Raw genomic sequence first — 63,331 nt, 5'->3', positions numbered from 1 at the left:
GAATACTCTCAGTGGTATTTCTATAAACAATAACTTAATCAACTTTAAAACATGGTAATTCAAACACATTATTGTTGTTATTCAATATCAATCATCATTTCAATAACAGTCAATCAATCAGTACATTAATAATCTTTACTTTATTTACCCTTATTAACATAACTCGGACACTGACGGATACACGGATCCAACCCACACTCCGGGATAAGCACATAGTGCTTCATCGGAACAAATCCGGAACTTTAACATTATAGTACACAAAGTACTTCATCGGAACAAATCCGGAACTTTAACATTAGTCGACACATAGTGTCTCATCGACTCAATGTCGGAATATCCCAATACTTCCAATTCCTATGACATGTCAACTATATCCGACTAGCCCGACACTGTTAATAGGGTATTCAAAATCACATTCATTTCAATATAGTAAGAATACTTACCTCATTCACATTTTCATATAATATAAATATCAAATATAGCAATAACGATTAAGCTCAGTTTATAGAAATACAAACCGATATTTATCGAATTTAATCGATATCTTCGTTCACTTTCTCTTTTCCCTTCTTTGATGACGTATCCGGTGCTACGTTTGCTACTAACAATCATACAATTAAAAATCATCAATATATTAATTCATAAAACACATTTTCACTTTCTACCAAACTTTTACAAAAATTCCAATTTCGTCCTTTTTCTATTACTAATCTTTTTTCTTTAACTTAAGCTTCATATTCTCTTTTAATCAACTCATTAACAATTTCTAACTCATAAAATTCATTATAAAACATAAATTTTGAACTCTATTCAACTTAGTCCCTATTTAAACCTAACTTAGAAATTCCTTTAACTAATCACTTCTAACTTCAATTTCTATCAATTTAACCCATAAAACCTCAATTTATTCAACTAAATCAATATCTGAAAATTCTCTATTTTTCTTCATTTTAACCTCATACATGTAGAACTTTGAATTAGGCATCTACAAATATAAAAATCATAGGAAAATGAGCTAAAACAACTTACCAATCAAACTTTAGGGCCTTAATCCTCAAATTTCCCTTTTTTATTTCTTTCTTTCTTTCCTTCTTTCTTTCTCACGTTTGCTCTCTGTTAGTCTTTCTATCTTTCTTTCTTTCTCTCGTTTGCTCTCTATAACTTTTCTATTCTTTACTCATTATACTATATTATACTATTATTAACCTATAATAAATATAAAACTAACATGTGTAATAGCTATAACATAAAATATCTTATAGCTATTACACATATATACCAACTATTACACACGTTATTCAATATTAACACACACATGGCACTTAGGGTCTAATTACTAGATTAGTCCCTTTTACTTCTTTAATCTATAATTAAACTTTTATTCCTTATGCAATTTAGCCCATTAAACTAAATTTGTAACACCCCCTAACCCCAAACCGTCGCCAGAACAAGGCTACAAGGCATTACCGGATATATCAGACAACTTATGGATATTTTATAATTATTATAACATTCATAGTATAATTGAAAAATTATGTCCCTATAGTGGACTTTCGAAGCCCAACACAAGTATTAAAGTGGAATGGGACGGGACTTGTTCGAGTATTCAGAGATTTTTTTTTTACGAAAATTTTTGATAGCATTTCTTCTTAATTTTTACATAAAACCCCCTGCAAATTCAAACCAAAAACCAACTAATCCAAAACCAATGGCACAATAAAAAACAATTTAAACCTAAATATATCTAAATCATAACCAATTCATTAACATAGTCATTTAATAACTAAACATTCATAATATTAATCCAAATTAACTAATAACTTCATTCATTTTTCATTCCAACTTATACCAAATTATATAATATAATATTTACCATTTTATCAAACGAATAGCAAAATATGGTATACCATTCTTATAACCAACTTTACAAGTATATCTATATAACTTATACAACACCTAGTACATGCCACTTTCAATTAAGAAAGAAAACATCACCCAAAATTTGTTTGAGTCGGGATCGTTCAGATGCTGGACCGGGGTACTAGACTCCTATTAACTTGCGCACGGAAACAACCGCACGCTGAGTATTCCATACTCAGTGGTATTACCATAATTCAAATTATAATAGCAATAAAGAATTTTAATTACCAAACATGTAACTATCTAATTTCACAAATATCAATTCATTCTTAAACTTTTATTAATTAATAATAACAATACAATTTTTATCTATTCTTCAGTTTCCATCACATATTACATGTAACAATTTCAATCACTACATGAACATTAAGTTCATGCCTTTGATTTTCAATCTCAATTTCAATCCACTATTCAACTTTTTCGTTTCTTTCAATATTTCAATAATATAATCAATCAATTTATTTTAAATTTCTCATCTTAGATATTCACCCTATTAACAAATCCGAACTTTGACGGATACACGGATTCCAACCCAACACACCATTACGGCACATTGTGCCTAAAACGGTACATAGTACCTGATCAATATACGACACATAAAGTGCCTAAAACGACACACGAGGTGCCTGATACGACACACGAGGTGCCTGAAATACGACACATAAAGTGTCTGATCAGTAAAGCCGGCAAATCCCGTACACTTCCATATCCTATGGCATGCCAATTATATCCGACTCAGCCCGACTAGTTAATAGGGTATTTCTATTCTCAATTCACTTTCATTTCCATTCCAAGATTACTTTTCAATTAAAACTTTCACATTCAAATCAATTTACAATTCAATTATACATACACATTCACCATTCAATTCAATTCTCATTCAACTCAAATATCAATACTTACCTTATAATTCACTTATTAAATATAGAATTGATATAAAACATTTAATAAAAAGTAATTTGAATTATAGTAATACAAACCGTGAATTTCTCGTTTTAATCCTCAATAGTTTTCTCCTTTCCTTTGTGCGCCGATGTCTTGGGTTCTTTGTTAACTACGAAAATAATAATAATTTATAATCATCAATATAACACAATTCAATTTAATCCATGAGCCTAAACATGCAAATTTAACCATTTTTAATGTATATATATAATTTCACCATTAAGCTGTCTACTTGAGTCATTGTTACTAAATTATTTATATCTTGAGATACGAAACTCCAAATTAATATCCATAAATTTTCCTTAAAACTAGACTCATATATCTTCTCACCATAAGATTTTCAGAATTTTTGGTCTAGCCAATTAGTACAGTTTTCCATTAAATACTCCCCTGTTATTTCATTTGACAGTTCTGACCTCTCTCTACTAAAAATAAATTATCTCATTGTACAGAACTCAAATAAGGTTCTTGTTTACTTATTTTGAAACTAGATTCGTTAAGGAGTTCACACATATAAATTACACTCCATAATAATTTTTGTACAATTTATAATGATTTTCCAAAGTTAAAACAGGGCATCTCGAAATCACCCCAAACTAGTCTTACAAAATTTCAAATTTCTCTTGATTCATCAATTCATTGCTTACAATATTTATACTATAAGAAACTAGACTCAATAAGCTTTAATTACATATTTTTTTCATCCTCTAGTTCAATTTATACAATTTTTAGTGAATTTTCAAAGTCAGACCATTGTTACTTCCCAAAACTGTTTTGATGTAAAATGTTAATAACAAAATTTATAACACCAATTCACACCTTATGTCTATTCAAATTTCATTTAAACTTAAATTTAACTATTAAATTTTCAACATATTTTCTTAATTCCTAAATTTTCCTCAATTTAGTCCCTAAAACACAAAACTTATAGCTTACTTTGCAATTCAATCCTTATATCTATTTTAACTTGAATTTCATTCAATTAAACCCCTATTTCATTTTTTTATTCAACATGAACAATATTTAGAATTCTAATAACTTTCAAAATATTAATTTAATTTCATCAAAACTTTGTTCTAAAACTTTTAAAACATTAAAATTAAGTAAAAAGGGCTAAATTAACTTACCTATTAAACTTTCAAACCTTCAAACCCTAATTCTCCCTTTTTCTTTTCTTTCTTCTTTCTTTCTTTCCTTCCCCTGCTTTTCGTTTGCCTATTCTGTTTCTTTTCTTTGTTCTTTACTTTATTTTCTTTCTTTTATTTGTTTTAGTTGCTAATAATATATTATAATTTATTTATTTATTTATTTACCATCCACTTGTCAAAATTCTACTATATAACCAAGTAAAAATCTTAGATTTTTACTCCTTTTGCCGCCTCATCTTCCCAAATAGGCTTAATTCCCTATTTGGTCCTTATTATTTCCTACTAATTTATAATTAAACTTTTACTCCTTATTCAATTTAGTCATTTTTACTAATTACTCTAAATTAAGCTAAATTCACCTAATTTAAACCTAATTAAACACATCGCTAAACTCATAAATATTTCTAGTAATTATTTCGAACTCGATTTACTAAGACGGAGGCCTGTTAATGTACTTTTCCGATGCCCGTAAATTTTGGGTAATTACAAAATTCAAGCTACTTCACTTAATTAAACACTAAATAACCATTCAACTATAATTCATAAATATTTCTATTAAATATTCATGAATAAATTTCACGGAAACAGTACTCAAGACTCAATTTCCGATACCGTAACTTTCGGTTAATTACAATTCTCTCCCCCTTAATAAATTTTGTCCTCGAAATTTACCTGAAAAGAGATGGGGGTATTGAGATCTCATCGTTTCTTCCGGTTCCCACGTAGCTTCTTCAACACTGTGACTTCGCCATAGCAGTTTTACTAAAGGAATACGTTTATTACGTAATTCTTTTACCTCTCGTGCTAGAATCTCAACTGGTTCTTCTTCATACGATAAGTTAGGTCGAATCTCTACATTCTCGGTCGTAATAACATGTGAAGGATCCGATCGATATCTTCTTAGCATAAAACATGGAAGACATCGTGCATTTTCTGTAGTTCAGGAGGTAAGGCCAATCGATACGCTACTGGTCCAATTCTCTCAATAACTTCGTAAGGCCCAATAAAACGAGGACTTAATTTTCCTTTTTGACCAAATCTTAGAATTTTCTTCCAAGGTGAAACCTTTAAAAATACTTTATCCCCGATTGAGTATTCAATATCCCGTCGTTTCAAATCTGCATGCGATTTTTGTCTACCAAAAGCAGTTTTCAATCTTTCTCGAATTTTCTTAACTGTACTTTCCGTTTCTTGAACCAATTCAGGTCCAATCATCTTCTTCTCATTCAGTTCTGTCCAACATACGGGTGATCGGCATCTTCGTCCATACAAAGCCTCATACGGTGCCATCTGTATACTTGACTGGAAACTATTATTATACACAAATTCTGCTAATGACAAATAATATTCCCAGTTAGACTCAAAATCAATCATACAGGCTCGAAGCATATCTTCTAAAATTTGTATTACCCGTTCAGATTGACCATCAGTCTGTGGATGAAAAGTTGTACTAAAGTGAAGTCGAGTACCGAAAGATTCATGTAATTGCTTCCAAAACCTTGACGTAAACCTTGGATCTCTGTCAGAAATTATTGATTTTGGAATACCATGTAATCTAATGATTTCCCGAACATAAACCTCAGCAAGTTTCTTTAACGACCAATCGGTTCTCACAGCTAAGAAATGAGTTGACTTCGTAAGTCGATCAACTATTACCCAAATAGCATTCTTTTTACTTGTAGACGTCGATAATCCCGTCACAAAGTCCATCCTTATTCGGTCCCATTTTCATTCAGGAATATTGATGGGTTGAAGTAATCTCGATGGAACTTGATGTTTTTCCTTCACTCGTTGACAAGTCAAACACTTTGCCACATATTCAGTTATATCCTTTTCCATTCCCGACCACCAATACAATTCACGCAAATCACGATACATTTCCATACCTCCAGGATGAAATGCAAATGGACTATTATGAGCTTCTCGAAGAATTAACTCTTTCAACTTAGAATTATTCGGAATGCGAAGTCGATTCTGAAATCTTAGACAACCATTTCCATCAATGCTAAAATTTTATGTTGTACCATTCCGAATCATCTCTCTTTTCTTTAACAACTTATCATCTTCTAACTGTGCTGATCTAATTCAATCAAACATTACTGGCTTTATTCTTAATTCAGCCAAAAGGCTTCCATCTTCAGTGATACTAAGTTGTGCAAACATTGCTCGTAATTCAATCGCAACTTTTCTACTCAGTGCGTCGGCTACTACATTAGCCTTCCCTGGATGATAGTCTATGACACAATCATAGTCTTTTAGAAGCTCTATCCAACGCCTTTGTCTCAGATTCAATTTTTTTTGCGAAAGCAGATACCTCAAACTTTTATGATCTGTATAAACATAACACTTTTCACCATAAAGATAGTGCCTCCAAATCTTCAAGGCAAAAATTACAGCTGCTAATTCTAAATCATGAGTTGGATAGTTACGTTCATGCAGTTTCAGTTGCCGTGAAGCATAAGCAATGACTTTCCCGTTCTGCATCAGTACACATCCCAGTCCACTCAATGAAGCATCACTGTACACTACAAAATCTCTTTCTGATTCTGGTAAAGTCAACACCGGTGCCTCTGTTAACATTCGTTTTAATGCTTCAAAACTTTTCTGACATTGCTCATTCCAAACAAATGGAATATTCTTCTGTAGTAGCTTGGTCATCGATAAGGCTATCTTTGAAAATCCGTTGACGAATCTTCGATAGTAACCAGCCAATCCGAGAAAACTTCGTACCTCTGATACATTCTTAGGAACTTTCCACTGAATAATTGTTTCAATCTTCTTTGGATCCACTCTAATTCCATCCGCTGATACGACATGACCAAGAAACACAACTTCTGATAACCAGAATTTACACTTGCTCAATTTTTCGTACAATTGCTTTTCTCGTAGTATTTGCAAAATAATCTGGAGATATTGCTCATGATCTTTTTCTGACTTGGAATACACCAAAATATCGTCGATAAAAACTACTACGAGCTGATCCAAGTATGGCTGAAAAATCTGATTCATAAGATCCATAAAAGCAGCAGGGGCATTTGTCAGTCCAAATGGCATCACTAAAAATTCATAATGCCCATACCTCGTACGGAATGCCGTCTTCAATATGTCGCACTCTTTTACTTTCAACTGATAGTATCCCGACCTCAGATCAATCTTTGAAAATACGGAAGCTCCTTTCAGTTGATCAAACAAATCATCTATTCGGGAAAGTGGATACTTGTTCTTGACAGTCACTTTGTTGAGTTGTCGATAATCAATGCACAACCGCATCGACCCATCTTTCTTCTTAACAAATAACATTGGAGCTCCCCTTGGGGATGTACTATGTCGTATAAAACCTCTGTCCAATAAGTCTTGCAACTGTACTTTTAATTCCTTTAGCTCAGTAGGTGCCATACGGTACGGAGGTATCGATACCGGATCTGTACCTGGGTAGACTTCAATCACAAATTCTACCTCTCGATCAGGGGGTAATCCAGGTAATTCCTCAGGGAATACATCAGAAAATTCACATATAGTCTGAATTTTACTACACTGACTTTCAACTGAATCCGAATTAATCACATATGCTAAGAAAGCATTACAACCTCGATGAACAAGCTTGCTAGCTTTAATGGCCGAAACAATACGAATTGATCCACTAGTCCGAATACCATTTACTTCAATTCTATCTTTACTTTTATTCTAAACAATAAACTTCTTCTTATAACAGTCTAAAATCACTCCATGTTCTGATAACCAGTCCATTCCCAAAATAACATCAAAGTCGCCAAATAGCATAATCAACAGATCAACAGGGAATATTCTATCTTGAATCATTAACGAACATCTTCAACATATATGGTTCACTAAAGTAGTTTGTCCCAGTGGACTAGACACTTCTACCATAACTTTAGACAATTCAGACTCTAATTTTTTTGTCTCAACTACTTTCGTATTAACATATGAATGTGATGACCCAGGGTCTATTAAAGCATAAACGGGTGCTGAATTCAATAAGAATATACCTGTCACCACATCGTGAGCATCTTTCTCTTCTCGAGTCCTCACAACATACGCTCGAGCTGGAGCACTAGCTTCAGATTGTTGTGTAGCACCCTCACTAGTTCTTCTAGTACCACCTCTAGCAAACGAACTACTTCGGCTGATCCCCGGCCTCTGGAAGCAAATTCAGATCTTTGCACTACTGTCGGTGTTGTTCCAGATATCTTTGGGCAATCTTTAATAAAGTGATTGGTAGCTCCACAACAGAAACAACCTCTAGTCAACTTTCTACACTCCTCTTTGTGTCGGTTTCCACAATGCTCACATATTGGAATTTCACTATTCTGAACTGGACTTCGGATACTGCCAGTAGACACAGTAGTCTGTCTTTTCGGATCTCGATCACTCCTTTCCGATCGAGAACTAAATCTCTAATTACCTCGTGATTCCTTTGACCGCTTAGGCTGCGGACTTGAACTAACCATTTCGGGACGTTTTTCAGTCAAACGAGCAACTTCAGACTTTTTATCCCTTCTGAGAATTTGTTCAATCATCTTAGCTCTTTCCATTAAATCCGCAAACTCAGTGATTCTAAGAGGCATCAACTGTAGTCTAAATTCATCACGTAATCCTCTTAAAAATCTTTTACATCGGTCGGCTTCAGTCGGTACAAACTCAGTGGCATATCTGCTCAATCTCAAAAATTCTCGTTCATAATCCACTATGAGCATCTCACCTTGTTTCAGTGTTAAGAACTCTTGTCTTTTGTCCTCTATGTAAATTTTTCTCAAATACTTCTTTTGAAACTCTTTTTGAAAGAAGTCCCAACTTATCTGTTCCTCAAGTACATTATGAATCACTGATTCCCACCATACGAAAGCTTCATCTTGCAGTAATGAGACAACACACACTAAGCTTTCTTGTGGTGTACATTCAAGTTACTTCAGAACTCTCTTTGTAGTCTTTAACCAATTTTCAGCAATAGTCGAATCAATTCCCTTCGCACCCAAAAATTCTGTAGCTCCATATTTTCTCAATTCTTTAATTGGAGCTCTTCGGGTAATAGGGATAGAGGACGTAGCAGGCATAGTTCTTACCGCTTTTTGAAGGGCATCAGCGATTATTTAAAGACTTCAGTATTATCACTTCCAACATTCGGCTGATTTCCTACTGGATTCACACTTGGAGTTGCAGACTCCGATTCATTCACATTATACGGTTCATCATCCTTACTATACATCTCTTGATCAGTATCCTCAATGCTTTTATCAAACATTCTTAATGCTACAAAACAAAAATATTCAATAAACATATCAGCATCCAATCCCAACTCAAATTTGACTCAGTAATGGCATGTACCTCTAGATTCACATTGACATTTGATTAGCCCTAGAACCGACTAAACCTAATTAGATCTGATACCAATCAAGCTTGTAACGTCCCCCTAACCGAGACCGTCGCCGGAGTCGAGCAGGAGACATTACAAAACTTATCTTAGCACTTAAACAGTTTTTGTAGTAAACTATCCATCTGCGTCATGGTCACTAAAAAAATCATATCTCGAGTTACAAAACTCGAAATCTAATTCCGTAAATTTTCCCTGAAACTATACTCATATATATACTTACTAAATATTTTCTAGAATTTTTAGTTAGGTCAATTAGTACAGTTTATTAGAAAAAGTTTCCCCTATTTCAGGGTTCGGCTACTCTAACCCTTGTGCACTACGAATCAAATTTATTCCTGTACAGAAATCCAATGACTATGTCATTTGTTTCAATTAAAAATAGACTCAATAAGGAATCCATACATATAAAGTTTGAGTCCTAATTGTTAATACACAATTTATGGTGAATTTCTAAAGTCAGAACAGGGAATCCAAAAATTGTTCTAACCCTGTTTCACCAAAACGTAAATATCTCATAAAATACAACTCTTTTACCTATTTTATTTCTTCCATATAAAAATAGATTCATTAAGCTTCAATTAAATATTTTATTCATGATCTAATTCACTTTCTACTATTTTTGGTATATTTTCAAAGTTGGACTACCGCTACTGTCCAAATCTGTTTTAGTACAAAATGTTGATAACTAAGTTTATAACATCTTCATTTCTTCTCTCTACAATATTTACCAACACTTCCTCTTATTACTCTTCACTAACATATCAAAACATACCATACTTAAGGTTTTGGTAACATTTACAAAACATACCAAAATATCACTTAACAACTTAGATACTTTCAAAATGACCAAAAGACATCTTAGGTACAATGCCATTCTCCAATAAGATAGAAACTTCACCAATTTGAGTTTGGGTATCGGCTTGTATGCTGAGTCCTTATACTTTCGTACCTAGCCTGCGCACGGAAACAAACCATACGCTGAGAATACTCTCAGTGGTATTTCTATAAACAATAGCTTAATCAACTTTAAAACATGGTAATTCAAACACATTATTGCTATTATTCAATATCAATCATCATTTCAATAACAGTCAATCAATCAGTACATTAATAATCTTTACTTTATTTACCCTTATTAACATAACTCGGACACTGACGGATACACGGATCCAACCCACACTCCGGGATAAGCACATAGTGCTTCACCGGAACAAATCCGGAACTTTAACATTATAGTACACAAAGTACTTCATCGGAACAAATCCGGAACTTTAACATTAGTCGACACATAGTGTCTCATCGACTCAATGTCGGAATATCCCAATACTTCCAATTCCAATGACATGTCAACTATATCCGACTAGCCCGACACTGTTAATAGGGTATTCAAAATCACATTCATTTCAATATGGGAAGAATACTTACCTCATTCACATTTTCATATAATATAAATTTCAAATATAGCAATAACGATTAAGCTCAGTTTATAGAAATACAAATCACTATTTATCGAATTTAATCGATATCTTCGTTCACTTTCTCTTTTCCCTTCTTTGATGACATATCCGGTGCTACGTTTGCTACTAACAGTCATACAATTAAAAATCATCAATATATTAATTCATAAAACACATTTTCACTTTCTACCAAACTTTTACAAAAATTCCAATTTCGTCATTTTTCTATTACTAATCTTTTTTTCTTTAACTTAAGCTTCATATTCTCTTTTAATCAACTCATTAACAATTTCTAACTCATAAAATTCATTATAAACATAAATTTTGAACTCTATTCAACTTAGTCCCTATTTAAACCTAACTTAGAAATTCCTTTAACTAATCACTTCTAACTTCAATTTCTATCAATTTAACCCATAAAACCTCAATTTATTCAACTAAATCAATATCTAAAAATTCTCTATTTTTCTTCATTTTAACCTCATACATGTAGAACTTTGAATTAGGTATCCATAAACATAAAAATCATAGGAAAATGAGCTAAAACAACTTACCAATCAAACTTTAGGGCCTTAATCCTCAAATTTCCCTTTTTTATTTCTTTCTTTCTTTCCTTCTTTCTTTCTCACGTTTGCTCTCTGTTAGTCTTTCTATCTTTCTTTCTTTCTCACGTTTGCTCTCTGTAACTTTTCTATTCTTTACTCATTATACTATATTATACTATTATTAACCTATAATAAATATAAAACTAACATGTGTAATAGCTATAACATAAAATATCTTATAGCTATTACACATATATACCAACTATTACACCCATTATTCAATATTAACACACACATGGCACTTAAGGTTTAATTACTAGATTAGTCCCTTTTACTTCTTTAATCTATAATTAAACTTTTATTCCTTATGCAATTTAGCCCTTTAAACTAAATTCAAGCTACTTCACTTAATTAAACACTAAATAACCATTCAACTATAATTCATAAATATTTCTATTAAATATTCATGAATAAATTTCACAGAAACAGTACTCAAGACTCAATTTTCGATACCGTAACTTTCGGTTCATTACATATCTGCTCAGTGTCAGAAATTCCCGTTCATATTCCATTACGGACATATCTCTCTGTTTAAGCATCAAAAACTCTTGTTTCTGGTCTTCCATATATGCCTCTCCCAAATACTTTTTCTGAAATTCTCGTTGAACGAATTCCCAGTTTACCTGTTCTTCTGGTATATTCTGAATCACTGATTCCCACTATATATAAGCCTCCTCTTGTAACAGAGAAACAACACATACCAAACTCTCCTGGGGCGTGCATTCTAATTGCTTCAAAATTTTCTTGGTAGTCTCTAACCAATTTTCAGCTATTGTTGAATCAGTTCCCTTGAATCCCAAAAATTCTATAGCTCTATACTTTCGCAGTTCTTTAATAGGGGCTCTTCGGGTAGCAGGGCTAGAAGTAGTAGCATGCATACTTCCTACCGCTCTTTGAAGAGCTTTGGTAATCATTCTAAATACTTCTGTATTATCCCTTCCAGTATTCTGTGGTTGGTTACCTACCGAATTTACACTTGGGGTTGCAGATTTAGATTTGTTTACATCATATGGTTCATCTCTACTGTACATTTCTTGATCGGTACCCTCGATACTTTCGTCAGACATCTTTTATTCACTATAAAACATAATTAATTTATCAGTATATAAATCAACATCTAATCCCGACTCAAAGTTAACATAATAATGGCATGTACCTCTAGACTCTATTTCATTCTCGATTTAATCCTAGAATCGACTAAACTCGGTTAGCTCTGATACCACTAAATGTAACATCCCCTAACCCCAAGCCGTTACCGGAATAGGGATGCGAGGTATTACCGGACTTATACACTAACGTTTATACAAAACTGAGTTATAAACTTTACATTCCAAATCAATATTCAACAAATTTCATCATAAAGTCCCTAATATGGGCCTACAGGGCCTAATATATGTTTTAGAAGTGATTTGGGACTAAACCGACAACTTTGAAAAATTTTCCTTAAAGATAGGGGCACACGCCCGTGTGGCCTAGAACATGCCCGTGTGGCCTGCCCGTGGGGCTCAACATGGCCGTGGGGCTAGGCCATGGGCAGATTCTGACTTATTCACACGGCCTGGGCACACGCCCATGTGACTTGGCCGTGTGAAAACATGATTTTTGACCATTTTTAAGCTATTTTTACATGCTAAACACATCTATTTCATGCCCAAACTTATACTAATAGTTCTTAAATCAAATATCATTCATTATGCCATTCAAACTTAACAAATATTCATTCATTCACTTAAATACCTCTTAAGAATTATGTACCACAATTCATATCAAAATTGTACAACATTAAAATACTAGTCTAACTCATGCAAGTTTAACTTCCAAAATATGCATATTTTATACCATGCTTCAATAACTTTCATTTTTATACACTATCATATACAAAATAACACCTTAACAACCTAGGTACATGCCATTTTACCAAAAGAAAAGTATTCACCACTTTGAGTCCTGGATCGGCTTGGAAGCTGAGTCCTTAGCTTTCTTTCGTACCTAGCCTGGCACGGAAACAAACCGTACACTGAATATGCACTCAGTGGTATTTCTATAAACTAATACTTAAAATAATAATAAGCTATGTATATATATTGTAACATAACTTTTTTTTTAACTTCATAATCTTATTAGCTTCATCACTTACCTTTAACTTATAGCTCTTAAAAGTATTTAAACAATTCTTTTATACTTTTCTTATCATTCAATATCATTCAATATTTGTATAACAGTTACAGTCACATAATCAATAGCAGTCAGTCTTTGTCTTTAGTACTTTCATTTACCCCTATTAACATAACTCGAACCTGGACGGATACACGAATCCAACCCATACACTGGGATAGCATACAATGTTTCATCGGTCGGAGCCAAAATACACCGTAACGGTAACGGTAACAGTAACAGTAACAGTCACAGTCAGGTATAGAGTACCTCTTCAGAACGAATCCGGAACAGTCACAGTAGTCGACACATATAGTGTCTCATCGACACACAGTCGGAATATCCCTGAACACTTCCAATCCTATGACATGCCAACTATATCCGACTAGCCCAATACAGTTGATAGGGATTTCAAAACTTTCAAATTTTTAGTTTCATTTCAATACACTTTTCCACATCAATGGACATGCAATTCAATTTCAATACAATATACTTTTTTTTTTAATTTTCATTCAATATTCACATACTATTCACATATTCAATTCAATATCAATAATCACTAATAATTCATGAATTTTTATTCAATTCAATACCATAATAATAATACTTACCATTCATATTAAATAATAAATTCAACAAATAATTATTAAATTTAGTTTATAGAAATACAAACCGAATTTCTCGAATTTACTCAATATCCTCGTTCACTTTCTCCTTTCCCTTTTTCGATAATGTTTCCGGTGCTACGTTGGCTACATAAAATTTAACATTTAAAATTATCAATATATATTATTTAACAACACATTCTTTAATTTCCATGTAACTTTTACTAAAATTCCAATTTAGTCCTTCCACCATAACCATTCTTTTTCTTCAAAATAAATCCTATATTTTCATTCAGTTATCATTTTAAACTATCCCAACTCTTAAATTTCAACATAAAACACTAATTATAACATCTTCTCAATTCAATCCCTATTATTGCAAGACCTATATTTTCTTTCACAATTTAATCATTCTCCCACTTCTAACTTGAATTTCCATCAAATTAACACTTAATTCTTCCATTTATTCAACTTAGTTAACATCTAAAAATTCAATAACTTTCTAAATTTCAATATAACTCAAGTAGTATTCTTTCCTAGGATTCCATAGACATCAAAATTACAAAAAAAGGAATCAAATTAACTTACCAATCAAGCTTGAAACTCTAAAACCCTAAATATTCATTTTCTTTTTCTTTCCCTTTTCCTTTCTTTCTTTCCCTGCTCTGTTTCGTTTTTCATTATTTCTTTCATTTTATTTAATTACTTTATTATATTATATTATTATAATATACTTTAATTATTATTATTATTTTCTTATAATATAAGTAAATACACTTGTTTATTACATGTGTACCATTTATATTTTTACACATTTTATTTATTTTTACCATACATTTGTCACCTTATGGCTTAATTGCTAATTTAATTCCTTGAATTTTCTCTATTCTACAATTAAACTTTTACACTATATTCAATATAGTCCTTTCACTAAATTAACCTTAATTCAAGCTAATTCACTTAACCAAAGTCTAATTAACTACACTACTAGCTTCGTAAATATTTTTAATAAATATTTACGAATTTATTTTACGGAAATTATAACCCGAAATTTCAATTTTTCGATGATCTTAAAATTTGGGTCGTTACATTATATCCTTATACACATATCAGTTTTCAACTATCAACTAAATTTTACTAAACAATTTTAAATAAACAGTTAATAGAATCAATTAATTAAATCAGTTAATGGAATTAATTAATCAAATCAACAACCACAATCATCAAATAGATCCAAATTGTAATTCTGTTATATAAATCAAATCAAATATTTAAAAATAAAATAAATATAATTTCGTACAATAGGAGACAGCCATTCAAGATTTTTCAAAAGCTTTAGAAATTGCGTAGCCATAGATGTTTCCGAGTTTGTGGACAAACTTAAAAAGGGGTTTTGCCTATTTGTGAAATGAAAATAATAATAATAATAATAATAATAATAATGAATTTTTTCACTTCAACTTTGTAATTTTTTAAATTTTTAAATTTTTTTTATTTTTTAGTTATTAAATCTACATTTTTTTCAAATCATTTTAAAAATTATATTTGTTAATTTTACTAACGCGATGTGTTGAAATACAAAAGAGTAGGGTTTTTCTATTATACATTCATTGAATTACACATGCAACTGATACACGTATTTATAGCAGAGTGAGACTGCTATAACTTCTTTAACAAACTAACTGCTACTTTACTTAACAACTAACTTTCTTTAACAGTAACTCTAACATTCTCCTGGTCCTTTTATCTTTTGAAAATTAGTAATTGGATCTGTTGTCGTGACCCTAAGAGCATTGCGGAGCATTGTAAACTGCTTGGAAGCGAGAGGTTTAGTAAGCACATCAGCAACTTTACTAGCTGATGGTACAAAGTTAACCTGCAGGGTGCCATCAAGTACTTTTTCTCTAACAAAATGGTGATCAATCTCAACATGCTTGACTCGTGCATAATGAGTTGGATTGGCGGACATAGAAACCGTGGAGGTGTTATCACACCAGACCACTGGAATTTGCTTCATGGATATACCAACTTCTTCTAGCATCTGTTTGACCCATAGCAGTTCAGATACACAATTTGCCAAGCTGTGGTATTCAGCTTTTGAGGATGACCTGGAAACCACTGCTTGCTTCTTGGAACATCAAGCAATCGAATTCGAGCCTAAATAGACAACATACCCTGTGGTGGATTGCCTGTCTTCAACTGAAGAAGCCCGTTCTGCATCAGAGTAGCAGACCAACTTGAACTGACCATGAGTGAACCACAGACCATACTCCATAGTCCCAATTAGATAGCGTAGGACATGTTTAACAGCCCGCCAATGAGTGTCACTCGGTGCGTTCATATACTGACTGAGTTCATTGACACAGTACGATAGATCAGGCCTTGCAATACAGAGATACTGAAGCATGCCAATAGTACTTCGATAGAGATGACTATCTGTAAAGGCTGGACTATCATCAACAGTCATCAATTTAGGCGAGCTTACCATAGGAGTAGGTGTAGCAGTTACGCCTTCCATTCCTGTTTTTCGTAACATTTCCTGAACATACTTCTTTTAATTGAGGAACAACCCTCGAGGAATAGACTGAACTTCAATACTTAGAAAGTAGCTAAGTTGACCTATATCTTTAAGGGCAAATTGACTATGAAGCTGGCGCACCATACTATCAATATCCTGGCTTGAGCTGCCAGTGATTACTATGTCGTCTACATATGCATAAGCAGTAAGTGACTAGCTGAAGATGTGCGAATGAATAAAGACGGATCGGCCTTCGAAGCATGAAACTCAAGCTTGCTAATCAAAGAATGCTTGAGTGTGTGAAACCACGCACGAGGGGCCTGGCGCAGACCATACAGGGCTTTGTTCAACTTATATACTAGCTTCTGACCATTGGAGCCTGGTACCTCAAACCCAGGTGGCTGGTCCATAAAAATCTCTTCAGTCAGTTTCCCGTTTAAAAACACATTATTGACATAAGCTTAGCGCAATGGCCATCCCTGCATAATAGCAACCGCTAGAATAATCCTGATGGTAACCGCAAGAACCACTAGACTGAAGCTATCTTGAAAATCAGTTCTTACATGTTGGAAGAACCCGTTCGCCACTAGCCGAGCTTTGTACTATTCTATAGTGCCATTAGCTTTCTGTTTGACTTTAAACAACCATTTATGACCAATTGTTCTACGATGTGGTGGTAGGGAGCAAAGAGTCCAGGTGTTGTTGCGTACGAGAGCATTCAGCTCATCATCTACTGCATCTTGCCAACAAGGATGGGTCACGGCTGTATGAATGTCGACTGGAGTTGGACATAGGATGCCGCTCAGATAGGCTTTTTGTTTAAATATACCAGCTTTACTGCGGATGGTCATAGCATGTGTCTTGTGTGGGACAGTATTGAGAGGTTGAATATGGATAGGGATGGGGAGGGTGGGTTGGCTGACTTTCGAGAGTAGTAGAAGGTGGAGGGGAAAATGATGATATAGGGGAAATGAATATTGAGTGTGTTGGTGCGGGTGAGCTGGGTGGAGAGTTGGTGGGTAAGGATAATGGAGGATTGGTAGGCATAATAACTGATGATGGACGTTCGTTGGGCTGATGAGATAGGACGAGTAATTTGGAACTGGTTTGAATTGGAGGTTTAGATGAGATAGGCTTGGTGATGACATTTTCGAATGAGAAGATGGTTTCATAGAAAGTAACATGTTGAGAGACGTGTATTCGGCCATCACTGGCTTGACATCGATACCCTTTATAGAAGGATGAGTATCCTAAGAAGGTACAGGGAGTGGACTGAAAATGAAGCTTATGGCTATTATATGGCCTGAGATTTGGGAAGCAAAGACAGCTAAAGGTTCTAAGGAATGAGTAGTTGGGTTTAATTTGAAAAAGTTTCTCATTTGGGGAAATATGGTTTAAGGGAAATGAATGTAGTCTATTTATGAGGTATATGGCACTACTAAAGGCATCATGCCAGTAGGTTATAGTCATGGAAGCATGGGCTAACATGGAGAGGCCTGTTTCCACTATTTGACGATGCTTGCGTTCAACCAGACCATTTTGTGCTGATGTATAAGGACATGTGAACCGGTGTGTGATCCCATGCTAAGTTAGATAAGGTTTGAGCATTTGAAACTCTCCCCCACCATCGGTTTGTAAAGTGCAAAGTTGTAGATTAAGAGCTCTCTCGACTTGCCTGTGGAACAGTGTGAACACGTTGAGCACATCAGATTTCTTATGCAGAAAATAAAGGCATGTATACCTACTGTATGCGTTAGTAAAGGCCGCATAATACCGAAATCCATTGGACAGAACAGGGGCTAGCCCCCAAACATTAGCTATCACTAGTTGTAGAGGAGCACTGTACTGTGACATGGACTGAGGAAACGGTAGCTTACATTCATTTCCTAGATGACAAGCAACACAATTAAAAAACTTTTTATTGTCATCAACAGACACAGTACAATGTAACAACGCCTTGAGCAATATGTTTTTACAAGGATGCCCTAGTCTAGAGTGCTACACACTTAGAGGAACTGGTGTACTGGCAGTAAGATAACGAGCTTTGCGGATAGCCTGGCCATTTGTGAGCGCATCTTGTAAATGAAGCTTGTACAGTCCATGGTATACTGAGCCTTGAAGAAGCACTTCCTTGGTCCGTAAGTCACGCACTTGGCACTCTGTAAGAAAAAACTCAAACATTACTTGATTATCTCTTGTGAATTTTAACACAGAGAGAAGTTTTTGGTTATTCTAGGTGTAAATAAATGTGACAGTCCTAATTCGACCCTAGTCGGAATGTGGTTTCGAGGCCACAAGACCGAGTCCCAAAATTTATTTAAAAATTTGGTTGCATATCCTCTTTGTGTATTAGTGCATGTGTGAAAATTTGATGTTTTAATTTAGACTTATAAATGTGAATTTCATGTGATTGACTTAGTTGGGAACTTAAGAAAATATGATAGGGGATATGTAAGGACCAAATAATAACAAAGTGAGGAAACTTGGGTTTGCATGTCAAATTGCCCAAAAACCCAAGTAGTGGCCGGCCAAGCCATGATGCCCATCCACTAGGTTGAATTTCAATGCAATTCTTTTATTAGTTAGCAATTAAAATAAATTAAAAAAAGGAATTAAAAAGAAAAGATGAATAAAATAAGGAAGGAAGAGGGAGTATTCATCTTCTTTCTTTTCTTGCAATTGCCGTGAGTTAGGAGAAGGAAAGAAGAAATGCTCTAGACATTCGGCCAACTCAAAAGGGGTTGATTAAGGTAGGATTTATGTTACTTTTACTAAATTCTTGTGAAAATCTAGTTAGTAGCCAATGTCTTATTACAACCCATATGTTAATTTTCTACCTAAAACGGGACTTACATGGCATATGGTTAGGAAGAGGTAAATGCTAAGTGTATGGTGCTTTTGATGTTGTGAATGGAAGTAGTGGAAAAGTAAAAGAAAATTTATGTAGAAATGTGGTATATGTGGATTTATAGGATGTTACAAATAGATGTGAAGCCATGCTAGATTAGGAAAAATTCGGTCAAGTGTTCATGAGATGAAATTTTGTGTTTAGGTGAATTAAAGATGATAGTATAGTTGATATCATATATATATGTATGCATATTCGGCCATCAAATTAAGAGCATAGGTGATGTTGAGTCTAAGCTTTGCACATTCGGCCATATATATATATGCATGTGTGATTGGATTATTGATAGTAGGGTGATAGCATATGGTTATTAGCCGAATAGCTCAAAAACATATGGTAGGAAGATAAGAATTAGTCATGTATCTCCTATGATACGAAATCATTAATATTTTGATATAAATATTTAGCAAGACGGTTAAACTAGTTAATTTATTGATTAAGCTCAAAAAGTTAAAGAAGGAGAATCAAGCAAAGGCAAAGGAAAGAACATCGAGTAGCCGAGTTGGAACCGTTTTACCCAACACAAGGTAAGTTATTAAGCATATATTTCGTATTGATTTAAATAATCATAATACTTATGTACTTATGCCGAATGGGATGATATATAAATGCATGTAGTGAGAACATTATCGATTGTAAAAAAAGAAAAGAAAAGAAGTGAGATGTATTGAGTTGTTGATTTCGGCACTAAGTGTGCGGGTATAAACATTTACGATAATGAGATTGGCACTAAGTGTGCAAGTTTAATTGTATAGCACTAAGTGTGCGAGTTTGACTATTAAGCACTAAGTGTGCGGACTTACTATATATTTTCGAATAATTATTAACGTTAAGTGTGCGAATTTATCGAGTAAATCATGGACAGCGGAATGAGTAGATATTTTGAGTTCATAAGGAATAGACGTTATGTTTATATTTGGAACTGAGCTTTGTAAGTCTTGAATCTATGTGGTGATTATATTTGAAGTTAGGAACATAAGATTATTGTGGAATAGATGAAAGGCTATTATTAGTATAATCTAAACGAAAATAAAATGATGTGAGGAAATGCATCAAATATCATATCGAATATCATACGAGATGTCAATGGAGGCTTGGCTAGTTGAGAGCATGTAATGATAAACGTGCGTGAAATTGTAGCATAGTCGGTATGGATGGAGTACCTAATCTTGCATTATTTGTTTTCTTTTATGATATTTTATAAATGGACAGCAGTGTAATGCTTATGACTTACTGAGTTATATAATCATTCGGTGTGTTTATTTGTCACTTATTTAGGTTCCTTTGATCCATTTTTGTGTGCTCGGGACCATCGTTGAAGTCATCACACCAGCTTGCAACTTTTTGGTATTTTCTTCTTAGTTGGTCTAAGAGAACATTTCGGCATGTATAGGCTATTATGTTGTGTTTGAACTTTGGTATGTATACTTTTAGCTATGCGAAAATGGCATAAATGTTAAGTTGGATTTGGTCTTATGGTACTTAGTTATAAGCAATAGTTAAAGTCTATTTGATTATTATGCTGTTTGTCATGGCTAATCATTTCCGGTGTTACACTCATGATATGGTTATTGAGTAGTAAGGAAATGCTTGGTAATGATTAGCCCTTGGCATGGCTAGTCATGATCGTACTTGGTGATATGTTTGTTAAATTACTCTAATAGGTAAAATTTACTCTAATAATAGATGCAGACAGTAGTAGTGATGTGAAATTTAAAAATCACTAAAAATAGTAGAAATGGAATTAAATAATGGATAAATTATGGAATCAAAGCTTGATGAGTCTATTTTCACATGGAAGAAGTAAAACAAGAATATGAGCTATATTGTATGAGATATTTAAAATCTCGTGAAACAGGGTCAGAACGATTTCTGGATCCCCTGTTCCGAATTTGGAAATTTACCATAATTTCTACACAGATAATTAGAAGTCATACCTTATATGTAAAGATTCCTTATTGAGTCTAGTTTTATTAGGGACAAACGACATAGTCATTGAATCTCTTTACAGAGAGATATCTGATTAGTAATACACAGAGGTCAGAGTAGTCAAACCCTGAAATAGGGGAGAATTTAACTAATAAATTGTACTAATTGGATGGACCAAAAATTGTGGAAAAATTTTAGTAGATAGATATATGAGTCTAGTTTCAGGAAAAAAATGTGGAATTAAATTTCGAGTTTCAGAACTCAATATACGAATTTTTAAGTGACTATAACGCAGACTGACAGTTTGTCTGGGAGTTTTAAAATAAATTGTTTGAGTTGTATAAGTGATGAATTAAGCCAGATTACACCTCGTGTTCGATCCAGGTGACGGCCACGGTTTTGGGGTGTTACAATAGAGATTTCAAGTGGAGTGGTCTCGTTTTAGTAAGCAGAGAAGATTGACCAGAACATAACACAGGGAGAGCATTACCGTTTCCGACATAAACATTACCTGGCTCACTGTGTTATTATCATCAAGAGAAGTAGCTGAGTGTGTAAGGTGGTGTGTAGCGCCGAGCCGGGATACCAGGTGTTGTCTCCTACAGTTTCAGGTGTAGTCAGAAATGCATGAGGCTGTGTTACTGTGGGTGCAGGAGTATGAGCAGACTGTACGAAGGTGCCTAGAAACGGATTTGTCTAATTTGGCATAGGGACAGTCGGATAGGACCAGCCTGATGAGGAAGTCAGAGGCATAGGAGGCATAGAGTGCACAGGAGTCGAAGGCATAGGAGGCATAGAGTGCACAATAAACGTTGCCCAGGGAGACAAGCCAGGCGTATACAAACACATATTTGCTTGGAAAGAAGGTCGGTAGCCAGTGCTTTTGTAAGAGGCATCAAACCTGTGATAACATCGATCAACCAGGTGTCTCGTTTTGCCACACAACTGACACTGAACACGGGCTCCAAAAGAATGACCACGGCCACGTCCACGAGAGTTGGAGGGATGATAGGCTGGTGTAGAATTGTCAGAAACAGATTTTGGTTGGTGTTGAGGCACAAAATTGACAGAGCTAGAAATCTCAGCCACTGTAATGTGTGGTCGAGCTTCGGCATCAATTAGCATGGTCGTGACAGCTTGAACGCTGTAAGAAATTTGACTAGCAACAATGATTGAGACGATGGACTCATATTCTGAGGGTAGTCCATTGAGAATCGCAGTGACATGTTCATGGTCACGTATGACTTCCCCGCAGCTGGCAAGATTATCACAGTAGGACTTGACTTTCATTAAAAACTTCTTCATAGACAGATCACCCTTGAGTTGTGAGCAGGGATTTAAATTGCGGTCGCGGTTGCGTTTTCGGTCGCGTCGCGTTTGTCGCGGTCGCGGACATAACGGACGCTATTGCGGTCACTGCGGGTATCGCGGTCGTGAATTTTACATTACTTATTGTGTATTGCGGGTATAGCGGGTTTCGGCAATAACGGTTTCGGACGGTGCCGTTACCGCTATATAACGGCCGCTATTTCGGTAACGGACTGCTATTTAAATCCCTGGTTGTGAGTGCAAGGCACGACAATAGAACATCAGTTGAGAGGCAGTTTGACTGCCATATAAAGAAACAATAGCATTCCAAATTTGGGCACTTGTATCCATACCAATTAGATGATGAAGCACACCCGGACTCACTGAGGACAAGAGCCAGGAGGCAATGACACTATCTTGTTGTTCGAACCTGGCGAACTCAACATTTTCTTGAAGTTCACCATCATCTCCAGTAACTATCTGAGAGGGTGGAACAATGTAGAGATCAAGAAAGCTTTGAAGCTTATAGGTTTTAACTGCCAAAAGCACCTGTTGTCACCATAAAAGGTAATTGGAATCATCAAGAAGGATACTAGCTTTCTTGGTAGAAAACAATCTGCTATTTACAGTGTTATCTGCAGCACTGGACGCCATTATGGAAGTAGCAGGATGAAGAACGAACGGACTGGATGGTAGAGCCACGAAAGCAGTCAGAACCACCTTAGGAACAAATGGACTTCTGATAACATGTTGAAATACAAAAGAGTAGGGTTTTTCTATTATACATTCATTGAATTACACATGCAGCTGATACACGTATTTATAGCAGAGTGAGACTGTTGTAACTTCTTTAACAAACTAACTGCTACTTTACTTAACAACTAACTTTCTTTAACAGTAACTCTAACACGATGTATATGTGAATTATCACGTGAATAATATATTAATATTTAATTAATTTTTTAAAATTTTAAAATTTTTCATTTTAAAAATATGTTTACTTATTTATTTGAAATTTAAAAATTTTAAAAATAATTAAATACTGGCACATGGATATCACATAAACAAAGCTAAAAAATAATAATTTATTCATCTATTTTAAGGTTATTTAATAAAACTTAAATTTAAAAATTAAAAATAAGAAAAATTTTAAATAAAAAATTAAAACAATTTAAAAAAAATTGGATTGTCAAAATTATACTTCTCCATCAAACCAAGGAATGATGTGATAATTGTTGTGCATGAAAAAATGGATGATGTGACTGTTGAAGTGAAAATTTATAAAAAATATAAAATATTTTAAATTCTAAAAAGAATTAGAAAAAAATTAAAAATTACTAAAAGTTATTAATAATTATTAAAATATTAAAATAATACAAAAATGAAAAAAATACTATAAAAATAAGAATATCATAGAAAATTTATGAAACTTGTACGAAATTGTAAAAAAGCACATGAATTTTTCAAATAAAATGAAGGAACTAATTCAGTTTAAAGTTCAACTAGGATGCTGAAGAATATCTATCTTATTAAAGTCAGTTAATAATATTTTGAAGTTTTTTTTGTATTTTTAATAATTTATATTATTTAAAAATACTTTAGTTTTTTTTTATGTTTTAAATAAAATAATATGTATGTAATGAAATTTGAACTCAAGCTAATTATATTGAAATTTGAACTCAAGCTAATTATATTAGTAAAGTTTTAAATTTATCACATAAATAAAACTTTGTTTTAACATTTTTTATACATTTTAATTTTATTATGCAATTTTTATTATCTCCATAGTTATATATATATATATATTTATTTATACTATTTATTAAATATTTTACTGAAGTGAGAAATGTCCTATTATATTATTTGAGGGTAATTTAAAATTTTTTATTAAAAAATTAATAAAAACATGAATATAATAAAATTTGAACACAAATAAATTATAGGGTAAATTACACCAACAGTTACCCAACTTTGGGGTAACTGACAAAACAGTCACCTAGGTTTCATTTCAGTCACTTAACTTTCAAAAAGTAACAAAACGGTCACCAACGTTATTAGAAAGTGACAAAATAGTCACCGGTTAACGATTGTCGTTAGGGTTTTAACGGGATTGCTGACATGGCAAGTTAACCAGCTGATGTGGCAAGTTAACTTGCCACGTTCATGAAACGGCTGATTGGGGTGGGTTTAGGAGAAAAAATGGGTAAAAGGTTATGAGTTAATGTAATGTTTTAGGGTTAGAAACAAATTAGGGAAGGGGATTTGGAGAGGAGAAAAAGGAAATCGATTTGGGAAATTTTGATCCTGATTTAGGGTTTTTTAGGGTTTAAACTGAATTGGAAATCGATTAAGAAGGGTTTAGGGTTAGAAATTCGTTCAATAATCCATTAATAGGGTATAAGGTTTAGGGTACAATTGTTTATTTTGTTTGGGGAGAAAAGAATACGAACCAGAAACCATTCAATTTTTTTATTGCTAGCGACAATGGCAATAGAAAAGAAGCTACCAGTGGTGTTACACCCACTTTAACGGGTAAGTTGTTGCATTTAGTTTTAAATTTTTTGGATTTCAATGCTGCTATTTCGATTTAGGGTTATTTTTATTTCAATTTTAATTTTGATTCTGATTTCAATTTTGATTTCGATTTTGATTTCAATTTTAAACACTCATTGATTTTGATTTTGATTTTGATTCCAATTTTGATCTCAAATTAGATTTAGAACTTGATTTTGATTTCGATCTGGATTTCAATTTAGGGTTATTTCAATTTTGTATTGTATGCAATGTGCATGATGTTTATTGTTTGTTTCTGCCATTGTATGAATGCCATTATCAAATTGATGTGTATTGTGTATATCTGCCATTGTATGAATGCATTATCAAACTGATGTTTATTGTGTATATCTGTCATGATGTTTATTGTGTATATTGTGTATATCTACCATTATCAAACTAGTTATTGCCTGTTATTGCCTTCTATATACATGACAAAAATGGTTGTGTTTGTTGTCTGCCATTATTAAATTATTTTTTGTATTGGTTGTTGTCTGCCATGTGCATGACAGAAGTGTTTGTATTAAATTATTGGGCATTTTGTATTGGTTATTCTTTGACATAAATGGTTAAAGTGTTTGCCTATATTGTCTGCCTTTATTGATGAGTACTTTTTTTGGCAGGTTTAATTGATGAAAATTTTAATGAGAATGAAGAAAACATGTCTGGTAGTGATGTCTGGTAGTGATAGTGATGCATCTGAAAGAGTTAGTTTAGTTGGTTTAGACATGGATGGTATAGAAGTAGATGAACTGTGTGATAGTGATGATTCTGTATGGTTGATAGTGCACAAGAATCTGACTCAGATGGCCAAAATTGGCCCGAGTTTAACTTAGAGAGTGACATGAGTAATCCTAGACTTAATGTTGGAATGTTATTTAAGTCTAAAGATAGTCTAAAAGAAGCTGCCAATTAGTATGGTAGGTTGAATAGTTATTTTATTAAGTTTCCAAAAAATGATTTAAGAAGGTTAAAGGCAGTTTGTAATGAAAAATGTTCTTGGTTCATATGGGCTTTTAGGCTAAACCCTAATGACCCTACTGACCAGACTTGGCAAATTAGGAGTTCAAACCCTAACCATACTTGTTCTAAAGTCTATAAAATAGGAATGTAACCTCATATTGGATAGGTGAACAGTATAAAGAAAAATTTATTGCTGATTCTGATTATTCTCTGAAATCATTACAGCAAGATGTCAAAAGAGATTTTTGTTGCTTGGTCTCATTAACCAAATGTAGGAAGGCTAAACTTAGGGCATTTGAATTAATTGAAGAAGCTCATAAGGCTCAATATGAGAAGAATTATGAGTACTTGTTGGAGGTTGGGACCTAAAATGAGGGAACAACAACAATCTGTTATTTGGATAACAGATTGTTTTAAAGGATGTATGTCTGTTTGCAGGCATACAAAGATAGCTATAGGGCTGGTTGTAGGAGGATAATAAGTTTAGATGGATGTTTCTTAAAGGGCTACCATGGTGGCTACTTGCTTGCAGCTGTTGGGATATATGTAAATAATGGCATCTATCCACTTGCATATACTGCTATCGAAAGTGAAAACCAAGCATCATGGCTTTGGTTATTGGAGTTGCTTGCAATAGACTTGGAAATTGTGCTCGTACCAGATATCTTTCATGTCTGACAAACAAAAGGTAAAACTCTATTTATATATATATTTTTATGTTGTTTCTATTTAGGGTTTGTCAAAGAATTAAACTATTTTTTTCCTAATTGCTAGGACTTTTGGAAGCAATATGTATGTTGTTTCCTAATGCAGAAACAAGACACTGTGTTAGACACCTACATTCCAATTTCAAGAATGCTGGTTTCCAAACGAAGGAGTTGAAAGATTTGCTTTGGAAAGCTACCAGAGCAAGCACTACAAGGGAGTTCGATGATACCATGGATAAACTGAGAAAAACCAATCAGCATGCTTATGACTGGTTGAAGAAGAAGAACCCTACTCACTGGTCAAGGTCTCACTTCTCAATTAGGAGCCATTCTGACATGTTGGTGAATAATCTATCTGAATCATTTAACAAGGTAAATCCCTATGTTTTATGTTTCTTACTGATCATCAGCAATTCACTAATTATTTATGTGGTTTATGGACAGATGATACTGGAAGCAAGAGGTAAACCTATTCTGACCGTGATGAAAACAGTAAGGACCAAGATTATGTTACTTATTGCCAAGAAGAAAGAAGAAGGTGACAAATAGAAAGGAATTTTGTGCCCAAAGATCAAGAAAAATGTGGATGAAAATATAAAAAATTCATTAAGGTAAACATTCTTTCTAATGCCTATATTCTGACTTAATGTTGCTGATCACATGCACTAATTGTTGGAAAGCTATTAACTTTTTTTAATATGTAGTGACGACTTTTTTAGGGGGGTTGTGTGTCATTGTATGTTTTCACCAAGCATGCTCACTATTTTTTACGTGTGTTCCATCACATGCTGGTGGGGACAAGTATCAGATTGAATGTGGTCAGGCAGCCAGCATGTGGTGGACTTAGTTCAGAATTCCTGCTCCTGCAGGATTTGGGATCTCACTGGCATCCCTTGCATGCATGCATTAGCTGTCATTCATTTAAAAAATGAGTTCCCAGAGACCTATGTACAAACCTGGTACACCAAGCAAACCTAGCTTCAAATTTACTCCAACTTTGTAAGTCCAGTCTCATTGTCAAACATGTTACCAATACTACTTCCTCCACTAAGAAGGCCACCTGGCAGACCTATTAAAGTGGGGAGGAAAGAACCTGATGAACCACAAACAACAGAAAGGTTGAGTAAGAGAGGGGTAGAGATGAGGTGCAGTAAATGCAAAATAATAGGCCACGATAAGAGGAGTTGTAAAGGGGAAGTTGGCCAAAACATTCCAGTAAGTAATTTGCCTTAACTTATAGTATACTTCTATCTATGAATTTGTTTATTTTTTACATTTCTTTTATTCTTGTAGGTTAAAAGACATCAAGTTGGTGTCCGAACCCAGCAACAGGCTACCCCAAGTTAGCAAGAGGGTTCCCCAACTCAACAAGGTGCCCCAACTCAGTTACGTACTACCCCAACTCATCAAGAAGCTGCCCTAAGACAAAAGCTCCCATTAAAGAGAAAATCAACCACAACCACTGTTAGATGGATGCCTTCTACTCAAGAGTCATCCATGACAGACCATTTATGATGATGTGAACAGACTGCATTTTGTTAACCTTTTAAAACTGTGTAAATTTGCCTGCTACTGATTATTAACTTAGGTAGATAATTTTTTGAGAAATTTGCCTATGATTTCTACTGTTGATAAACTTAGGCATCATCACTAAATTTTTTTTGTAAATTTTCCTACAATTCACATTTGTTCAATTGTAATGAATTGTAGGAAAATTTGGCAATATTTTGCCCCTCATTCCTTTTGTAAACAGTTTGACATTTTGGCCTTAATATATGAGTAATTTATCCATGCTAATTGTTGTCCAACTGTTAAGCAATTTGTATATCAACTGTTATCTTTTCTAACTAGCAGTTATGTATACCAACTGTTAAGCAATTTGTATATCAATTGTTATCTTTTCGAACCAGCAGCCATGTATACCAAGTGTTAAGCAATTTGTAAACAGCAACATGAGCTGGTTAACTATGTATACCAGCAGCTATTTTTAACACATGTTAAGCAACAAAAATATTCCAACACAATTTGTCATCAACAAAAATTTTCCATTTCATTCAAGTGTTTGTAAACAACATGAGATGGTTAGCCATGTATAACAGCAGCCATCTATACCAACATAAGTAACAAGTTACCAGCAACAAAATTACAAAACATAAGCTGGTTTTCAATTAACATAAAATAATTTTTAGGGTTTTGAAAACAACAAAACGGTAACAATTACAAGCACCAAAAACCAGGTTCTTCTCTCCTTCCTTTCATCCTCTAATGTCTTCACTTTTTTCAGCAGACCCAACACACAACTCTTAAACGGGGCGTCAATGGTGGATCAAACCAGCTGAAAAACCGACATGGTTTTCGAAATCCACTGCTGAATTTCTTACACCCAAAAAACCTCCTACCTGGGCTGTCATTGGACCAAGACGTGTTTAATTTGGCTGGGTTTACACAATAGCACACCGGAAACACTTCAGGCATATCCGTTTTTCCTCTTCTCCTTCTTCTTCTTCTCCTCCTCGTTCTTTTCTTCTTTTTCTTTTTCTCAAACCCTAAAATGGTGCTGGTACTATTATTAAAGTGTTAGTAACCGGCCAGCTAAACTTAAGGTTGACAACAAGGACTTCGTCACCTGCTACGTCATTTTACTGTGACGTCTGTGACGAAAAACGACAAAAAGGACCGTTTTGTTACTTTTTGAAAGTTAAGTGACTGAAATGAAACCTAGGTGACTGTTTTGTCAGTTACCCCAAATTTGGGTGATAGTTGGTGTAATTTACCCTAAATTATATTAGTAAAACTTTTAATTTACCATTTAACTAAAGTTTCATTTTAATTTTTTATACATTTCAAAATTTATTATACACACTTTATTATCTCTAGTAATTGTAAATATATATTTTAATGTATATTAATGTATTCTATTGAGTTTGTATTACAAGTTAACTCGACAATAACTCAAGATTAATCACAACACTATGATAAACAATTTTAATATAATATTTTCATTTTAACATCGTATATATTTCACGTGTTATTATTAATTAGCTTCAAATCATATGTTTTATTATTTATTATATGTTATTTATAAACAAACATTTGAGTTAAATTCATAGTTTTCACAAGCATGCACGTGTGATAAAATTTATAGTATTAATAATCTTGTCGATTTAGTTGGTATCATAAGTTAAATCAGCACCAACTCAAAATTGATGACAATACCATAATAAAAATTGTATTCCTTTAATATTCTTAATTTAATGTATATACGCATTTAAATTTTATTTTACTCACAATTAAATTAAATTTCTTTTTATTTTAACATCATACATTTTTTAATTTATTGTTATTATTAATTAATTTCAAAATATATATTAAACATACCTTTATATTTAATTAAATTTAAAGGGTCTTTTAAATAAAATGTTTCATTTCAAAGTCTCAAATAGACTTACTCATGGACTGAGTCACTTGGCTTGCCTGAAAAGTGGAAGGAGTTGGATAAAAATATATATATGAAAAATGGGGTTAGACAAAAAAATAATGCCCATTTTTTAAATAGGCCAAGTCTCGGGTAAGAATTTTTCTCCTAGCTTCGGCTCGAATTTACAAAATGACAAAAAATTATTTATTTTTGTTGTTTTTTCCTTATTTTACTACAATTTCACAATTACGTTCCTACCATTTTGTTGTTATTATTTAAATATTATATAACATTTATTTTATTGTTAGTTTTGTTATTATTTTAAAGACATCTGTTTGTTAAGTTGCATCTATTTTAGTATTATTTAAGTATACATAAATTTTTTATTTTTTCTAATTTGTTGAGAAATATTTATTTTAATATTTTTTAGTATTTTATGTGTTATATATATTTAAAAATTATATAAAAAATAAAAAAATTAATTCAAGCGAGTTGGATCCCAATTTTAATATTTTTTTTGAACCGGACTTAGATAAAATTTTAAACTAAATTTTTAGGCTAAACCAAACATGCCTAAATTTTTAGTTAGACCTGATTCAAACCCTGCTGATAAACACTTCTAATCTCAAATAAACAAAGGCTTGCCAAGTAAAAATAACAGACGAAGACTTTATTTCCGTACAAGACAAATATGAATTTCTAATGAGAGAATTGGGAAAATTATCACTTAGCCTACCCATAAAATGTCTATTTTAAGAGACTTTTTCGTAATTAAAAGAAGTACAAAGGGTATTTACGTCATATCATGTTAAACAAATGAAAATCCCACAATATCGCTTCCGATCTTGAATATTTGCTTTGAAGTTTCAATAACTCTGATTCTTTATTCGTTTATTGTGCAGATTTGCGATCAAAATTCTTCTATTCTCCTCTGTAAGTCCTTTCTTTCTCCATCTATTTTGTATCGTCTGTAATTCCTTTCTTTCTCCATCTATTTTGTATCGTTAATTTTCCTATATTTTCATTTCGTTATCAATTTTTTAGAAATGATAAGATATGTTTGCAACTGGGTTTATTGAGAATTGAACTACACGCGGATATTAGTTTCTGGGTCATTTAAATTTCTATTTTTATTGTATTTAATAGTTACCCAATTTAATCCATAGCTCAAAGATATGATCTTTACTGCTGGAAAAAATTGAAAAAAGGAGAAAATTTTTGGTTGTTAATTGATTTTATTTTATCTGCTAAATCATCCATAAAGAAGAACTGCAACTTTGATGTTAATTATTCTGGATTTTATTGAATTAATTAGTACCTACTGCTAGATTTTATGTTTCTTAAGCTTGGTTATTTGGATTTGGATGTTCAGTGGTGATCCGATTGTTTGGTTACTAAACAATAATATATAGTAGAAAATACTATTTTTTCATGCATTTGGAGGCTCTTTGTAGGTCATATCCCTATATTCACGTGTCAGAAATAAGTGTCAGACACAATTATTTCAAGAAGAATGAAGAGTTCGAGCAATATATTTTCTTTAATAACTTATTTATTTAACATCTGAGATTAGCAAATTTGTCTTTCTTTTTGTGTGTTTAGACGAATCTGGTTTATCCGCAAAGGATCCTCTAGGAGACAGTTGACTGTTTAACTATTATGTCGTCTAGGCGTCATGTTCGTTACAGTCCTTTAGCTGTTGATGAAGATGATGATTATCATGGTGGAAGGCGTTTCGACCCAAGGTTTGATTATTCACCAAAAGCCTTTGATAGAGTCCCATGGAAATCCATTGTCCTTGCAGTCTTTCTGCTTTGTCTGGGGTGCTTGCTTCTTTTTCTTTCGTTTTTCATCTTCTCGGGGCATATGGGAGGAGAGAAGTCGCAGGCATATGGCCTTCTAGTCCTCGGAATTCTTACTTTCCTTCCAGGTACGCAACTGATTCGACAAAATGTGTTTTTAACTGGATGGTGTTGAAAGTATGTCTAACTGTTGAATTGGTGATTGGGTTTAACAATTTAAATCATTTTTCAGAGTTATGCTTAACTTGTTTCCTTAGTACCTGATGGTTAATGATATTTTATTATGTAATGGTGAAATTAGTCTGGGTTCTCAGGGAGGGAAGTTGTTTATCATCCTTGGATAATTATTGAATACTAGTATAGAGCTTGCTGTGAAATCATTGTTTTAATTGTTTCATGTATGCTGTTCACGTGTCTGGACCTGGGTGGATCTAGTTATGATATTGCTAAAGCATATGACCCTTGCATTTATGGTTATAGAGCCATAGGGCATTCCATTTCTTGTTTTTCATGTATTACTGACTTGGGGATGACCTCTAAGTTATTGGGATGGGGGTGTGAGTGTTGGATACGGGCATGTATCTGTTCTAGGTATCTTTTTTTTTGTTGTTGAAGTTTTCCATATATTCGGAGCGTACTTAGAGGGTCATATACCAACCATTTCTAGGTATGCATTGGACATGGGTGTGGAACATTAATATTTTAAAAGAAAAAGAAAGAGTTGAGCAGCATTAGATGATTTTAGCCCCTTTGTTTGGATGGAGGGAAATGGTATGAGAAATTTTCTTTTATTTCCTTGAAGTTGAGGGAATTTGAGTGGGAGAAAATAAATTCTTCCTTCTATGGAACTTCCAAATTTTGATTTCCTTTAAAATTAATTTCGTCACGACCATTTATTCGGGAAGCAATAATAGGAAAACTATATGCATTAGATCAGACGCACTTATATTTATTTCAGTATGATTCCATTTGCAACGGACATTACTGTGAGAGGCATTACATACCAAAAAGTGCATGACAAATACAACTGTGGCATTGTGGCATTCCAGGCGAAGTTTTTATTGAATAACTTAAAAAACCATCATTCTGATGTCTCTTTGAAAGCCTCTTAACGATCTGCTTCGATGCTATCTTTAGCTATTGTCAAACTTCAAAAGAGTTTGACTGATATTGTTTTTATTGATCGGAACTTTTATGCTGCAGGTTTTTACGAGACTCGGATAGCATATTATTCTTGGAGGGGTGCTGAAGGATACAGCTTTGCTTCCATTCCAGATTATTAAGACTTGAGGTTTGTCAAGGGATGCATCCCCCTTCCCTCCGCCGCCTCCTCTTGTATTGAACTAAATCGTAACATTATAGTTAAAGAGATTGTTTAAAGCAACCTTACAATGCTGTAAATTCATGAATTTTGAGTGCAATCTATTCGTTACTTTAATCGTAAACAGGCAGAAAACATCCTTTAGTTCAAGTTTCTTTCCTCTTATAGAGACAGGTTCAGCCATGTGTAAAGGGCCATGAATTTTGTTATTTAAGTCGAATTTTATTTTAAACAGTAATATAGGTTATCGGGCGTGGTCAAGAAAAATTAAAAGTTCATACTGTTGTCCGACCTGACTCATAGGGTCCGAAGGTATGTTTTTCTTTTTCTTCTTTGGATATAAAGAGGTAATGGAAATTGCTGTGTGTCTAAATACTGTGGAAATGAACTCAGTGTTTGGTTTCCTTTAAATATACATTTTATTTAAATTTAAATGTAAAAAATAGTTATTTAATATTTTAATGTTTTTGAATAATAAAACAGGCCAAGAAAGTTAAAACTGCGATGATCCAGCTGTTCTCTGGTAAAAAAGTTAAATTTGTTTTATTTGGATATTTTTATATTTATTTTCATTATAAGTTGTGTAATTATAAATTAGAATTAATTATTGAAAATTTATGTATAAATAGAATATATATATTAAATATATGGCGTTTGGACTATGAACATGTCATATTGATTTTATATTATTTCAATCAAGACAAACTACAATGGACAGATTGTGCGTGAATGTGTCACATCATTTAAATATTTTTCTCCCTTTGACATAGTAATTTCAAAAAATAAAATAAAAGAATATATTGTTTAACCGTAATATATTTATTTATCCTAATTATTTACTTGACCCTTTTTTAAATAAAATAATTGAGATCTTCATTTCTTTTCGCTTCTTGTATATAAAAAGTTTTCCCTCGATGAATACAACATTCGAAAAAAAAAAAAAAGGTCATAGCTTCGCTTGTTTGGTCTTCTCCGATCGAATTCTCCATTAACAAAGAAAGCCGAAGCGGAGGCAGTTTTGATCCGATCATGTGATTTTTACACTTACATTCCATGATTTTTTAACTGCTTTGATTCGATTGATTTTGAATTTTTTTTTCTTGGTTTCGAATTTAAGGAAGAGAAAAATGGATGGATCAGTAAGAAGTGGAGTGGAAAGTGTATTATCACCTACTTACAAGCTCGGAAAAAGGATCGGAATCGGCACGTTTGGAAAAGTGAAAATAGCTGAACATGTATTGACTGGCCATAAAGTTGCTATTAAGATTCTTAAACTCACAAAAATTAAGAATATGGGAATGGAGGAAACAGGTATGTTTTTTTTTTTTGAATGAATATATTTTCGTCACTTTTGTGTTTACTATTTGTTAATTAGATTGATCACGTTATTTATAAATTTCTGAAGATTTTTTTTATTATATTTTTTAAAGTTTGATTTACTGTTATTTTCGAAACATAAATTTGCAAATACAATTTTCTATGTAAATTTTGAGAATGGAATTGCATAAATTATATTTATAAATTAGGTAAGATATAATATTTGAAAGCTTTAAAACCATGAATTTTAAATCTACGATTTCAAGTTAATCCAAAAATTAATCATATGAAAAGTATCCAAATTACAGAAATCTAAGTTTTCAAATGCAACACAAATATCGTTTTTTTCTTGCTATAAGATAATAACAAAATTTATTCCTATACTTCAATAAAATTGTTAATGTGATATCTATACTTTTAAATTGTTTGATTTAGTACTTATACTTTAATATTCTATTTTAATTATATTAAATTTTTACACATATTACCACGTGGGTCATTTCAAAGGTGCCACAAATGACATGGTGGGCCAAAGGAAAAGCTGAATAGAATGGAAGGAGGACTTGCATTAAATTTTCCCTTTTTCTTTTACATCATTTTCTTTTTTAAGCTAAAAATTAAATAAAACATAAATAAAATAAAAACATTTTAATCAAATTCAATGACATTGTGACGTGTACTAAAAAAGTTAATTTCCTTCTGATATGAATTCCTTTTTTTTTTATTTCATAACTAAAATACATTAAAAACAAAAAAAAAATTAATTACTTACCTTTTCATTTTAACCTTTAATTAAACAAAAACTACTTCTCTTCTACCTTTTTTTGTTAATACCCTAGTTGCCCTTTGTCACCATAGTCAGTTGTCGGGCCGGCGATCAGGGACCTCCTACAGATAACCCAAAAGTCTCTTCTTATACGACTTATTTTTTCAAAATAAACACCAAAACTTTCCATTATGTTGTTGTTAGGGTCAGGTACCAGAATGATTAACAAAGATAAAGTATAGGTACCAAATTGGACAAATTGAAATTATAAGTACCAAATTGACAATTTTGTTAAAGTACAGGGTAAATCTTGCCATTATCTCAATAAATAAAAGAGAAGTTTTGGTAGCTTTGTCGACCAGTGTTTGGCATGAGTTTAGGGGGGGGGGCACATGGATGGATTCTTGCGTAAGGTAGTCACAGTATCGACTGAGAGAAGCATAATATTTGGTGCAGTTAGAAGAGAGATTAAAATATCGAGATTATTTATGCACCCTCACATCATACGACTGTATAAGGTCATCGAGACCACAACAAAAATATTTATAGTTTCAGAATATGCGGAATCTGGGGACCTCTTTGATTACATTGTACAGAAAAGAAGGCTTAAGGAGGATGAGGCTCGCAAACTTTTTCAGCAGGTCTTGTTGGATATATCTATATGTTTTATTGATCATTAGTCTACTTTATGTTCTTTTTTCCTTGGAAACTATAGGCATGAAATCTTGGTTTGGGAGCAGATAATTTCTGGGGTGGAGTACTGCCACAGATATATGGTGGTTCATCGAGACCTTAAGCCTGAAAATTTGCTTCTGGATTCCAATTTTAATGTGAAGATTGCTGATTTTGGGTTTAGCAACATAATGAGAGATGGTCATTTCCTTAAAACAAGTTGTGGCAGCCCAAACTATGCTGCCCCCGAGGTAGGAGTTTGTGAATTAAAAATTAATGGTTGATTTCATACATTTTTATTGTTTATTTAATATCAAACCTTTTTTCACGTTATGATGGAATTTTGTAATGTATGTGGATCTTCATTTGCTATAGATTGTTTCCGGTAAACTATACGCTGGGCCTGAAGTGGATGCATGGAGTTGTGGAGTTATATTGTATGCCCTTCTGTGTGGCACACTTCCTTTTGAGGACGAAAGCTTTCATAACCTATATAAGAAAATAAAGGCAAGTAATATCAAGACAAATAGGTCTTGATTTGCATATTTATGCTCATTTGATCTTCTGTTTGTTGCTTCTCTCTATCCTGTCTATGGTTTCCAAATTGGATTTTCACGTTTTGATGATGTTTCTTACCTACCCGCTTAAATCCTGAAAGTACTGACTACCGAGTTGAAATTTGCTTCTCTTTTTTTTTTTTTTTGGGGGGGGGGGGTGTTGTTCCTTCAGGCCGGATGCTACACTCTTCCAAGGCATTTATCTGCTGGTGCTAGAGACTTGATCTCACGGATTATTGTAGTTGATCCAATGAAGAGACTGACCATTCCTGAGATCCGCCAGCACCCCTGGTTTCAAGCGCATCTTCCCATATATTTAGCTGTTCCCCGGCCAGATACAACGCAACAAGCAAAAAAGGTTCTTTTTTTTCTCTACTGTACTGCTATATTAGATATTTTAATACTGTACTTGTTATGTAACATGAAACCTCCTGATTGAAACATAAATTTCAGGTTGATGAGGAGATCCTTCAGGAAGTGGTTAGGATGGGGTTTGAAAAGAACCAATTAGTCGAGTCCCTTCGGAACAGAGTTCAAAATGAGGTTTGGACTTAACCTCCTTTTTTTTTCCTTCCTTGATGGGTTTGAGTAGTTTCTTATTGCGTTATCTTCCAGGGAACTGTTGCTTACTACTTACTATTGGACAACCGTTTCGGAGTCCCCAGCGGCTATCTTGGAGCTGAGTTTCAAGAAACTATGGTGCATCCATTTATACCTTCTTATAACACTTAAGTTACAAACAAATATAGAATGATATACAAGTGGCAGTTCACACCGAATAAAATGCGAAAAGACAATGTAACAAGCATGATTCACACTATAAATGGTGCAAAGAGTTAATAAAATTGATGGTTTGAGAATGTTGAGTACATATTTGAGCAAAGTGTGAATGCTATTGTTTTATTTGTTCCTCTTCTCTTAGAAGAGGGAGTATTTTATAGATGATGATTTGTAGTTGGTCTTTCATCCCATAATTAGCTCTTTCGTAAGGTCTAACTTACACTCCAATTATAATATGGTTTGGATGTGATCATTTTCAAGGTTGGTAGACTTAGAAAATTGAAAAGATCAATAAAATTGAATCTGATATAATAGTTGTTTTGGATGATGTCGCATCTATGAGGCATAGAGGTGTAACATACCTTTTTGTCCATTTTATCGCTAAGCATAACGCAAACCTACCTGTGTCATGAAAAAAAAAATAAGAGTTTGGATTCATGATTTAATATAGTCCGCCAGTGGAAAACCATTTTTGTTAGTCTAGTTGTCATTTCTTCTGACCTTTGGAGACTTCCATATAGAGTCGGAATTCTTATACGTTTTTTTAATCCATATTTAGGAAACTACTAGCTTCAATCCCCCCAATCCAATTGAAGCTGCAGCCCCATGTGTTGGACACAGCCTTCCAGGATATACTGATAATCAAGCAATGGATTTAAGAAGCCCTGAGAGAAAATGGGCACTCGGACTTCAGGTTGGGTTTGCGATTTCCAATTGGTTTTCCTACTGATAGCAGTTTTCACAAAATGAAGTACAATTCTAAATGTGGTTGACAGTTTTATTTACTAGTTAAGAAGTTTGGACAAGTAAGTCCAGCTTTAAGTATGTAGGCATGTAATTGACATTGCAGGGTTATTTGTTTATACAGTTAGAAGGCCAGCCTTTCCAAATCATGATTGAAGTTCTCAAAGCTCTGCAAGCAATCAACGTCCGATGGAAGAATATAGGGCATTATAACATGAAGTGTAGGTGGCTTCCCAGCTTTATTCCTGGTCTTAACAACAATCACTACTTTGGGGATGATGAATCCGCCGTCATCGAAAACAGTGGTGTTACCAAGTCCCCAAATGTTGTCAAGTTCCAATTGCAGGTAATGTATTTCTTTGTTTGTTTGAGAAAATCAGGTGTTTTTGGCTTAAAATGTATGATTGATGATGGGCAGCTTTACAAAACTGAAGAGGAGAAGTATGTGGTGGATGTTCAGAGGCTTGAGGGGCCGCAGTTTCTGTTCTTGGATGTTTGTGCTGCATTCCTTCAACACCTCCGGGCCCTTTAGCTGGAATTAAGTGTAGGTTTGGTTAAGGGGTTTTATTGGGACTCTTGTAAAATTATTTAGTATACAATCCATAATAGTAATGTTAGTATTAAAAGAAATATTGATATCTGTACCAAAAAATGTAATATTAGTATCTTTATTCATAATTTTCTATGTATTAATAGATACATAATAATCTTAAAATTTATTTTGAAAACACTCCAAACATCTCTAACTGGTATCTATTATATTCTACAGGCATCCTCTACGGAGTCCTTGTATTTACATATAACATTTTTACATTACTATACAAAAATATTTCTAAATATTCGTTATATCAAGCTCTTCCCTCACTCACTGTCACTGAAATGAGTTACACCATAATAAGTGGCATGAATTAACTGGCTAATTTGAGTGATATCTACTACTACAAGGAGGCTGCCTTTATCAGCGGAAAATTCTATAGTTAGTCCCTGAATTTAATAACTCTTTTCATTTTGATATTTGAATATTTTTGTCCACATTAAAGTTCCCCTCAATCAAATGAGTTCTATGAAGAAAAAAGAAACAACATTATTTTGTGCAAGTGGATTTGTTTACGAGATTTGTGATAATTTGGGTAATTGAATAATATCTTATTAATTATATAATTATATAAAATATTACAAAATTATAATAATTTATATAATTAAAACTTAAAAAAACAAAAAACTAACCTTATTTCTCTTTTATCATCACTTCCTCCCGCCTCCCGCCTCCCCCCTCCCCCACCCCACCCAAAAAAAAAACATCCACAGGAACGAAAACGATAACAATAGTAAAAAGCTGAAACGCTGTCGTTGGTCTACTTTTTATTATTAAAAGGTGAAGGAAATAATATTCGAAGCCCGCGAGCCACGACGATTGCCATCTCAGGTTCTCTCGCATTCTCTCCAATTTCATCATTTTTATAATTTTTGAAAATTTTCGAATTTCGACATGATTTTAAAATTTAATTTCCTGATTTTAATTGATCTTGAATAGAACCATTGTTAGATAATAAAGAAGCTAAAAGATGAGTGAAGTTTTCGAAGGATATGAACGGCAATATTGCGAGCTATCGGCGAATCTTTCCAAGAAGTGTACGGCGGCGGCTGCACTTGGTGGAGGTTATAATCCAAAATTTTCATTTGAGCGAGTCTTTTCTTTTATGTTAATTTCTTCATTTCCGTGCTCCTGATTGCGTATACTTGATGGCATAATAGATTCTTATTTCCTTCTAATTTAGCGGAATAAAGTATTCTCAGGTTAATTTGTGCTTTTTTGTTTTTATTTATGCTGAGTATCAATTAGGGTTTTATTAAAAATAAAATAAAATAAAATGCTTAATTTGGAGGTGTGAAGATGAAGAAAAGGAGATCAGATCTTCTTTATCTCCTTTGGTTTTTAGACTTTTATCTAAGTTGATTAATACTCATGATTTTCATGGTGCTTTTTTGCAGCTTACAGTATTTGATTTTTATTAGTTTTTTGGAATTCGCTAAAGTTTTGCTACTTGAGGTGGGAACTTTAAGTTAAATATATCTAAGGGATGAATTTGAAATGCCTGAATTTTAAGCGATAAACATGGAATTTATAAACTAATTCTGATGTATAAAGTAGAATATATGTTATGAATGGAATTGGTTTGCAGTGATTTAATGTTAAACTACTATGACTGAATTCTAGTTTTGGAATTAACTTGCATTGCTTTATCATGTGCAATGGGTTTGCTTTTGTTCTTTACTTGGGATCTTTAAATCGGTGTATTATTACTTGCAAGTAGAAACAGAAGAGGAAAGTTATACGTAACAGTCAGGTAGATGGATGATTATTTTGTTACTTGGACTCAGATGTGAGTATTGGACGCGGATATATATCTGACATGGGTATGTTAAATTTTTTTTGAAGTTTTTTTCTATGTATTTGGAGTGTCACGTTCCCATACTCATGTCTTAATATGCATCTGACATGAGTGTCGGACATGGGCACTTCAAGAAAATTAAAGGGTTGGAGTAACATAGGATGATTGAGATATATGAATCTTAAAAGATGACAATAAAGAAAAAAGAAGAGATAGAAAAAGTTAGAATCAAATTCAGCACTATTCGAAAGTTTTTGGCCTGTAGATAATGGCATCAAGCTGATATGAATACCCCATTTAAGGAGGGCAAAAGGATTTTGATTTGCTGCATTCTGGGAAAAGCTTGTTTGTCTGTGGTTACCATTGCATCCACTGCTTGAATCATTGAGTTAGTGAAGGAATGTGATGGTGAAGAGTTTGCTAGAGACACAATTAAGGCTTGAATCTTAACAATTTGTGTTTCCTTTTATCAAGTAATGCAGTAGGTTTGATTTTTAAGTCATTGGAGGTGTTGATGAGAAATGTTTTCAAAGTTTTTCAAGCATCCTCCTTTATAGTTAGCCAATTGTTCTTGTTTCAAGTAATTGATTGTTTTCTTATTTTCAGAGCAGAAAAAACAAAAAGTTTCTGATATAAGAGTTGGATTGGAGAATGCAGAAGATCTGGTAACTGGTCATTTCATGTTTTGATTCTCCTATGTGGTTTTTCCTTTCCCTTGACTATTTAACTTGTTGCTTTTTTGGTTATCAGATTCGGAAAATGGACATTGAGGCAAGAAGTTTGCAGCCAAATGTCAAGACTATGCTTCTTGCTAAGTTAAGGGAATATAAATCGGACCTTAACAATCTGAAAAGCGAAGTTAAAAGAATTGCATCTGGCAATATAAATCCAGATGCTCGAGATCAGTTGTTAGAGTCTGGAATGGCTGATGCACTCACGGTACGGTTTTGGTTCTTCTAACTTCCTTTTAACATGCCGTGGTTCGATCAGTTGTTACCATTTGCTTTCCTTACATTTAACTTTTGATTACTTATAGATGAATATGTAATAGGCATCAACTAATCAAAGATCAAGACTAATGATGACTACAGAGCGGTTGAATCAGAGCAGTGACAGAATTAGGGATAGTAGAAGAACCATGCTCGAAACAGAAGAGCTTGGTGTTTCCATTCTTCAGGATTTGCATTCGCAGCGACAGGCTCTCTTGCATGCCAATAACGCGGTATCTCTTTTATTCACTGAGGTTTTATCCTCTGTTTATTGCATTTGACCTCCAATTCTCTACCATAAGTAGTATGCTTTTTTCAACTTTGGTTTTCTCGTATTTGAGTTATATAACTTCATTCAAGCCCTATTTGTCGACTGTGGAATAGTAGCTATTTTGTTTGATTATTATGATGTTAGTATTCTCATCTCGTAGCCTTCAAGCATATTATTCTTTTGCTTCTTCCTCCCTCTTTTCTGCTGACTATTGCATGAGCAGGTTATGTCAAAATGCTTATACAATAATCCTAAAATATCTCACATTAAGCTATAATTTTCGACTGTAAACCAGTTTGGATATCTATTTAAAAGTTGGGGTTTTTGTTACGATTGCAGCTTCATGGAGTGGATGACAACATTGGCAAGAGCAAGAGAATTTTGACAGCCATGTCAAGGAGGATGAACCGGAACAAGTGGATCATTGGCATCATTATTGCAGTTCTTATCATCACTATTGCCGCTGTTTTATACTTCAAACTTGTTAAATAGGTAGTGGCATTCTGCATCTTCACCATCTTGGCTCTGGGTGTTTCTGAGAGTGATAAGTTTATTTTGTCCTTGCAATGTGCTTCATTAATCCACAGACTCGGTTTTATTCATTCATTCATTTCAGTTCTATGTGGTGAACGTTAAGAAAGAGTTTCAGTCCTTGGATTTGGGACTTCCTTTTAAAGATTTTATCATTTATTTGGAGGATAATGTGGTGTCAGACATACAAAGAAATAAATTTTGTTTATATACAATATTGGGGTGAGGGTAAATGGGTTGAATTTATGTCAAACAAGTGTTTGACAAAAAATTTAATTATTGTTCTATACAAGTCAAAACATAAATATATATTATCATGGTTTTAGCATTTTATATAAAATGGTAATTTATATACACGATCTTTGCATTTTCCATTGGATCTTCTTTTGTGATGGATATCCATGATTATTTTAGAACAACTGCAAACTAATGCTAAAAATAAATAAATAAAAAATCGAACTCTATTCTTTGAATAATAGAGATATGCACATCAACTATTGAGTCAAATGCTAAAATCCACGATAATTGAAAATTAACGATGGACACATGGATGGAGTTAATTTTTTTGGGAGTTAAGATAAAATTGAAAATATTTATAAATTTTAAGGGTTAATTTTTTAAAAATTATGATTAAATTGATATAATATGTAAAATTTGATAGCTAAATTTATTATTATACCGATTTTTTAATTGTCACGTCTGTTTACCTTTTGTGATTTTAATAGGAGTTAATAGGAGCGAACTATGTAAAGTTGGTGCTTAAATTTTAAACCTTTTATTGTGAGTGCCTAAAATAATTTTTTTTTGTATTTGGGTGAATATTTACGTAATTTACCCTGAAATATATTTAAAAAATTAAATTAATATTGTTATAATTATAATTAAAAATCATTTCTAACTAAATAAAAAAATTCCAAAGTTGAATTGGGTGGATTAGAAATTTATATGCACCATAATGACAATTATATTGGTTAGATTATCAAAATATTAATCACACAAAAAATTATAAAAGCATATATAAATAAAAGTGGATCTTTTCAATAAAAAATTATAAAAAATAAAATTATTCAAAAATTAAATCTACAATTGGTGTAAATTAAAGAATTATCCACAAAAATGTTATTGCTACAGTTATGGTTCAAGCTACGGCTAGAAGTGATACCTAAAGCAACATCATGTGTTACTAGCATTGGATGAATTTATCAAAAAGAAAGGGAATACCATTCTTTATGTGCTGATTTCATTACAGCTTGTGCTATCCATTCTAATCGAATTTAGTAATAGTTGAATTTTGTTATTAGCTTTTATACTTTATAAAAATTATACATTTAGTTCTTAATACTCTTATTTAATCGATTTTAATTTTTATATTTTTCGAATCGATCAATTTTAAACTCTATGCTTTTCGAATTGTTCGATTTCAATCCTGATCCAAACAATAATAATTAAATTCAGTTGATTAAATTCAATTACTATCATACATATAATCTATTTTCTCCAATTAAAAATTCTTTTTATGAGAAAACTAAGATATCACACTATTGCATTATTCTACTAGCAATAACTTGCCCCTCAATATCCTTTTTTCTACCTTCTGCAATAATATCAACACCCCCAAGGAAGATACCTGGATCTTCCTGTTATGTTTGCCGTGTATAATCATCCAGTTGAATCATTTTAAGTTTTTATATTTTTTAAAATTTGAAATTTGATATAATAAGTAACATTAGGTATTATTAATTTAGGATAAATTTATTGAAAAAAACATGGGAATAATATAGCTTGTGTAATCCGTTGAAATTGAGTTTAGTAATAGTTTTTTTAATAAATTTAATTTTCTGATTCTTTGTAAATAATATTTTAATTTTGATAAAAACAACTTTTTAAATACTTTCAAGGCAGCCCAGGGAATGATATTTTGTCAACCGTCCCAACTACTTTACGGAGACTGGCCTTGAACCGAAATGATTTAATATTATTTATAAATTTAACTTAACAGCATTAAACAGCAGGGGATGTAGCTCAAATGGTAGAGCGCTCGCTTTGCATGCGAGAGGCACGGGGTTCGATCCCCCGCATCTCCAATTGAACCAATTTTAGTCCGACTTTGTTTTGGCAACCTATTATTTGTAGAGGTTCAAAACAGTTACAAATTTAATGACAGTGTTCTTGTTATTTTCTTACTGCAATCTTGCTACTTATTTTCGCTTGTATAAAATTTTATAATTAGTAACTAAATCTCGTTTTGCTTATTAAATTAAAAATGAATTACAATTTAGTAACTAAATTCGAAAGTAACTAAATTATTAACGAAATTGTATAAAAGTGTTATTCCAAGCTTGAATGGAATTCGAAAGTGCTCTGTGGATGGAACTTGATGATAGAAGTTGTTTCCGCAAGTCTATCGGTAATAACATGTCCTTTGTTCACCAAACAATTTATTAACGAGAAATTTATCGTCAATGTGCTCGGATCAACATTGGTACTGGCGTTGAAGCGGCAGTGATGTGGCAGTTAAAGGATAAGTTTGGGTTGTCGATGAAACGAGAATGGAGAGGAATTTGCTGTTGAGGAGACTGTGGTTGATAGTGCTGTTAGTGGAAAAACGAAAATTTTAACAGCACGTGATTTTTTTTAATTAAAGTGACTAAATTAAGAAAAAAAATCAAAATAAGATAAATTCTATTTTAAGGTGACCATAAACATAATTTACTCTAATATTTATATAATAGAAAATTTATTGAATTTAGAGATTGAAAATGATTAAATTTTGAAGGTTGAAACTAAACTATTTTATAATTTAATATATTTGCTCAAACATAAATTTATTTGATAAGTTTAATATATTTATTCAAACTCTATAAATATTGACAAATTTTCAAACATAAGTTGGCATGATAAAAGATTTTAAATTGATTTAAAAATTTACATGTATGATAAATATAATTATATTGATAAATTTAACGGTTAAATTATTAAAATATTAATCATATAAAAAATATGATTTTATACTAATATAAATAAATCGTTTTTCATATATTTATAAAGAATAAAATCGTCCAGAATTTCCCTTTGTTAGCAAAAGAAAAACTCCAGAGTTTAAATCTGAAATTGAAGTGTACAAATATATTTTATTGTTATAGTTATGGTTCAATCCACTGCTGGAAGTTAAAGCAACATCAAGTACTACCATATTTGCTAAGAATTATACTATTAAGCAAAGCCGCAGGGAATGTAGCTCAAATGGTAGAGCGCTCGCTTTGCATGCGAGAGGCACGGGGTTCGATCCCCCGCATCTCCATTTTTTTATACGTTGTTTTTAAATTTTGGTGAAGTAGTTCCGGCGGTTATCTGATCTCTCTTTTCTGAAATTTCTGTAATCTGCAAGCAAGCTATCATCAGCACCCACCTTTATCCTTTCACCTATCTCTGCCATTACCTTTCAATACCACATTTCTCTGAAATTAGCCATTGTTGAGCATTTGTGAACTAAAAAGCCACCAACATATGTATATGTATATGATACGGTGAAATGAGAATATTAAAATAAGATAAGAGAATAAATAGTTGGCAATTAACTAACTATCACCATGCAGGTTAGTTTTCAAGTACATTAAAAAGTTATTCATGAATTTAAAAACTTTCATAACCAATCGTACTTACTGACTTACCCCTTTGACAAGAATGTCGCGAATGGCGCCACCCGGTATGAAAGTGAAAGTGGGCGGAAAAACAAGGCTAATGTTGATCTCACAGTCACCCCTAATCCGGCTTTTGTTGCCTCTTCTATCAGGGTATAATCTTGCTTTCACACCAAGTGCGAAATGCGATGATGAGTCAATTACTTTGTCAAGCCCTTGTAGTTCACATCTTGTCTGCAACAGCACTTCACCTTTGGATTACATATATATATATAAGGGATGAAGAAATGATGTACATGCAAAGTGTAATGATCACTTGGAGTGATTGATGACCCATGCATATTAATATGGAAGTTAATCAAGCTTTGCTAATTCACAGTGAATATTAATATGGTTTACATGAAAAAGTGTTATGATTAGGTTTCAAGATTTTTCCATCCAATGGTGCATCTCCCTCATTTCAAAGCAAAAACAATATTAGTTCAATTGGTAGTTGTGAGTGAAGGTAAAAAGACTCTCGGTAAAGGAAATGCTATGGTTTGAAACCCAAGGAGGTAAAGCTTTGAAAAGTGGATTAGATGCTGAAAAACATGAATACCTTGGCTATAAGTAGACACACAGTGACAACCTGGTTTGATTGTGGGATTATACAAAAGCTAATTTGTTTGATTCACATATTTGCTTACCAACTGAACCTCAAGAAGTTTTGTGATATCATGGAACTTGGAGTGGGTATTTGCATTTCAACCTAAAGTCAATTACTTGCCACACCTTTAGGGCCACCACCTTTAAGGGCATCATCTTAATCCTCCATTCATCCTGCACTATATGTTCAACCCAAATTATACCAAACTGATTTCTAGCTGTTTCAATATCTGAAATCTCTATAATTGTTGATGGTGTAGGTAGATGATGATACAATTGAAATCTTCTGTACTCCTCAACTCAACAACTGCAAGCATTTAGAATTTAATCAACTAAACTAAACTAAACTCAAATTAGAAAAAAAAGAAAAAAAGAAGCAAATTACCTCATAAAGCTGTTGGATACTATGTTTGTGAGGAAACATGGAATTGAAAACTCTGGGTTTGTCCTCCAAATACTCGTCAAACAAATCCTGTACAAACCCCATCTAGGTAAGAAATGAGTCAACCTATATTGACTCTGTGATTCTCAATAAGTTTAATATCGGAATCTCAAGAAAAGAAAAGAGGAAGTGGGCATACCCAAGGAGTCTCATAAAGGGGAATATCAGTGACTATTTTTGCAGAATAAATAGCTGCCTTTACTGAAAACTATTCCTCACCAAATATTTGTGGGATTTTGGTTTCATATTCTTTAAATGCCATTCAAGTTGTGGTTTTTTCTTCTTCAGCTTCACTTCCCTTTTCCCATTCCTCAAATTCTCAAGTCTACGCTCTAAAGTCTAAATGATAGTTCAGTTGCAATGGAGCAACTTTACTCATATTCTTTGTTATTTCCTTTGCTAAATTCTAATGCAAAACAAACACTGTAAAATCCGTGCATCCATTCTGTGTTCTGTATTCTGCATTTGATCTGTAATTGTATTTGAAGTATTTTATATTTTTTGATATGCTTATTATATTAATTTTGAAATATTTATATATTTTTAATTACATTTCATGTTCATGTAATTGTGGTGCCTAATATTTTCACTTAAGTAGACAACTCAGAGAGAGAATGCAAGCATAACAATATTATTATGGTAGATGTGCTTATCTGTTGCGTTAAATCAGCCAAGTGAATTGATGTTCTAATTAGTATTAGTTAAACATTTAGATAATTAATGAATAATATTTGTTTCTATTTTGCTTTGCATTCAAAAATTATGTAAGGATAATTATACAAAGTATATTAATGTAATCAATGAATTTGTTTATTAACCAATCTGTTTGAAAATAATAAGTGTATATTGACGAAAATATTACACTTAAGCCACTAAATCTAACGTCTCTCACTTTCTCTAGTAAAATAGATTAGTCATGTTTCGTATTCTAATCATTTTACACTTTTCGAGTACGTTAAGGCATTAGTCAAAGTTAATAGGCTAGATGAAAGTGAGTTGCTTTAAGAGATTACAAAAAGGTATATCTCGTTCAGCAAGAGACAGAGAGTAAAGGGGGGACTTTCAGCTCTCCGAAATATAGGAAAACCTGTAAAAAATAGTTACCTAGGAACTACTAGTGCTCCTATCCACATGGTGTCTTCAGAATTAGGAAATTTTAAAGATCAATTGTGTCGTATTTTTCGTAGTCTTGCACTTGGCTTATTGTTGATTTTTGATATTGGTGCACTTGCTGAAGATAGAGGGATCAGTAAAGGACTTGGACAGCGAAGGCAGATTATGGAATCCCACATGTCAAAGGTCTTGAAGGCCGAGGATGTCGATTTAATGATTATTGCTGGAGGTACTATTGGATTCTCTGGTGTTGATCTAGCAAATTTGATCAATATTGCTGCTGTAAAGGCTGCAATGGATGGTGCCAAAGCAGTTACAATGGCCGATCTAGAATATGCAAAACATAAGATCATATTGGGAAGTGAACGCAAGTCAGCTGTAATTCTGAGGAGTTACGAAAATTGACAGCTTTCCATAAAGCTGGCCATGCCCTTGTTGCAATCCATACTAATGAAGCACTTCTTTTTCACAAAGTAACAATGGTCCCTCGATGAATGGCTCTCAGCATGGTGACCCAGTTGCCTAAAAAGGATAAAACAAGCTTTTCTCGAAAGCAAATGCTTGCAAGGCTTGATGTTGCTATGGGAGGACGGGTTGTAGAAGAGCTTATCTTTGGGGAAAATGAAGTTACTTCTGGTGCACAGTCTGATCTTAAGAATGCGACTAATCTAGCTCGAAGAATGGTTACAAGGTATGGCATGAGTAAAGAAGTGGGGCTTATGACAATACAACGGTAGGAGCATGAGCACTTAGATTAGGCTTTTTATCGAGAAAGAAGTGAGGGAGTTGCTAGAGAGGGCTTATGACAATACAAAAAACCATTCTCACCACCCACAGGAAAGAACATAATGCACTTGCCAACGCATTGCTTGAGCATGAGACACTCATAGGAAGCTAGATTGAGGTTATGCTTGCCCAGGTCAACTTTCGGCAACAACAAGAATAGAGTGAACACAGGATTGAACCACTGCAACAGCTGTATGCTACTTATTCTCACTATGATCCTTGAGGACAATGATCTTCTTTTGGAGGGCAGCATTTGTTACGGGACAAAATTAAAACTAGAGAAATAAAACAAAGTGAACTAAACGGTGCGCATTGAATTAGTTAAACAAAGTGAAATAAAATCTGGTGATTTCTTAACAAAATTAAGCCTATATTGGGTTAAATGAAACAGTGAACTTAACCGTTACATACGGGTTTAAAATGCCTAGGACTTAAAAAATTGGATAACCTATATTGATATTTATCTAATAGATCATTTAAATATGAAAAATTATAAAATGGTTATTCAATTATTTATTTTTATCATTTTTGGTCACCAACCGTTAAATGATTAACAGAAAAATGACATGATTGTTTTAAATATACAAAACATGCACTAAAAATAACAGAAACATGAACATGAACATAATTTTAACTTAATAACTTAATAACATGAACATCACCAAGTTTGTGTTGGAGTCGGGTTTGATGTATATTTAAATATCACTTTTCTCACCAAAACTTTTCTCGAAAAAACTTAGTCACAAACAAAACATGAACATAATTTGTATATAAGATAAATGCACTAAAAATAAGTTCATGAAAATGAAAAAACAAATGCTCTCTCTCAATCGTACATCATTAAATGAGCAATCTTCCTTTTAAATAGACACTCTAAGTTTGCAATCCTTTAATCAATTTGAACATGTATTTAACCAAAAAATAAACTTGTTTAGAAATGAAATCTCTTCATTTATTAAAACACAACACACATAAAACTTTCACATAATGACTTTACTTGAGGAGATGTAGGAATTAAAACAAGATTTTACTATCAAAGATGTGTCAACATATATGTCAAGTTGCACAACTTTTTTATTGCAAATTGAATTGCAACTAATGTTAGAGTTGGGATGTACAATTGACACTTGGAATAGATTATTTATTAATTTTTGTATGAAAATTTGAAAATAAGGTAACTTTTGCAAATGTGCAGTAAAAGTAGATAAAACTCTATTATCTCTCTAGAGCCCAAATTTTGCCCAGGCCCAACAAGAAAAGACCAAAACACCAACCGTCCAATTAGCACTCCACTAAACTACCTCATTAACTCCAACACCCCACTAAACCGACCACTAAACCACCTCACCAACTCCATCACCCCACTTGCCTGCAAAAAGAAAGAGGAATCAGTTGTAAATTTTAGTTATAAAAGCCATTCAAAACTATTGTAAATGGGGGAGTTTTTTTTGGAGAAAAGGAGAGGAGATACTGAATACGAACATAAAAAACAGTGATTGAATAATGGTTTTTATTTCGAAGGATTTGCGCATCGTTTCAATTTACTCCTCATTTAAATACTGACTTTTGTGAGTTGGAATATTTTTATTTTAAATCCCTATTCATTTGGGCGCATTTCATTCTAGTCCTTGTCTACGCTTTAGAAATTCTATTTGTTTACAAATTTTCCCCTTAATTTTGTTTTTATTTCCATTGAGTTCTTTTAAAATTCATGTTTTTATATTCTTTATAATTCATTCATTTTTCCCCCTTTTCATATTATTTTAACATTTTATTAATTGATTCCACCTTATTTTAATTTTTTTTCTTGTTGTTATTTTCTTTTGTATATTTTCATTCTGCTTTATTATATATTTTATATATTTTTCTCTTTTATGAACATTCTTTAAATATTATATTATTATTTTTGTATATATTATATATTAAGCTATTTGTATTTTGTGTATATTATTTATTCGTGTATATATATATTGTTTTGTTTATCATTTATATTGTTTCTGTAACGGCCCAAATTTCAGTGATATCGGAACAGTGATTTGAGATCACTAAATCCGACAAGTATGTTTAAAAATTTAAAAATTAATAATTATGAGTCAAGTGTGAATTTAGAAGAATTTTGAATTAGTGAATTTTGTGTAAAAAAAAAGAGAGAAAAGAATTTAATAAGTAAATTGGGTCTAAAACGAGGTATCGAGACCTCGAATTCATAAACCGAGCCATAAATATTTTTAAAAATATTTATGGAGTGTAAATAAGTTAGTATTAAAGTTTCGTCAAGAAATTTTAAGATTTCGGTAGTTAATTAGGTGAAAAGGACTAAATTGAACTAATTGTAAAATTGTGAGATGTGATTAAATAGCTTAAGTATTTAAAAAGATGGATTTAAAGAGCAATTAGACCCAAAGGTTAATGGCTGGACGGTTTGGGTATGAAATAAGCAAGAAAACAATGTGAACAAGGGGCAAAATTGGAAATAGCATAAAAGTTAGTAATTAAATAATGATGTAATTGAAAAATCTAGACATTTTCTTCATCTTTCTCAGCCAGAAACGTCGTACCAGGTCTCCTATGCTGGTTTTTCATATTTTTACACCATGTAAGTTCAATTTTTACTATTTCTTAGTAATTTTTATGTTTTTGTGACTTTTACAATTAGGTCCAATCATCTAATTCATTAGTTTTTAATTTGGTGGGTGAAATTGGAAGTTATCCTGGCTGAGTAAGGGTAGTATATGATGAATTATTATGAAATTGAAGTTCTAATTTCATATTAAGGTTGTTTTATTAAGTCATTTTGATAGAAAATGGTATTTAGGACCTAATTGTGAAAAAGTTGTGAATTAGATGTTGGTGTTGAAATTGAGAATATCAAAGGTTGTGAAGTAATTTATAATGATAAAATAAAGTGTTAATTGAGAAAAAATTAGTTCAATTGATGAGTGAATTGAGTAGGGACTAAATTGTAAAAACTGTAAATTTTAGGGTAAAAGTGTAATTTCGAAATTTGAACAGCATAAATTGTGAAGTGAATTAGAAATCAAATAAATGCTAATTAGTAGAAATAATTTATATTATAGATCAAGAGAAACGAGATTCAAGTCGTGATCGAGGGCAAAATAAAGTTTACGAGGAATAGGCTCGATTGCTAATATTTTATATCGAGGTAAGTTCATATGATTTTTAATAATGCAATGTGTAATTTAATGTTTTGAAATGAAAATTTCATGAATGATATAGTATATTATTGTATATAAAATGTCATTAAACTGTGATAATTGTAAAATGATATTTGAATAAAAGTACAAATTAAATGGAACAACGGACTTGAGTACTTTCATTCAGTGGCTAAGACGAATTGACAGAAAAGACCATGGTTGGACCATGGCAGCATGTGAAATGTGATTTCCGTATAAGACCATAGCTGGGCTATGGCTTCGGAGAAATGTGATTTGTGCTTCCGTATAAGACCATATACGGGATATGGCATCGGTGTGATATGTGCTACTGTATAAGACCATATCTGGGATATGGCATCAGTGTGATATGTGATTCGTATAAGACCATGGCTGAGCTATGGCCTCGGTATGTGATATGTGACTATGTGCAAGACCATAATTTTACTATGGCATTGTGATAATGAGGTACTCAATTCCGTAGTTGTTCCCTAATTTGATTATGAACGAAAATGTAAAATGGCCCGAAAAGATTAAGAATTGGCGAATACTATGAAAATGACACGATTTGGAATAAGTTCTTGATACTTGATGACATTGAGATTATGGATCTATGCTTATGAAGCATAATTATGTATTCTTACCATGATGGATGAAATCATATTGTATGGATTTAGTGAATAATAGTGGTGAATGAATAAATATGGCCTTGGCAGTTTTGGATTACTGCAGTAGTGTAACTTTTGAAATTCACCATAAATTATGAAAATTGAGTTAAAGGCTGAATAAAATATGAGATTAAAGCCTGATGAGTCTAGTTTCATATAGAGGAAACGGTGCATGCAATTGGATTTTATTTTATAAGATATTTAAATTGTTGTGAGACAGAGTTTGAATGACTTCGAGATCCCCTGTTCTGATTTTAGAAAATCATTAGAAATTGTACAATTGTGGTGTTTTATCTTAAAAGCATGTTGGTAATTGCTTATTAATTTCATATGGACTTACTAAGCATTTATGCTTACTCCCTCCTTTTCATTCCTTATAGTTTTGACAAGCTAGCTCGGAAATCGGGAACGGTCGGAGGCCCACTCACACTATCCGTATACCATCTTGGCATAATGGCTTGTATATTTTGAGTACGGCATGTATAGCATTATAATCATTTTGTATATATGGTCTTATGATATGATTATTGAGTGGTATGGAAATGCTTGGTAATGATTAGCCATTGGAATGGCTAATCATGATCATATTTGGTGTTATGTATGTCAAATTGCTAGCTAATCCATGGAAACCATGAAATAGGTAAAATTTACCATAAAATAGATTCAGACAGCAGTAGAGATGAGAATTTGAAAAATCACTAAAAATAGTAGAAATGGAATTAAATAATGAATAAGTTATGGAATCGAAGCTTGATGAGTCTATTTTCATATGGAAGAAGCGAAACAGGTATATGATCTATATTTTATGAGATGTTTAAATTTTTGTGAAACAGGGCCAGAGCGATTTCTGGATCCCCTGTTCTGAATTTGGAAATTCACCATAAATTTTAAAAAGATAATTAGAAGTCATGCTTTATATTTACAGATTCCTTATTGAGTCTAGTTTTATTAGAAACAAACGGCATAGTCATTTAAGCTCTGTACAGGGAGATATCTGATTCGTAATACACAGAGGTCAGAGTAGTCGAACCCTGAAACAGGGGAGACTTTAACTAATAAACTGTACTAATTGGCCCAACCAAAAATTCTAGAAAAAAATTAGTAGATAGATATATGAGTCTAGTTTCAGGAAAAATTTACGGAATTGGATTTTGAGTTTCGGAACTCGAGATATGAATTTTTAAGCAACTATGACGCAGTTGGACAGCTTGTCCGAATTTGTTTAAGTGCTCAAATAAGTTTAGTAATGCCTCGTGCTCGACTCCGGCGACGGTCTCGGGTAAGGGGGTGTTACATTTATTGGTATCAGAGCAGGTTTAGTCGGTTCTCGGACTAACTTAGTATGTGTAAAAGTTTAGCTATACATGCCATGCCACTGATCTGTGATAGTGTGATGTTTTCCGACGCGTATAAGTACCGTCTTATTTATACAGGGTACTCTCCAACCGAGCTGCGCTGACCATGTTCAATATTATGTGAAGGTATTTGAGTAAAGTTATGATTATGATAAGTCTCGGTTCAGAAAAGTATGAATAAAAGTTTATGATACATATGTGATAATATGTGATATGAAAATTCATGTCATGATAAATATCCATATTTGCTTAATACTCATATGATGTAGTGTATGTGGCTTACTTGATAAGATGAACGGAAAAAAAAATAGAAAGTAGTAGAGGTATGAATAAAGGTCATAATATCATGATACGAATGAAAATGTCCTAGCCTTGATTGGACGTTGAATGTTGATGAATGTTAATGATATATAATTTTTATGAGATAAAGGATTATAATGAAATGAACTTATCTATGTTAAATTGTTGGACTGAATTATATGATTGTAATTATATGTACATGATGATGCACGAAATGAAAGTTGTGATTGTGATGCAAATATCTGTGTTTGTTTGGCCTTATATGATGTCATGAACATGAATTAATTTAAATAAATGAATGGATAAGTAAAGTTATCTAGAAAACATAGAATGTATGCATAAGTATATTGTCTAAATGGGACAATGGGAAAATTTGAGTAAGCCAACATGAATATTGCATTGCCTGAATAAATGATATGATTTTGATGATGTTGCTATAATGATGGAAGTTGTGTCATATGTGTATGTATAAGAAAGTCGAGTCAGAGGTCCTACAACCCCTCCCCCTTACCGAAGTGGTACTTATAATGGAATTTCATGAGATTTGTATTGAATAAGTTTCCAGTTGAGAACCCAAAGAGTTCAGTGATAGAATAATTATAAGTATGATCAGAGATTGAAAATGAGCTGATAAGTAAAGTCTGAGACAGTAAAGTATCAGATTGATGTAAAGATTATTGGAGTTATGCACTGTCCCAATTAGAGAAGGTATTCTCTTTGGTAAATCGAATTACTCAGGTGCAAGGTCGAGAAAAGAGTAAATCGAAATTTATTCAGAACTGGCCTTCTTTAGTGAATGGTTTAATATGAAATTTGTGACGGCAGAACTAGTTAGGGAAATGATATTTGAAATGTGAACTATCTGAGTGTGATAGTTATGACTGGGCAGATTTAGCAGTCTCTTTTGAGATGTTCTATGTGTTTACCCGTTCTCAGAAATATTTCTATGGCTATTGATCTTCTGAAGAAATTTTTGTTATATGGGAATGTCTTTTAATCCTGGTGTTGGATGAAAGCATTGGTAGTCTGACTGGTTTATAATTTATATTGCTCTATTTCATCGGGTATTCTATTTCATTTTGTCTGATAAGAATTGATGAAAGAATACGTATGATATTATGATTTTGTTTCTTCTACTTGATGCTTCATCTGATATATATGTATGGGAAGATATATTGTTCTTGTTATATTTGACTCTAGTGGGATTAAATGATGTTTTCTTTTAGACTTTCTTTCTTTGAAGAATTATCGGGGTATTTTGTATTTTCTCTATGAGTTTGGTTTTCGATTCTCCGGCATAGTATCGTATCTTGGGTTTCTTTATCCTGGATCTCTTTATTCTGGATTTCTTTATTCTGGGTTTCTCTATTTTGGATTTCTTTATTCGGTTTTCTTTTTATCTTTGCTCCATAATTTGTCAATTACGACTCATGTTCGAAGTACGTTCTTCAGCTTGTGATAATCATGTCAAATATGACTAAACTTCTAATTTGATCTTGGTAATGTGGTGATTTTAGTATTGGGATTTTTTTTTCTAATTTCTGTGTAAGGATTTGACATCAGTAAAGGCATAGGTGATAAAAGCGCGAGTTTCAGTCGGTATGGTGAATTATTTATTTGAAAGATTTCGTGTGACAATTATGTCAGGATTATTTTTCTCAAGTTTGATAATAGATTTCATTTTTGTGCTGATAAAAGAGTAAATAGTCTGAACGAGAAGTGTATATTTATTAGAAAGAGTTGGATATTAGTTAAAGTCACTATGAATGATAAGTTTTTCTTCTTGTGAAAGCTGAAAAGTTTATTACATGTTGACAGAGTTCGGATAGATGAGAATATTGGTAACCGAAGCGTCTGAACTAGACTAGTCTACATTGAGCAAAGACTTCCTGACTTTTAGTAATGTACTGTTGTATGAATTGTGATATGTTTCAAGACAGTGAGGTAATGTGATAGTTTAGAGCATTCGATGTTCCATAAAATCTGAGTTATTAAAGAGGTTAAAGCCGAGCATTGGGATCTATCAAAATTATCCTTGCCAGTGTTGATATTGGGATGGAAATGAAAAGGATTATTCTTGAGGCCATATCAGAATTATTTCTATGGCAGAAAGAGGAAAATGTGATGTATCCTATTCTTAAATGTTTGGCGAGATCTATAAATCATATCGGTATTGAATGAATTCCTACTCATCAGATTCATGGAATTTCAGCTCTCTTTGATTGTTGGATTTCTTGGAATTTCAGTCTCCATTAAATCAAGTTGAGATACAGGTTTTATGTCATGATATCATGGGAAACTGAGAAGGGTTGAAAATTTAAGAACAATTAAGAGATGAGTCCGTAAGCTTTCAGAATATATGAGAAATTAAAGAGATATATTGGAGGCACCGCCTGAGTGAAAGTTCTTCAGCACCGAATATGAAATTGAAGAATCTAAGTGAAGACCACTTTTCCGGTAAGATTTTCTGGGACGAAAATCCCTAAAGGGGGGAGAGTTGTAACGGCCCAAATTTCAGTGATATCGGAACAGTGATTTGAGATCACTAAATCCGACAAGTATGTTTAAAAATTTAATAAATTAATAATTATGAGTCAAGTGTGAATTTAGAAGAATTTTGAATTAGTGAATTTTGTGTAAAAAAAAGAGAGAAAAGAATTTAATAAGTAAATTGGGTCTAAAATGAGGTATCGAGACCTCGAATTCATAAACCGAGCCATAAATATTTTTAGAAATATTTATGGAGTGTAAATAAGTTAGTATTAAAGTTTCGTCAAGAAATTTTAAGATTTCGGTAGTTAATTAGGTGAAAAGGACTAAATTGAACTAATTGTAAAATTGTGAGATGTGATTAAATAGCTTAAGTATTTAAAAAGATGGATTTAAAGAGCAATTAGACCCAAAGGTTAATGGCTGGACGGTTTGGGTATGAAATAAGCAAGAAAACAATGTGAACAAGGGGCAAAATTGGAAATAGCATAAAAGTTAGTAATTAAATAATGATGTAATTGAAAAATCTAGACATTTTCTTCATCTTTCTCAGCCAGAAACGTCGTACCAGGTCTCCTATGCTGGTTTTTCATATTTTTACACCATGTAAGTTCAATTTTTACTATTTCTCAGTAATTTTTATGTTTTGGTGACTTTTACAATTAGGTCCAATCATCTAATTCATTAGTTTTTGATTTGGTGGGTGAAATTGGAAGTTACCCTGGCTGAGTAAGGGTAGTATATGATGAATTATTATGAAATTGAAGTTCTAATTTCATATTAAGGTTGTTTTATTAAGTCATTTTGATAGAAAATGGTATTTAGGACCTAATTGTGAAAAAGTTGTGAATTAGATGTTGGTGTTGAAATTGAGAATATCAAAGGTTGTGAAATAATTTATAATGATAAAATAAAGTGTTAATTGAGAAAAAATTAGTTCAATTGATGGGTGAATTGAGTAGGGACTAAATTGTAAAAACTGTAAATTTTAGGGTAAAAGTGTAATTTCGAAATTTGAACAGCATAAATTGTGAAGTGAAGTAGAAATCAAATAAATGCTAATGAGTAGAAATAATTTATATTATAGATCAAGAGAAACGAGATTCAAGTCGTGATCGAGGGAAAAATAAAGTTTATGAGGAATAGGCTCGATTGCTAATATTTTATATCGAGGTAAGTTCATATGATTTTTCATAATGCAATGTGTAATTTAATGTTTTGAAATGAAAAATTCATGAATGATATAGTATATTATTGTATATAAAATGTCATTAAACTGTGATAATTGTAAAATGATATTTGAATAAAAGTACAAATTAAATGGAACAACGGACTTGAGTACTTTCATTCAGTGGCTAAGATGAATTGACGAAAAAGACCATGGTTGGACCATGGCAGCATGTGAAATGTGATTTCCGTATAAGACCATAGCTGGGTTATGGCTTCAGAGAAATGTGATTTGTGCTTCCGTATAAGACCATATCCGGGATATGGCATCGGTGTGATATGTGCTACTGTATAAGACCATATCTGGGATATGGCATCAGTGTGATATGTGATTCGTATAAGACCATGGCTGGGCTATGGCCTCGGTATGTGATATGTGACTATGTGCAAGACCATAATTTTACTATGGCATTGTGGTAATGAGATACTCAATTCCGTAGTTGTTCCCTAATTTGATTATGAACGAAAATGTAAAATGGCCCGAAAAGATTAAGAATTGGTGAATACTATGAAAATGACACGATTTGGAATAAGTTCTTGATACTTGATGACATTGAGATTATGGATCTATGCTTATGAAGCATAATTATGTGTTCTTACCATGATGGATGAAATGATATTGTATGGATTTAGTGAATAATAGTGGTGAATGAATAAATATGGCCTTGGCAGTTTTGGATTACTGCAGTAGTGTAACTTTTGAAATTCACCATAAATTGTGGAAATTGAGTTAAGGGCTGAATAAAATATGAGATTAAAGCCTGATGAATCTAGTTTCATATAGAGGAAACGGTGCATGCAATTGGATTTTATGTTATAAGATATTTAAATTGTTGTGAGACAGAGTTTGAATGACTTCGAGATCCCCTGTTCTGATTTTAGAAAATCATTAGAAATTGTACAATTGTGGTGTTTTATCTTAAAAGCATGTTGGTAATTGCTTATTAATTTCATATGGACTTACTAAGCATTTATGCTTACTCCCTCCTTTTCATTCCTTATAGTTTTGACAAGCTAGCTCGGAAATCGGGAACGGTCGGAGGCCCACTCACACTATCAGTATACCATCTTGGCATAATGGCTTGTATATTTTGAGTACGGCATGTATAGCATTATAATCATTTTGTATATATGGTCTTATGATATGGTTATTGAGTGGTATGGAAATGCTTGGTAATGATTAGCCATTGGAATGGCTAATCATGATCATATTTGGTGTTATGTATGTCAAATTGCTAGCTAATCCATGGAAACCATGAAATAGGTAAAATTTACCATAAAATAGATTCAGACAGCAGTAGAGATGAGAATTTGAAAAATCACTAAAAATAGTAGAAATGGAATTAAATAATGAATAAGTTATGGAATCGAAGCTTGATGAGTCTATTTTCATATGGAAGAAGCGAAACAGGTATATGATCTATATTTTATGAGATGTTTAAATTTTTGTGAAACAGGGCCAAAGCGATTTCTGGATCCCCTGTTCTGAATTTGAAAATTCACCATAAATTTTAAAAAGATAATTAGAAGTCATGCTTTATATTTACAGATTCCTTATTGAGTCTAGTTTTATTAGAAACAAACGGCATAGTCATTTAAGCTCTGTACAGGGAGATATCTGATTCGTAATACACAGAGGTCAGAGTAGTCGAACCCTGAAACAGGGGAGACTTTAACTAATAAACTGTACTAATTGGCCCAACAAAAAATTCTAGAAAAAAATTAGTAGATAGATATATGAGTCTAGTTTCAGGAAAAATTTACGGAATTGGATTTCGAGTTTCGGAACTCGAGATATGAATTTTTAAGCAACTATGACGCAGTTGGACAACTTGTCCGTATTTGTTTAAGTGCTCAAATAAGTTTAGTAATGCCTCGTGCTCGACTCCAGCGACGGTCTCGGGTAAGGGGGCGTTACAGTTTCGTTACAAAATTATTTTTTACACTTATATATATGTAAATGTTTCCTATATCATCAGCTTTGAATTGTTGTACATTTTTTTTGTATATATTGTTGATTTTATATTATTTTATGTATTTTCTTTTAAATCTATTTGTGATTATACATTTCCTTTTAAATCTATATATATAATTTATGCCTTTTAAAGTTATTTTATGATGTATTTTTGTTTATTTCAAATGTTTTTATATAATTATTTCTATACATATATTTATAATAAATTTTTCATTATATGTATATTATTAATTTAGATAGATCAATATTTTGTATTTTATGCATTAATTATTTTTATTTATTTTATAATTAATTTTTAAAGTTTTGCATGTATTGTTTGTCTGTATACATATAGTTTATTTTATGTATTGTTCGTTTGTTTATTGTTTGTTTTTGTGTGTTTTAATTTACATATCTGCACCTTTGTAATATCGTTGATAAATGGTGTAACTATGTACATGTTCCATATTAGTTACTTTACTTTTGGATTTTTGTGTATTGATTTATGATCGAGCTTGCTTACTTTGGCATCTTAAATTGTCCATTTCATTTTTTTTATATAAACCGAATAAATGTACTTCATCGCTTTTATAATCACCCTCATTTAAAAAATCTCTCAAAATAAGGAAATATTTCGTGTTTAGAAATTCGAGAAATCGTGTCCTAATGTGCTGGGTTTCGATTTTCTGTTTGGCCGAATAACTAAATATCCTTTTGAAGTTTCATCCATGTTTTCTTAAATTTGAGGCAATATTTTGTGTTTGAAAATTCGAGAAATCGTGCCCAATCGTGCTGGGTTTCGACTTACCGTTTGACCAGATAGCCAAATATCCTTTTGAAATTTCAAATGCATGATTTTTGGAAATTATAAGATTATCTTGTATCGAGAGTTTGAAATGTTGTGTCCTATCGTGCTGGATATGATATTTTATTCCTTCTAAGCGAGAGAATATCAATATCCAATTCAAGTTATCCAAACGTTTTAAAGGAATTGTATTTAAATTTTTTTTTTCCAAATTTTCAACATTAGGATGTTAATTGATCAATACGGTACTAATTTTGGGCGTTGCGAGGGTGCTAATCCTTCCTCGCGCGTAACTGACTCCCGAATCTGTTTTCTAGTTTTTCGTAGACCAAAAACGTTGTTTTAATAAACCGAAATGCTTTATTAAAATGATTGATCACAAGCTGACCCGATCACACCAAAATAAAAAGGATTGGTGGCGGCTCCATTTTCGTTTTAAAGTCGACCTCCGTTTTTTAAAATAAAAATGGTTTTGACAATCTCCAAAATCTCATGCAAAATAAATAAATAAATAAATAATCTTACTTTTTGAAGTGTAATATTTTATAGAATAAAAGAAATTATGTAATAGACCTAGCAATCTTTTGCTCCCATTTATTAAATTAAAGTATATATTAGTTAAGAATTATAATATTTTATAAATTTAGCTGCTTTTGTAGCAATAATAACAGTAAAGTGTTATGATTTTAAGGACTATAACCTAACCTTGTAGAAAGAGAATGGGGGAAATAGCGAAAGGTTCAATGCATTTTGCATGAAAAAACTAATAAAGGTTTTTGTCATTCCATTATTAGCATTACAAACATAGAATAGAAAAGATAAAACAAGTTTTGGTAAAAAGGGATTTGGCATCCCATCTTTACATTAAACAAAATAAAAAGACCAAACACCTCATCTATTCTCCGATTTATTTGGAGTTATAGATGGCAGCCCAGAGATAAGTGGTTAGCTCAGCCCATTTGCTATCATAACATTCATTTCTACTTTAATATACGAATCTTTTGTAAAATAACTTTAAGTTGCTCAGTTTCTCATGTCCCACAACTTTGGAGGTCTTGAAGACTTGGAACATGGAATTTTGGCTTTTCTTTCCCCTTAGGTTTGGTCAGTGAACTAAACTGTCCCATCCACCACACTGGCTAACAAACAACAAATATGATGACAAATGGGCGTGCTGTGCCGTTAACTCAAATCCCTTTCATTATTACTTTTATTACAAAAAAGACTAAATTATTTTATATTTATATGAAAGAAAGAAAAATTTATATATAAAAAAATATTCATTAATTGAATTTCATGTGTACGAATCATATGTAAAATTTCACTAATTTGGGTCATGTTTATTTTAAGTAGTGAATTTTAATTTTTTTTTAAATGTTTTATATGAATATAAAAATAAAAAATATATATTTTTTAAAAAAATTGATTAACTTGTGATATTAATTTAACCAACAAATTTTATAATGAAATAAATAGATATATTGTTTGCATTTGTTATAGGAAAAGATAAAAATGTAAAAATAGATATACATAAAATTTAACTATTTTAAGAAAAGGGTAGTTTTGTAAGAAGAAAAGTTGGAAATCCTTAACAATTTAAAATAAGAATAGTTTTGATTTATTAAATTGTAATCTAAATTAGAGGGAAGTTTAAAATAAGAAATGTGTAAGTGGAATCCAAAATGAGTATAAATTGTGAGCAACTCAATTTTTAGACGTATCTAAACCAAAATATAACCATATAATTTAACTTTATCCTTTCTGTGGCCAAATTAAAAATACCATGAGTAACACCTAAAGCACATTCAAGCATCGCTGTTTTATTCAAAAAACAGAAAATCCTAGTCAAGGGTCCCCGACATAAATGCTCAATTTATTGTATTTGTTTGTTTCCACAACTAAAAGACAACATTAATTTTGACTATAAATTATACACCTTATCTACTTAATCTATTTGTAAAAAAAAAAAATCTTGGTAATTCATATATATATATTCATGTGTTAATTGTGTTTAGGTATTAAATAATCATATAAAATTTGTAAAAATGAGGGTAAGTTG

The 63,331-nt window shown here is 32.5% G+C and overlaps 4 protein-coding genes, 2 non-coding genes and 1 pseudogene across 11 annotated transcripts; 6 read left to right on the top strand and 1 right to left on the bottom strand.

The window, feature by feature from the left end:
* The first annotated feature begins 31,181 nt into the window (after positions 1 to 31,181).
* LOC107924761 (transmembrane protein 230) lies at positions 31,182 to 33,777 on the top strand. Its single transcript, XM_016855341.2, has 3 exons — positions 31,182 to 31,463; positions 32,133 to 32,460; positions 33,536 to 33,777. Exons 2-3 carry the CDS (start codon positions 32,190 to 32,192, stop codon positions 33,613 to 33,615), a joined length of 351 nt encoding a protein of 116 aa, XP_016710830.1. The 5' UTR covers positions 31,182 to 31,463; positions 32,133 to 32,189; the 3' UTR covers positions 33,616 to 33,777.
* Positions 33,778 to 34,515: 738 nt separating this feature from the next.
* Positions 34,516 to 39,208, top strand: LOC107924760 (SNF1-related protein kinase catalytic subunit alpha KIN10). Of its 2 annotated transcripts, XM_041080848.1 has the most exons (11): positions 34,516 to 34,684; positions 34,771 to 34,964; positions 36,193 to 36,377; positions 36,477 to 36,659; positions 36,784 to 36,915; positions 37,138 to 37,323; positions 37,419 to 37,508; positions 37,581 to 37,664; positions 38,305 to 38,439; positions 38,614 to 38,835; positions 38,908 to 39,208. In XM_041080848.1, coding segments are annotated over exons 1-11 (1,527 nt in total). In that variant the 5' UTR covers positions 34,516 to 34,682; the 3' UTR covers positions 39,022 to 39,208. The 2 variants fall into 2 exon arrangements, with proteins under 2 accessions (XP_040936782.1, XP_040936783.1); XM_041080849.1 differs by lacking the exon at positions 34,516 to 34,684 and having other exon boundaries at positions 34,705 to 34,964.
* A 505-nt stretch (positions 39,209 to 39,713) lies between these two features.
* Positions 39,714 to 42,744, top strand: LOC107922787 (vesicle transport v-SNARE 13). Of its 5 annotated transcripts, none has more exons than XM_016852957.2 (6): positions 39,714 to 39,915; positions 40,024 to 40,148; positions 41,489 to 41,547; positions 41,633 to 41,821; positions 41,934 to 42,104; positions 42,482 to 42,744. In XM_016852957.2, exons 2-6 carry the CDS (start codon positions 40,055 to 40,057, stop codon positions 42,632 to 42,634), a joined length of 666 nt encoding a protein of 221 aa, XP_016708446.1. In that variant the 5' UTR covers positions 39,714 to 39,915; positions 40,024 to 40,054; the 3' UTR covers positions 42,635 to 42,744. The 5 variants fall into 5 exon arrangements, with proteins under 5 accessions (XP_016708446.1, XP_040936780.1, XP_016708445.1 ...); XM_041080846.1 differs by having other exon boundaries at positions 39,720 to 39,915; positions 40,036 to 40,148; positions 41,494 to 41,547; XM_016852956.2 differs by having other exon boundaries at positions 39,720 to 39,915; positions 40,036 to 40,148.
* A 1,940-nt stretch (positions 42,745 to 44,684) lies between these two features.
* Positions 44,685 to 44,757, top strand: TRNAA-UGC (transfer RNA alanine (anticodon UGC)). The gene has a single exon. It is a non-coding gene; the product is annotated as a tRNA-Ala (tRNA).
* Positions 44,758 to 45,901: 1,144 nt separating this feature from the next.
* TRNAA-UGC (transfer RNA alanine (anticodon UGC)) lies at positions 45,902 to 45,974 on the top strand. The gene has a single exon. It is a non-coding gene; the product is annotated as a tRNA-Ala (tRNA).
* Positions 45,975 to 46,330: 356 nt separating this feature from the next.
* On the bottom strand, positions 46,331 to 47,845 carry LOC107923547 (uncharacterized). Its single transcript, XM_016853738.2, has 5 exons — positions 47,824 to 47,845; positions 47,541 to 47,602; positions 47,345 to 47,431; positions 47,001 to 47,036; positions 46,331 to 46,548 (listed from the first exon to the last, which is right to left on the bottom strand). Exons 1-5 carry the CDS (start codon positions 47,843 to 47,845, stop codon positions 46,333 to 46,335), a joined length of 423 nt encoding a protein of 140 aa, XP_016709227.2. The 3' UTR covers positions 46,331 to 46,332.
* A 687-nt stretch (positions 47,846 to 48,532) lies between these two features.
* Positions 48,533 to 49,460, top strand: LOC107923546 (ATP-dependent zinc metalloprotease FTSH 4, mitochondrial-like; annotated as a pseudogene).
* Positions 49,461 to 63,331: the final 13,871 nt, after the last annotated feature.

The sequence above is a fragment of the Gossypium hirsutum genome, chromosome A11 (assembly GCF_007990345.1).
Source record: "Gossypium hirsutum isolate 1008001.06 chromosome A11, Gossypium_hirsutum_v2.1, whole genome shotgun sequence".
NCBI lineage: Eukaryota > Viridiplantae > Streptophyta > Magnoliopsida > Malvales > Malvaceae > Gossypium > Gossypium hirsutum.
Note: the sequence above shows the minus strand (reverse complement) of the source record. Positions and strands in the feature narration are given on the sequence as shown.

Bases quoted from the DNA above. Each gene is read 5' to 3' on its own strand.
- LOC107924761 (XM_016855341.2), top strand. From the start codon at position 32,190: ATGTCGTCTAGGCGTCATGTTCGTTACAGTCCTTTAGCTGTTGATGAA. The intron at 32,461-33,535 runs GTACGCAACTGA...TTTATGCTGCAG, and splicing joins AATTCTTACTTTCCTTCCAG to GTTTTTACGAGACTCGGATA.
- LOC107924760 (XM_041080848.1), top strand. The intron at 37,509-37,580 runs GTTTGGACTTAA...GTTATCTTCCAG, and splicing joins GGAACAGAGTTCAAAATGAG to GGAACTGTTGCTTACTACTT. The intron at 38,440-38,613 runs GTTGGGTTTGCG...TTGTTTATACAG, and splicing joins AATGGGCACTCGGACTTCAG to TTAGAAGGCCAGCCTTTCCA.
- LOC107922787 (XM_016852957.2), top strand. From the start codon at position 40,055: ATGAGTGAAGTTTTCGAAGGATATGAACGGCAATATTGCGAGCTATCG. The intron at 41,822-41,933 runs GTACGGTTTTGG...AATATGTAATAG, and splicing joins GAATGGCTGATGCACTCACG to GCATCAACTAATCAAAGATC. The intron at 42,105-42,481 runs GTATCTCTTTTA...TTACGATTGCAG, and splicing joins TCTTGCATGCCAATAACGCG to CTTCATGGAGTGGATGACAA.
- LOC107923547 (XM_016853738.2), bottom strand. From the start codon at position 47,845: ATGGATGCACGGATTTTACAGT. The intron at 47,603-47,823 runs GTTTGTTTTGCA...AATAGTTTTCAG, and splicing joins GGATGCACGGATTTTACAGT to TAAAGGCAGCTATTTATTCT. The intron at 47,037-47,344 runs GTAATTTGCTTC...ACCCACTCCAAG, and splicing joins GTATCCAACAGCTTTATGAG to TTCCATGATATCACAAAACT.